The sequence below is a fragment of the Aquarana catesbeiana genome, linkage group LG10, assembly GCF_042186555.1.
Source record: "Aquarana catesbeiana isolate 2022-GZ linkage group LG10, ASM4218655v1, whole genome shotgun sequence".
In the NCBI taxonomy this organism is placed as follows: domain Eukaryota; kingdom Metazoa; phylum Chordata; class Amphibia; order Anura; family Ranidae; genus Aquarana; species Aquarana catesbeiana.
This window is the reverse complement of record NC_133333.1, coordinates 80,126,367-80,198,455: the sequence shown is the minus strand read 5'-3', so window position 1 is coordinate 80,198,455 and position 72,089 is coordinate 80,126,367. Positions and strand designations below refer to the sequence as shown.

At 43.0% G+C, this 72,089-nt stretch overlaps 2 protein-coding genes across 2 annotated transcripts; both read left to right on the top strand.

The window, feature by feature from the left end:
* The first annotated feature begins 27,979 nt into the window (after nt 1-27,979).
* LOC141110749 (uncharacterized) lies at nt 27,980-68,562 on the top strand. The gene is made up of 2 exons (XM_073602319.1): nt 27,980-28,174; nt 64,680-68,562. Exon 2 carries the CDS (start codon nt 64,803-64,805, stop codon nt 66,243-66,245), a length of 1,443 nt encoding a protein of 480 aa, XP_073458420.1. The 5' UTR covers nt 27,980-28,174; nt 64,680-64,802; the 3' UTR covers nt 66,246-68,562.
* LOC141110748 (posterior protein-like) lies at nt 58,672-60,949 on the top strand. Its single transcript, XM_073602318.1, has one exon. The coding sequence runs from the start codon at nt 59,295-59,297 to the stop codon at nt 60,945-60,947; it is 1,653 nt and encodes a 550-aa protein (XP_073458419.1). The 5' UTR covers nt 58,672-59,294; the 3' UTR covers nt 60,948-60,949.
* Nucleotides 68,563-72,089: the final 3,527 nt, after the last annotated feature.

The window sequence follows — 72,089 nt, the reverse complement described above, 5'->3', positions numbered from 1 at the left end:
CGGTAATTCCGCCAGCAAAAGTCCGATGGAGCATACGCACGGTCAGAATTTCCGACCAAAAGCTCACATCGAACTTTTGCTGGCGGAATTTCAGATCGTGTGTAGGCAGCATTACAAGTCAGATCCTAAAATAGAATGCAGTATCATTATTAAGAATTTACTAATGCAATAAAGACCTTCATTTACTTATTCATTTTACATACCACAATTCTAATATTTTATTATGACATAAAAGACATTTTTTAATAATAACATTTCTAATTACCTTACTTTGCTCTATTTTTCCTAAACTGACCTATACTCCTTAATTTATTATTCTGTGTATTTAAACTATAACAGGACACAATTCCTCCTTTTTTGTCATGATTCAAAACCTTGTTTTCACAAACAAAGAAAGGTTTCAAATCAACCCCAGAAGACTGAAGCAAACTATATCCATTCACTTCTCCTCTACAAGATTTCAGAGTAATGTGTGCTGTACTGTACTTCTAACATTTTTCAAATCAGCATTTTCTGTAGACTTTTTGCTGAATAGCATAACCATTCTTTGGGTAACACATAGGAAGACCTATTGAAAAATTCTTAATAGCATTAACAAACACTGGCTCAAAGCCTCTCTCAGCACTTCTAACAATACCATTTACAGGCTTTCTGAATACATTTAACTGAGAATGTTCTGTTACCAAATTTACCTGTATAGGTTTCAATTGTAAAGTTTTAAAAATTGGGCAATATTTGTCATATAATTCTCCTGAATTAATTTTCGTTAAAATAATTTTTAATGACAGATAAGGTGTCTGTAATATGATCCTACTAGATCTAACAATCTTTTCTGTTACTTTGACTGCAAAATAAACACTTAACAATTGCTTCATATTTGTGTCAAAAGTCTTTTCCATATATGTCAAACCTCTGGAGAAAAAAACTATTATTTCTGGTTCACCATCTTTTACCTGAGACAAAATTACTAAGATGGAATTCTCAGATATATCAGTAGACAATAAAACAGGCATTGATATTCCAATTTCGATTGTATTCAATGAGAGCACTTTCTGCAAGTCTTTTTTTAACATTTCAAAGGCAACTGTCTGGGTTTGATCCCATTGATCAACACACAACATCTCTTTGTTTGAAATCAAATAATGGTTTAACTTTTACATAGTAGGTGAAAATAGATTATGTGCAGGTGGAGACAGCCCTCATCCTCCGAGACGTGACATTAAATTTAAATTAGGAACAATAGGTTTGTTATTTGTAATGCATTTATTCAGTGATTTTAAATCAACTGATAAAGAATACAAATCATCAGCATTCTTGATAGGCCAAATACAATTATTTACCACTGATTGTACCTTCTTTAATATTCCTTGTTGTAAAAATGATTGTACAATGTCAAAAACTGGACATATTGATTCTTGTGGCAACTTATTTTGAATTTGGGGTTTAGGATCTCTTCCTTTAATTTCTATTTCAATATCTTTAAACAAACCTGTATCCATTTTGGTCTGACTCCAAAGAATTGTATGTGCTCTAACTGATTGACCCAATACGAGATTGGTTCCTGTATGTGGCCAATTAAAATCTGAAGACATGTCAGTGACTGCTGTAGAAATACTTCCAATATTACTGTACATTGAAGAATCTATTAACATAGATTTGAGCCTAGATGAATCTTTCCATACAGTAGAATTACTTAAATCAATAATCCAATCTAATTTACTGATCACATCCATGCCTAAAATATTCTCTGTATTTTGGCAACACCAGATGTCTATATTCGTTTTCAAAAGTCCTGGAATCTCAAAAGTCACATCAGAAACTTTAGTTGCAACTGTATTTTCTTTTCCACCGAAACCAATTAAATTACATTTAAACTGAGTTCAGATTCTAAATCTATCAACCATTTAGTATTCTTACCATTTAATAAACCATGTACTCATGGCCTTCCACTTTCATCTAATACAATTGAAGCCACATAATTTAATGTTGTAGAGATCTCAAACTTTTTTCCTAAATCCTGATGGTGATGGAAGTAATCCATTTCTTTCATTTTCATCATTGTTTGTCATATTGATTGAACTGTCATTAACAGTCAGTGTACTGATCTGTTTGACTTATGAGGCATAAGACAAATCAATCAACCTATTGTTTGGAGAAGAAGGAATAAATTGCCCAGAAAATCTGTATTTTCTACTTTCAAAGTTTTTCTTTGCGTATCTACTTTATATTTAAACGTTCTTTCAGTACATGACCACATTTTTTACTATTTAGGCAAGTAACATTTCCTGTCTGCTCTGAAACTTTAGTTTCGCCTGTGACGTGTATCTCACCATCTCTGGGTGGGGCCATACACGTGGCAACTCTCTGATCGCCATTTTCCTTTTGTCTGTCTAGACTTTGTGTGCGTACTGTAGCTTTATTCATTACTTTTGCTTTAAACAAACCTTTTCGTTCTTGGTCATCAATCTCAATAGACCGCATATCTTGTACAAAAGATAATTTTGGTTTAAACAAAACTTTCCGTTCTTGGTCATCAATCTCGATAGACCACATATCTTGTACAAAAGACTTCTGTTTAGAGTCTACACTATAACTCTCTACTTTATTCTGTAATTCAGACAACTGAATATCTTTTATTTGAATTGCACTCTGAAAATCATCTATTGGCTCAGACAAACATACCTGAGTCTCTGTTTTCCCTTTTGTACCAGCAACTTTCTTTTCAGGAACTCCTGATATTATTGTGTCATAAACTTTAACTTAATCAAGTTAATAACCTGTTTGTTGAATTTCTTAAAAGTAAATTTTGACTTTTGTATTTTGATATTATCCTGTAAGCATTCATTGAACATGTAACACCATAATTCCTCATCTTTAACAAACTTTGACAGATTTTTGAATTCTAATTTACTCTCACTAGACAATTCATCAATAAAATCCATAACTTACCAATGTAGAGCCGACTTCCTTCATGTAACACGCATTCCCTCTCTTGGCGGGAAATTACATCATCAAGAAACAGGATTTTCTTGCACGTGCACAAACCTCTCACCAATTTTGATGTTTTCTTCCAAGTTCAATTCAATTATGCCAAAAATTAGCTTTTTTAATTTCTCCTGAAGCTTGACTGAATAGTCAATGTTTGTGCTTGTATTCCCTCTCGCCAAGCGGAAAGAGAAAAAATTCAAAAAAGTTCGATATTCGGACAAAATTAAGGTGGCAAAGGCTCGCCAATGTTATATCTATTGTTTTTACAGAAATAATAACGATAATATCAATAATTCATATTGATGAGGAAAGTTCCAAGAAAATCCGTTCAGTTCTCGTGTAAAAACTCAAAAATTAATTTAATAAAGAAAATAGCAAAATATTACAAAAACAATGTCAAAATGTAGAATATAAAAATAGCATCAATAAGTTTCTTATTCTTGAAATGAAGATTGTATAAATGTATCTTTGTGTGTGTGTGAGGTTTGTCAGCCTCCTTCAATGTCCCTCGTGTCTGCTGAAGTGCATGTCTGCCGCAGAAACAGCCTGTCTGTACTTTTTACTAACTTCCTACTCCTACAATTAACCCCCACCTTTTCCCATAAAAGCTGGCTTAACCACTTTAGCCCCGGACCATTATGCTGCATAAGGACCAGAGGACTTTTTCCAATTTGGCACTGCGTCTCTTTAACTGCTAATTGCGCGGTCATGCAATGCTGTACCCAAACGAAATTTGCGTCCTTTTCTTCCCACAAATAGAGCTTTCTTTTGATGGTATTTGATCACCTCTGCGGTTTTTATTTTTTGCGCTATAAACGGAAAAAGACCGAAAAATGAATGAAAAATGATATTTTCTACTTTTTGTTATAAAAAAAATCCAATAAACTCAATTTTAGTCATACATTTAGGCCAAAATGTATTCGGTCACATGTCTTTGGTAAAAAAAATGTCAATAAGCGTATATTTATTGGTTTGCGCAAAAGTTATAGCGTCTACAAACTAGGGTACATTTTCTGGAATTTACACAGCTTTTAGTTTATGACTGCCTATGTCATTTCTTGAGGTGCTAAAATGGCAGGGCAGTACACCCCCCCCAAATGACCCCATTTTGGAAAGTAGACACCCCAAGGAAATTGCTGAGAGGCATGTTGAGCCCATTGAATATTTATTTTTTTTGTCCCAAGTGATTGAATAATGACAAAAAAAAAAAATTTACAAAAAGTTGTCACTAAATGATATATTGCTCACACAGGCCAGGGGCATATGTGGAATTGCACCCCAAAATACATTCAGCTGCTTCTCCTGAGTACAGAGATACCACATGTGTGGGACTTTTTGGGAGCCTAGCGGCGTACGGGGCCCCGAAAACCAATCACCGCCTTTAGGATTTCTAAGGGCATAAATTTTTTATTTCACTCCTCAATACCTATCACAGTTTTGAAGGCCATAAAATGCCCAGATGGCACAACCCCCCCCTCCAAATGACCCCATTTTGGAAAGTAGACACCCCAAGCTATTTGCTGAGAGGCATGTTGAGTCCATGGAATATTTTATATTTTGACACAAGTTGCGGGAAAGTGACACATTTTTTTTTTTTTGCAAGAAGTTGTCACTAAATGATATATTGCTCACACAGGCCATGGGCATATGTGGAATTGCACCCCAAAATACATTTAGCTGCTTCTCCTGAGTATGGGGATACCACATGTGTGGGACTTTTTGGGAGCCTAGCTGCGTACGGGGCCCCAAAACCAATCACCGCCTTCAGGATTTCTAAGGGTGTAAATTTTTGATTTCACTTTTCACTGCCTATCACAGTTTTGAAGGCCATGGAATGCCCAGGTGGCACAAACCCCCCCCCCAAATGACCCCATTTTGGAAAGTAGACACCCCAAGCAATTTGCTGAGAGGCATGGTGAGTATTTTGCAGCTCTCATTTGTTTTTGAAAATGAAGAAAGACAAGAAAAACATTTTTTTTTTTCTTTTTTCAATTTTCAAAACTTTGTGACAAAAAGTGAGGTCTGCAAAATACTCACTATACCTCTCAGCAAATAGCTTGGGGTGTCTACTTTCCAAAATGGGGTCATTTGGGGGGGTTTTGTGCCACCTGGGCATTCCATGGCCTCCGAAACTGTGACAGGCAGTGAAGAGTGAAATCAAAAATTTACGCCCTTAGAAAGCCTGAAGGCAGTGCTTGGTTTTCGGGGTCCCGTACGCGGCTAGGCTCCCAAAAAGTCTCACACATGTGGTATCCCGAACTCAGGAGAAGCAACAGAATGTATTTTGGGGTGTAATTTCACATATTCCCATGGCATGTTTGAGCAATATATCATTTAGTGACAACTTTGTGCAAAAAAAAAAAAATGTCTCTTTCCCGCAACTTGTATCAAAATATAAAATATTCCATGGACTCGACATGCCTCTCAGCAAATAGCTTGGGGTGTCTACTTTCCAAAATGGGGTCATTAGGGGGGGTCCTGGCATTTTATGCACAACATTTAGAAGGTTATGTCACACATCACCCACTGTTCTAACCACTTGAAGACAAAGCCCTTTCTGACACTTTTTGTTTACATGAAAAAATTATTTTTTTTTGCAAGAAAATTACTTTGAACCCCCCAAACATTATATATTTTTTTAAAGCAAATGCCCTACAGATTAAAATGGTGGGTGTTTCATTTTTTTTTTCACACAGTATTTGCGCAGCGATTTTTCAAGCGCATTTTTTGGGGAAAAAACACACTTTTTTAAATTTTAATGCACTAAAACACACTATATTGCCCAAATGTTTGATGAAATAAAAAAGATGATCTTAGGCCGAGTACATGGATACCAAACATGACATGCTTTAAAATTGCGCACAAACGTGCAGTGGCGACAAACTAAATACATTTTTAAAGGCCTTTACAGGTTACCACTTTAGATTTACAGAGGAGGTCTACTGCTAAAATTACTGCCCTCGATCTGACGTTCACGGTGACATCTCACATGCATGGTGCAATTGCTGTTTACATTTGACGCCAGACCGACGCTTGCGTTCGCCTTTGCGCGAGAGCAGGGGGGGACAGGGGTGCTTTTTTTTTTTTTTTTTGCTTTTTTTTTGCTTTTTTATCTTTTTTTTAAACTGTTCCTTTAATTTTTTTTTTAATCATTTTTATTGTTATCTCAGGGAATGTAAATATTCCCTATGATAGCAATAGGTAGTGACAGGTACTCTTTTTTGAAAAAATTGGGGTCTATTAGACCCTAGATCTCTCCTCTGCCCTCAAAGCATCTGACCACACTTAGATCGGTGTGATAAAATGCTTTCCCAATTTTCCAATGGCGCTGTCTACATCCGGCGAAATCTAAGTCATGAAATGCTCGTAGCTTCCGGTTTCTTAGGTCATAGAGATGTTTGGAGCCACTCTGGTCTCTGATCAGCTCTATGGTCACCTGGCTGAATCACCGGCTGCATTCTCAGGTTCCCTGTTGAGACAGGAGAGCCAGAGAAAAACACGGAAGACGGTGGGAGGGGCATTCCCTCCCACTGCTTGTAAAAGCAGTCTAGAGGCTAATTAGCTGCTAGGATTGCTTTTACATGAAAGCCGACCGCTGGCTGAAAAGAATGATACCAAGATGATACCTAAACCTGCAGGCATCATTCTGGTATAACCACTCAAAGTCGTGAATGGCATACCTGAAGACAAAAAAATGGTTAAAATGGTTAACAATAAAACACAGTAAACGGTAAAGTATAAAAAATTGCATACCTGAAAAGCAAACATGATAAAACATAATAACAATAAAACATTGCAGAATAGAATACAGTAAAAAAGAGCAGAACAATAGTGAGAGAGAATAGAGAGAGAGAGAACAATAAAACGACAACTATTTTTTTTTATTTTATTTTTTATTTTTTTACACTTTTTTTGTAACTAACTTTTATAACTGTAACCGGTTCCAGGTTCGGGTCTCTCAAAATGCAATGGCATCTTGGGAGACCCTGTGAAAGTGTGCCTAGTCTGTGCAATGCTGTACCCTACGCTAATACTCAACTAGTGAATGGTAGCGTTCAAAACATTCACCAATGCAAAAACCAGGATTGTCAGGACAGGAGGGACAATAATAGCGGGTGTCACGCCTATATCCGCGCTTGCTGCAGACACAACATCTTTTTTGGGGGGGTTCGTTGGGTAGGGGTACTCGGGAGGACATAAAGAAAATGCCTCTCATGGTTTTTTCTCTTTTTTTTTGTTTTTTCTTTTTTCTTTTTTTTTTGCACTAGACACCTTGTGGGTCTTTTTACTAGACCCCCTGTGGGGTTTTTTTTGTACTTGACCCCCTGCGTGTTTTTTTCCTTTCTTTTTCTTATTTTTTTTTCTTGCACTAGATCCCCTGTGGGGTTGTTTTATTTTTCAGTTTTGGTGTTTGAAGATTAGATAAAAGGACGTTAGTAACACGGACTTGGTAGAGCTGACACTGTTTAACACTAATAGGGCGTACACACGGTCGGACTTTCCTAGGATTTTTTCCGACGGATGTTGGCTCAAACTTGTTTTGACTACACACGGTTGCACAAAGTTGTCGGAATTTCCGATCGCCAACCACGCGGTCACGTACACCACGTACGACGAGACTAGAAAAGGCCGGTTCAGAACCAAGCGCGGCACCCTTTGGGCTCCTTTTGCTAATCTCGTGTTAGTAAAAGTTTGGTGAGAGACGATTCGCGCTTTTTCAGACTCGTGGCTTTCAGATCGTTTTCTGCCGTTCAGTTTGTGCTTGTGGGTTTGTATCTGCTCTTCAGTGCGTGCAGTCAGTTCGTATCAGAGTTTTCTGTGTGATCTTGCCTGCTCGTTGCTGTTTTTCAGGTCGCTCTTCACAGGCCTTGCTGTTCTTCAGTGCGTTCTGTTACTTCGTTCTGAGCAGCCGACCGTTTTCTAGCCATGTTTCGTATGCGTACTCCTCGTAGAGTTCGTGCTGTGCGGGGGCTTGGTGTTGGGGTCCTGACCTTGACACAAGTCCAGTCCATGAACAAGGTGGGGAGGAGTTCATGGACCAAGAATTGGTTGCTTTAGCGTGACCAGTTCTCTCATATGCCTTTGCTCCGTGAGATCCGTGAGAATAATCCTGATGATTTCAGGAACTTTCTCAGGATGACGTAACCCGGAATTCAACGTTTGTTGGCTTCGCTGACCCCCTATATCAGCAGGCAGGATACCTGCATGAGGCAAGCTATCACTCTGGAGCAGAGGTTGGTCGCTACCCTGCGGTATTTGGCCACAGGGAGAAGTCTGCAGGACCTCAAGTTCTCGACAGGCATCTCCCCCCAGGCTCTGGGGATCATTATCCCAGAGACCTGTTCTGCCATCATCCAGGTCCTGCAGAAGGAGTATATGAAGGTAAGATTTTTATCCTTTTATATCACATTTTATTGTCTTTAATGTTTGATAATATATTGTATTTCTTTCCTCATTCCCTAATTACCATGCTTGTAATATGCTGTGAATGTCCCCTTTGTTCTCATGCATGCTGGATTTTTATGTAATTATTATTTAAGGTCCTTCATACATATTTGCCCTTCAATAACCTCCCCAGCATGGTGTCTCCTGCCCCTATATTCACCTCATGTAGTCACTTAACAATGTATTTTATCAGCTCTATAGTAGTGCTTTACCCCAAACACCCCCTAAAATGTTTGGAAATGTTATTTTTGATTTAAATTCAGGCAGAGTGCCAGAGGCTTTTTTTTTGTGGTGTCCCAAAATAATTTTTAGTAACCCTCCCTCCCCCAACTGCTAAGTAAGCTGATCCCAATTCTCTATCCTCAATCATCTATCTGCTGACTTTGCCAAACCCATACACACTATACCCACCTCTTTACTGGTCAGATTTATGGATGAATTCCCCAAAGCATGTAGTGCAATGGCCTGCCTATATACTTTCCAATGGTACTGTTTCAAGTTTTTGTATCCTATTATTATCTTGATAGGTAATAGCAGAATGTCCAAATGTCCTCAAATGTGTACAGTGTGTATTTATATCTTTGTATTCAGACACTTCTTACCTGTCCAGTGGTCTGCCAATAGTGTAACTAAGGAGGGGCTGTTCCAAGTAATACCCATTATTTAGGCATTCATCTCTCAATGAAGTGAAGAGGGTTACCTGTCCAAGATTTACACACACACCCTATAATGTTAGAAATGGCCCATGAGAGGGGGGGGGGGGATATGATAGGTGTACCTTATACTTTGGCCTTGTTAAATTCCCCTTAATAAATGCTATCTGGAGGTTGCCCCATAATGTTTGTGTCTAATCTGCTTGCCATGTTTCAGAGTAAAAATAGTAATGTTTATTGTTTTTTCCTCAACAGTTTCCTTCCACGCCACAGGAATGGCAGACTGTGGCCTCCCACTTTGCCCAGCGGTGGGACTTTCCTAACTGCGGAGGGGCAATTGATGGGAAACACGTCCACATCGTCCCACCACCCAACTCGGGGTCGTACTATTATAATTACAAGGGTTTTAATAGTATAGTGATGTTGGCGGTGGTGTCGGCTAATTACGACTTCTTGTATGTGGACGTGGGGAAGAATGGCCGGATGTCCGATGGTGGAGTCATCGCCCAGACGGAGTTCTAAAGGCGTCTCCAGAATGGCAGCTACATAGTTACATAGTTACATAGTAGGTGAGGTTGAAAAAAGACACAAGTCCATCAAGTCCAACCTATGTGTGTGATTATGTGTCAGTATTACATTACATATCCCTGTATATTGTGGTCATTCAGGTGATTATCTAATAGTTTCTTGAAGCTATCAATGCTCCCCGCTGAGACCACCGCCTGTGGAAGGGAATTCCACATCCTTGCCGCTCTTACAGTAAAGAACTCTCTACGTAGTTTAAGGTTAAACCTCTTTTCTTCTAATTGTAATGAGTGGCCACGAGTCTTATTAAACTCTCTTCTGCAAAAAAGTTTTATCCCTATTGTGGGGTCACCAGTACAGTATTTGTAAATTGAAATCATATCCCCTCTCAAGGGTCTCTTCTCCAGAGAGAATAAGTTCAGTGCTCGCAACCTTTCCTCATAACTAAGATCCTCCAGACCCTTTATTAGCTTTGTTGCCCTTCTTTGTACTCGCTCCATTTCCAGTACGTCCTTCCTGAGGACTGGTACCCAGAACTGGACAGCATACTCCAGGTGCGGCCGGACCAGAGTCTTGTAGAGCGGGAGAATTATCGTTTTATCTCTGCAGTTGATCCCCCTTTTAATGCATGCCAATATTCTGTTTGCTTTATTAGCAGCAGCTTGGCATTGCATGCCATTGCTGAGCCTATCATCCACTAGGACCCCCAGGTCCTTTTCCATCCTAGATTCCCCCAGAGGTTCTCCCCCCAGTGTATAGATTGCATTCATATTTTTGCCACCCAAATGCATTATTTTACATTTTTCTACATTGAACCTCATTTGCCATGTAGTCGCCCACCCCATTAATTTGTTCAGGTCTTTTTGCAAGATTTCCACATCCTGCGGAGAAGTTATTGCCCTGCTTAGCTTAGTATCGTCTGCAAATACAGAGATTGAACTGTTTATCCCATCCTCCAGGTCGTTTATGAACAAATTAAATAGGATTGGTCCCAGCACAGAACCCTGGGGATCCCCACTACCCACCCCTGATTATTCTGAGTACTGCCCATTTACCACCACCCTCTGAACACGCCCTTGTAGCCAGTTTTCAATCCATGTACTCACCCTATGGTCCATGCCAACGCACCTTATTTTGTACAGTAAACGTTTATGGACTTGCCAGCTCCAGAGGACAATGTGGAAGGACTCCCATTTGTGTTCGTTGCTGATGAAGCATTTGCGCTGGGGGACCACCCGATGCGGCCATTCCCAATGAGGACCCTCACCCTGGAACAGAGGGTTTTTAATTACCGGCTGGCCAGAGCCCGAAGAGTGGTGGAGAACACAGTTGGAATCCTGGCCAGCCGGTTCCGCCTATTTCTGACACCTATCCATATGGCGGAGTATAAACTGAACCATATAATACTTGCGTGCTGTGTTCTCCATAACTTTTTACGGAAACATTCGGCCAACTATGCTGGCTCAGTTGGGCCTGAGGCTGGAATCCTACATCAAACCACACTGACAGTGCTTGAAAGTGGCCGTCCTGGCTTGCCCTCCCTGAGTGCCCATGATGTCCGGTTACGCTACCTGGAGTTCTTTGCGGGTAGTGGGGCTATCAATATGCCAGACAATATGCGAAGCCTTTTTCAAATAAAAAAAAAATCTTTGTAGACATTTACTGCTTGTGTTTGTTTGAGCTGACCCTGACAGAAATGTGTGGAGTCCAGAAAATGTTGTGATTGTGTAACCTTATACAAAGCACTGTTGGCTGTTATTTACTAAATGCAAAAACACATTTCACTACAAGTGCACTTGCAACTGCACTGAAACTGCACTTGTAGTGCAAAGTGGATTTGCCCTTAGGAAATAACCACCATTTTCTCATAAAACAACAATTACATCACCCCAAAAGTGTAGCGTTGAGACAATAATCCACACATTCTTGATTAACAATCTTTTTAATACCTGCACAATCACATGTGCATTTACCAAAGGTTTTGCTGACAAATCAACATGTTTGTTGTATAACAATTTTTGTGGTGGCATTATCCCAAATCAAAATGTCCATTTTATAGAAAACAGGCCTGTGTAAAACCAACAAGAAAGACACAAATCTTGATCTTACAAAGTTCACATTTGGTAGAACTTGAAGGCAATATCAGACATGAGTATTTAGGAACTGTGTTTGATATTGCGTTCAGATGGGGAGAAGTCACCCCAGGAAAAGCCAAATTTGGAAGATGCACACAAATTGCCCAATGTCAACATGTGCTACCTGCCATCCCGGGGGATCAAGGGATGTGTTTTGGGGGAGCAAGCCCTTCCTCAATGCTACTTTATTATTGAGGAAGGGGTTGCACCCCCAAAATGCTTCCATTGATCTCCCGTGATGGCAGATAGCACATGTTGACACACTGTGTGCATCCTCCAAATTTGGCTTTGGGAAAAAATCACAAAAACATTTAGCACATTGTAGCACACAAAAGAAGAAAGTGATTTTGAGGGGTTTTAAACTCGCCCCAAAACATCAATGATGTTTTTATATTTTGGAATAACATCATTGATGTTTTGCTTGATGATTTCCAATTGTAAATTACACCCCATGATCTCCCCGATCAGGATCTGGGCACTTTCGGATGTGAAAGGATCTTCATCCACAACATCACGATCACCTAAAAAGAGAGGAACCCCAAAATAAATTTGGTTTAAAAAAATGCCGCCATCCATCTCTTATCTGAGCCTGTGGTTGCAGACACTCACCTGTTGTGGTGACTAGTTCCACCACGTCTTCTTCCTCCTGCTCAGATTGTGTTGGGTGAATTTCCCCTTCTTCCAGGGGGGGGGGGGGGGCTCTGGTCTGCTCAGATGAGGGGTGTCCTCCGAGTCTTTTCTCCCCTATGTCAAACAAAAATGGTATAATTAGCACACAGATATTTAATGTCAGAACTATAAAGATGAAACATTGCTTGGAAGTGGTGTACAATTATCTATTTTAGCAGAGTTCCAAGATGTAATTTCTTTAATGCCCTTTGTCAACCTGCAATACTTTACCTGTTTAGTACAAGCTTCACCGATGACCCCCCTATAGTATACACTGGAGCACCTGTGTGCCCCCCCCTAATAAAAATGGTGTTCTTGTGTCCCACACTAGTGCTCCAGTGTCCAGATGTGAAAACAGCTGCTCAGTGTCCTCTCCTTACACAGAATCTAGTTTGCATTTCATTCTAGTAACAAAGCCATCTACACAACCCAATTCTTTTAAGACAAGTATAGGGCGTCAAAATGGTGGCCAAATGCATATGGGCTAAACAATGGTATTTTATATTTGGAACGAAAAATGTTTGATCCGAACGAATAATGTGCCCATGAACATGAAAGTTGCCATTTTAAACTGTACAACAGTTCCTAAAAGCACATGGAGCAGCACGAACGTAATAAACACAAAAAGAATAGGAACACAGCACAACTACTTACTTTTTTGAAGCACTCTCCGGATCTTTCTGTACTGCTCATGTTCTCGTAATTTCAGGTCCGACCACCGCTTCCTGAGCTGATCTTTCGATCGTCGTACCGCGAATTTCCAGTGCAGACTCCTGACCACTTTCGCCATGATCTTGGCCTTTCGGATATTGGGGTTGGGGTAAGGCCCATACTTTCCATCATAGTCGGCCTTCTTCAGGATGTCCACCATCTCCAACATCTCCCCAAAGGACATATTTGAGTCCTTAAATCTCCTTCTGGATCGGGACGTTTCAGGCTCCGGCCTTTCCTCCTCCTCCTCCTCCTCCTCGTTGCTCCAATTATCACGATCATGCTGTCTATCCGCCATGTGCTCTTCCCCCACTGCGCCGAACAAAAAGGGGCGGGGAATAGACTAGAAAGAACGTCAGGGGCGGGCGGAGTTATACGCATGCGCAGTGTGTATAAAGCGTAACACACGTGCGTCTTACGTACGATCTGTGAGCGGAGGAAGGAGCATCGGAGACGCCGATCGTGATAACGAAGGTAAGATCTAAACTTGCGCCTATACTGCTTCGAAATGGAAGCCTATATTGTAACAAGATTAGGGGAGTTTTGCCTGACATTAGGGTTTGTCTTGTGTTGTGTCTTGCAGAGAAAATGGATGGATTCAACGACCATAATTTCCTGCCCCTGTTCATAGACAAGTACAGGGAGCTGCCCTGTCTGTGGCAAGTGAGACACCCCCACTATAACCACAAACAAAAGAGGCAGGCAGCGCTGGAGAAACTGCTGGAGTTGGTGAAGCCGGTGGTCCCCACAGCAACCATCCCTTATTTAAAAGCTAAAATTGGTGGCCTGAGGAGCGCAAGAAGGTCACGGATTCCCAGAGGTCCGGAGCTGCAGCAGATGACGTTTATGTCCCCAGGCTGTGGTACTTTGAGAGACTGCGATTTCTGTCAGACCACACTGAAGTCAGGGAATCCCTCTCTACTCTTCCTTCCACGCTTCCTTCCACCCCAGCCGAGGCTTCCGATGTCCAACCTGGGCCTTCCAGCCAGGAAGAAGTGGAGGAGCCCAGCTGGAGCCAGGTATAGCATTCTTCTACAGATTTCTGGTCAATAAATAAATGATGTTTACTAGATGTTATTATTGATCACTAATTGATGATTGAAAAAAGTGTTTTACATATCAATACACAGTAGTGGGCACCCAAAATTGTGACAAAAATGAAAAATGCTGGGCTCAGAAGGATAGTCTGTTATATTTGTTAACATTCAATTTGCAGCAGTCAGGAGGTGAAAATTGTGTGTGATTGATGAAAACAATACTAAAACTATGTCCCTTTTTCATACACAGGAAGACCTCAGCGAGGAGGAAGTTGTGGAATGTGGCAGTCAGGAGGAGGCGGGGATTAGTGGTAGCCAGGAGGAGGCGGGGATTAGTGGCAGCCAGGAGGAGGCGGGGCTAAGTGGCAGCCAAGAGAAGCCTGGGACCAGTCGCAGCCTGACTGAGTCTCAGGTCCCTCCCCTCCGCCTTCCATACAAAAGGGCCAGGAAGGCCACTCCGAGTCCCGTGCAGGATTCAGTGCTCAGGCTGATCCAGGAGGCTTCTGTGTCCCTACGAGCCTTCCCCAGTCCTGAAGAGGCCTTTGCCTGCATGGCTGCCACCAAATTGCAGGGCATGCAGGAGGGTCAAAGCAAGCTGTCTGAGGACCTGATTTATAAAGTCCTACGTAAGGGGTTGAGTGGGGAACTAACACCCAAGACGGATGTCATTGAGATCAACGATCCTCCTCCTCCTGCTGCCACAACTCCACCACCACAGACACAGCGTGGAAGGAGGCGTGGAAAGAAGACCAAAGAGTGATGACCCTGGGTTCAGTCTGGTCTGACAGAAGATGCAGTCTCTCGTATGACCACAGCCTGGGGACACAGATGTCATCTGCTGCTGTTCATGATCTCTGGGACTTCTGGACCACACTGCCCTCCCTTAGATAAGGACTCCTCAGGCCACCAATTTTGCTTTTAAATAGTTGATGTCTGCCCTGGGGGTCCAAGGCTTCACCCACTTCTGCAGTTTCTTCAGCTTTGCCTCCCTCTTTGTTTAGTTGTGAGCCCTTAATAAAATTTTTTAGGTAAATTCTACTCTCCTGTGTGTGTTTTCATCCAAAAAGGACAGTTTGTTGGTGAGTATTCAGGTACATTTCTAAAGTACAATGTGAAATTAACAAGGGACAACAACACCAAACAATCTCCTACAGATTAAATAGAACAACATATCAATGGTGTTGTGGGAACTTGTCACAAAAACACACACAAACATTTTCGGGAGTACAAATCAAAATCGCAAAAAAAAAAAATAAAATAGAAACGCAAAAAAGAATCTACATTAAAGCCAAAAAAAAAATAAACAAATATACAAAAATATGTTGTCAGATGTGAGAAATCAAAATATATTGAGGGAATCCCGATAAATAGTAACAAAAGAAGTTTGTGAGAAGTGTGTGTGAATATGAGCAGCAAAACGACTTAATTCTTGTCACATTATAAAGAAGAAGAGAGTGCGCTGTATTAAACCATTTTGAACATTGCAGCGTGACGAAAGTGCTGTATCCATTGCGAACGCTAAGTTTACCAGAACGAGCTGTCCCGTCTCGGAATTTCTTCTGAGCATGCGTGGCACTTTGTGCGTCGGAACAGGCCACACACGGTCGGAATTGACGCGATCGGATTTTGTTGTCGGAAAATTTTATCTCCTGCTGTCCAACTTTGTGTGTCGGAAAATTCGATGGAAAATGTCCGATGGAGCCCACACACGGTCGGAATTTCCGACAACACGCTCCGATCAGACATTTTCCATCGAAAAATCCGACCGTGTGTACGGGGCATAAGACACAAAGGAACACAACACATATGTACAAGAGAACAATAATAAAGATAATCACTAAAGGAGAGGTTTTTATTTCATAGTCACCTACTTAATTTATAGATTTATAAATAGACACAAAGGGGAGGTTGCATGGAATTGGCAGAGGGAAGGCTAAAAGAGCAGAAGCTAGCAAATAATGGAGTAGGATAACAGAAGGGCCTGAGAAGTGACATTAGAGAGTAGCAGGAATGTGTTAGGGAGAGGGACAAGCTGAAGGGGTATAGGAAGGGGGGGGGGGGAGTGGGGGGGTGGTGTGCCTTTTTTTTTTGTTTAGGGGGGAGGGTCATTATGTAGTTGACATATTTCTCTGTGGAAGTAGACAGGGTGGGGTAGGGAGATAGGGAAAGGGGAGACGAGGGTGAGGGACACTATAGGGCACTATACCCCATGACATATTGCAGCGATGGAGGGGAAAGCTTCTCCTTGGACCCTCTTCCTTTGAGGGCGGTATGTTGATATAAGTTCTACTTTCATAAAGATCATATGAAATAGAGCAATGGGCAAGAAATTGATAATATAGAACGGTTGAGAATATAAATGTACAGGTATTGATTTAGAGATATAAACACATATTGAGGCGATGATATAAGGAGCAGGAGCAGGAGGGAGGGCCGGGAGCTCCCCTCCTGGGTTCATGCGCAATCAATCCCCCATAGTAGGTTAGTACTCACTTAGGGTAGGGGGAGTTGAGTGCATTAAGAAAGATACTCTTTTATCCCTTCATCTGTCAGAGGGAGATACGGGGGGGGGGGGAGTAAACCCCACGTAACACATTAGGGTTATTAGAACCCTTTTTGTTCTTTTTTTTTCTTATTGTTCCTTTTTCTTTCTCCTTTTTTTTTTTTTCTCTTTTCTGTTGCTTTTTGGTGGGGGGATGGAGGCTTTAAAGGTCACTTCTCTAAATGCGGCTTAATGTACCGGAGAAAAGGAAGATTTTAATGCAAGATTTGAAACGCTCACACTCGGATGTGGCGTACATTCAGGAAACACATTTCAGAGAGGGTAAGGTACCAATTCTTAAGAACAACTTCTACCCCTATGCTTTTCATGCATTTAATAGGGAAGCTAAATCAAGAGGAGTTTATTGGTTTCAAGACGAATTTCCTGGACATTAATAGACAAAAAAACAGATATAGAGGGCAGATTTCTGTTCCTCAAAGGGACGATGGGTGGCATATAAGTGACTTTTGCCACGATATATGCCCCCAATAATAATCAAGATCAATTTATCTGCGCTACTATTAATAAGCTGATGAAATTTACTGAGGGTAAACTTATCTTAGGGGGTGATTTTAATCTTCCCCTAGACCCGAAGATGGATACATCAGGGGGAAGCTCCTCGGTAGCTACAGGTCTACGTAAACGAGTCTTACAAATATTGCATAATCACCAACTTACTGACGCGTGGAGAGCGTATCACCCTGACGAAAGAGACTACACCTTCTGTTCAGTGCCACATAAAGCATATTCTAGAATTGACTTATTTTTCACTCCACAGAGTATGTTAACGGCGGTTAAAGAGGTGGCTATAGGGAGCATCACATGGTCAGACCATGCCCCGGTCTCACTGACATTAACTATGAATGAGTATTCCTCTGACAAGAGGAGACAGTGGCGATTAAATGAGAGTTTGATGGAAGATAAGTTGGTGGTTGAGGACGTTATTAAGGAATTGCATTATTATTTTCAATATAATACTGTAGAGGAGACAGATGCAGGGATAATCTGGGAAGCGCACAAAACGGTAACAAGAGGGGTACTTATTAAGCATGGGTCCAGAATAAAAAAGGAAAGGGAGGCCCAATTGACCCAATTACTGACAGATATACAGATGTTAGAATCCCAACATAAACAGAACACAAGGTGCACGAGGGAGACAGAACTCCTTAAATTGCGTAGACAAGTGACAGAGTTACTCCAACATAGAGCTAAAGCAGCACTTCAGAGATGCCGGAAATATTATTATGAAACAGGAGACAAATGCGGCCGTTCACTGGCTAGAGCTTTACAGGAACAGAGGACTCAATCCTATGCCCCCCACTTAGTGGACCCCGAAGGTAGAAAAGTACACCTTCCCTCCCAGATTGTCTCTACCTTTCGTAGATTTTACCAATCTTTATATAATTTGCCTACCAGATCACAACCTCAAAATATCATGGAGGAATATATTTCCTCTTCAGGTATTTCTCAATTGACAGAGCAGATTCGAGAAGAGTTGGACGTTGCTAATACCTTAGAGGAATTGCAAGAGGCCATCAAGACATCCAAACCAGGGAAAGCTCTGGGTCCGGATGGCTTTACACATAAATACTACCAAACATTTTTCCATCAGTTGGGTAAGCAGATGGTACAAACATTTAATGCAATGGGACACGGGACAGGATTTACTCCAGAAACCCTGAAAGCACATATCACCGTTATTCCGAAGGAGGATAAGGACCCATCAATATGTGGCAGCTATCGCCCCATTTCATTATTGAATGTAGATCTTAAGTTATTTACAAAAATATTAGCCACACGTATACAACCACATTTGTCTGCATTAGTACACCCAGACCAGGTAGGCTTCATTTCAACGCGGGAGGCCCGTGATAATACCATTAAAACTCTGAATCTAGTCCACGTAGCCAGTCATTCTAAATCATCCACTGTGTTACTGGGAACGGATGCCGAAAAGGCATTCGACCGGGTCAATTGGTCTTTTATGTTCTCAGTCCTACGATATGTGGGTGTAGGGGAGAGGATGGTAGGGTGAATCTCGAGCATATACACAAGGCCGGAGGCACAAATAAAAGCAAATGGAGTTCTATCTGAACCTTTTTCTATCTCTAATGGCACCCACCAAGGGTGCCCTTTATCACCACTCCTTTTTTGCTATCACCTTAGAGCCATTTCTTTGTAAGGTCAGGCAAAACCCGGATATTAGGGGGTTAATAACTGGAGATTTACATCATAAAGTATCCGCAGATGATCTTTTATTCTGCCTTACTAATCCTGTTATATCTATGCCAAACCTACTAAGAGAATTGGACCAATATGGTGCACTGTCCAATTTAAAAATTAATATGTCCAAGTCAGAGGCAATGGGTGTATCTATGACTACGACTCAAATTAACGCTTTAAAAATGAATTTTAAGTTTAGATGGACCTATACGGGCATCAAATACCTGGGCACGTTGATTCCACCTAAATTGGACCAAACTTTTGAGTTGAATTTCCCACCTCTACTGAGTAGAGTGAAAGTCTTACTCTCTAAATGGCATCAGGGCCTTTTCTCTTGGTTCGGTAGATGTAACATAATAAAAATGTCAGTATTGCCTAAATTTTCCTATCTTTTTCAAACTCTACCCATTCATATACCCCCAGAATTCTTTAAACAGACTAATAAGATGATAACTGAATTCATTTGGGCCCATAAAAGGCCCAGAATTCAACGCCGTTTAATTACAATGCCTAAACAATATGGGGGGGTAGCGGTACCCGATATGCAGAAATATTATCAGGCGGCTCATATGGCGTGACTAGTAGACTGGTGTAGGCATCCAACCTTTAAAATATGGCCAAACATCGAGCAATCACAGTGTGAGGTCCCATTGCGTCGTGCGGTTTGGTGCTTTGGAGACCTGAGTTCAGCTCTCAAAAAGCACCCAACCTTGGGCCCTACCCTGCGTATTTGCTCCCGAATATGTTCCACCACTTTATTATCATCTGTCAACTCCCCCCTGTACCCTATTGTAGGGAATCCTCGTTTCCCTCAGGGACTACAGGGGGGACCCTTCAGGAAACTTTCAGACTCACAGTGTTTTCAGGCCTCGCATTTTATTCAAATAGCGACTGGGACATGGCCCTTATTACCTGAACTAACCTCATCCAACGACCGTTTCTGTCTTGATTTCTGGAGTGCAGCCCAGTTGCGACATTTCCTTAACACTCTCCCACCTCCAGACAGATTTCAACTAACATTGACACCCTTAGAACAACTATGTGAGGGGACAGGGCCTTGCTCTCATTTAATCTCGCAAATGTATGCATTACTAGTTGCCCCCCAAGAGGATTATGTCCCTCCATATATAAGGAAGTGGGAAATGACATTAGACAGGACGTTCACCCAGGCACAACATAGGCAGATAGTAAATCTTGCGTTGAAATCTTCAATATCCACAAGAATCCAAGAAACTAATTTTAAAATAATGACAAGATGGTACCGTACACCCTCATTACTTAATAAATTCTTTCCGGAGATCCCGGACAAATGTTGGAGGTGTCAGGAGGAAAGAGGGACTCTACTCCACGTTCTTTGGTCCTGCCCAAAACTGGAGTACTTCTGGAGGGAGATACGGTGGATAGCACAGAAATTTACTGAGTATAACCTCCCAGAAGATCCAGCCCTATTTTTGTTACATGTCTCAAACATACCGGGGGAAACATATAGTAAATTAATTTTGCGCCATCTTATTAACGTGGCTAGATCATGTATCGTACGGCAGTGGAGAGATACGTACCCTCCCACAATTCTTACATGGGTCACACGAATTGAAGAGGTTAATAGGATGGAGGATTTGCTATTATCGGCTCAAAATCGAAAGGAGACATATTTAGAAACTTGGGGCCAATGGAATACATTTAAATTCTCGGAGGAAGGGAGTTCCCTCTTTGCTCCTGAGAGTATGTGAAAAAGAGAGTGTGGACTTGGGGGTGACCTCACTTTCGTGGATAATGGTATAGTAAACTCGCCTTTTCCTCTGTACATCTCCCCTATCAGTTTTTTTTGTCTCTTCCCTCTTTCTATCTTTTTTCTCCTTCCTTTTTTTTTTTTTTTTTTTTTTTTAGGAAATCTTTCCCTCATGGGGCTTCTTACTTTCTTCTTTTGCCTCTTCAGATATGTAGAGGTTTTTCTTCTTAGTAAAGTATGTTGTCAGGGCATACAAGAGAAGCAGGTCTAACGGAAGAGAGAATGGGGACTATCTCAAATAACTAGTTATTGTTTTTTCTGTAGATGTATTTAAGATAGGAGTAATGCTGTTAATTGGATTTTGAATGGATTCGTTGGAACTCATACGATTGATGGATTAATGAAATTGTTTATTTCTCTATATGCATGACAACTAAAATAGAAAAAAAAAAAAAAGAAAATGCCCCTCATGCAGCCGACTGCATTTGGTTGGGGATGTGAATGGGGGAAGTACGGGCGCTGCAGAAGTGGCGGGTTCCCAATTAGGATTGGCGAATGCAGCAGGAAGGGCACTATGGGCATGACAGGCCTGTTTGTCTTCTTCTTGGTGGCAGCAGGACACTACTTGTGCTTGCCACCTCACCAGCTTAAACTGCACTTATGGGACTCGCCACCTCACCAAGTGTTACTGCAGTGCTGGTTTGACTACGACCGGGGTGTACTAGGCCGCTGGCGCTTGCCAGTTCACCAAAACGCTACCAAAAAAACTGTTAGCGATCACAGGGATCAGGCCTGACTCTGCGAATGCTGCAGTTATGCGTTTAGTGTTTTGTAAGTGACAGTGATCGATTGATACTGCACTTGGGTGGGCTGGGCTGGGCCGGGCGGAGGGGCAAAACGTAGGTGCTAGCAGGTATCTGGGCTGATCCCGCTAACACTGCGTTTTTGGGAACCCTAAACTGCTGGGGACGCTAGTATAGATCTGATCGGATCAGATATTGATCCGTTCAGATACTATACCACTAAGGGAGGTGTATGCTGCGTGCGTGGGTGTTAGCGGTACTGGCGCTAATCTGACGCTGCCTGGGGCGACGCATATCACCGCCGGGCGATCAGGGGGCTAAACCTTTATTCGGTAATAAATGGCGGGTGCCCTGACACTATAAAAAATAAACGAACTAACCAGCGTCACCTGTAACAGTTATACGGTGATCAGTGGTGAAAGGGTTAACTAGGGGGCAATCAAGGGGTTAAAACATTTATTCGGTAGTATATAGGGGTCCCTGTTGCTATAAAACGCTGACGGCGAACCTAAATATTTACCTCCCTAACTAGCGTCACCAGTGACACTAATACAGCGATCAGAAAAATGATCGCTTAGTGACACTGGCGACAGGGGGTGATCAAGGGGTTAAAACTTTATTAGGGGGGGTTAGGGGGGTACCCTAGACCTAAAGGGGGCTAACAGTAACTGCCCTAACACAGTAACTGTCACAAACTGACACCATGCAGTAATCAGAAAAAAAATAAATAAAAAAAAAACTGTTCGGTGTTAGTGTGACGGGGGGGGGGGTGATTGGGGGGGTAATCGGGGGGTAAAGAGGGGTGTTTTGTGTGCCTGGCATGTTCTACTGTATGTGTAGTGTTTGTGCACTCACATTGCAGTCTTCTCTCCTTGGCACCGGAACGGAAAATACCGAGCCGAGGAGAGATGACATCATATCCTTTGCTGCTGTTTAGCATACAGCAGCAGAGGAATGATTCTATTGGCCGGCGGCGATCGCGAGGGGGGGCCACGAACGAATGGTCTCCCCCTCATCTCCGATCGCCGCTGGACAATAGCCGACTGCCTCGGGCACCGGGGGGGGTCCGTTCGGACCCCCCGCCAGCGGGAAGCAGATCACGTATATGTACGTGATTCTGCCTGCCCGTGCCATTCTGCCAACGTACATCGGCGTGAGGCGGTCGTTAAGTGGTTAAAGGTTCCACTGAGTCTTATTGTTCCACAGAAAACCAGGGAACTTACACAAGGGTGGGAATAGACCTTCCCGAGGTGTGGACTAAGAGGAGCCACGTGTAAAGCCTTTTAACTAAGGCTGACCATACAATATAAGTTTTCTTTCTTCTAAATCATATTACATATATATCAGTATGTATACAAAATTATTTCATTGAATACGCAATGTTCTTATTAATATCCTAATGAAGAAATATTGTAATATAAAGAAATTATGTTCTTTAACTAAAACTTTGAAACTCTTACATCTAAATGTGAATCCTACCTTCTCACAGATGGAGGAGGTGAGAGGTCAGCTCAATCTTAATTACTGCCATATGTTCTACATAGAACTGCTTATGAGCTTATAACCATGTATATACTTTCACAAGTATAAAAACCTTATATAATTTCCATACACAGAAGATATATATAGATATGTATATATATGAGAGAGAGAGAGCGAGAGAGAGAGCGAGAGAGAGAGAGATTATTTTTTTTTTATATATACAATTCAATTTATTATGCAAGATCTCATCCATTCATAAATTCTGATACTCTAACAAACGGAAATACCCAACATCTTTCTCAAATTTATCGAAGATTCTGTCACTGCCCTGATCTATCAGCAGCGATCCCCCCAGAAAGCATTCACTCAGATTGTGTCAGCAGACTGCATGAACGCATTTCCCTGACAATATTCCACCATCAGAAACCAGAAGAAGGCGCCAAAAAAATGTCAAGTGCGCAGCAAAAGAGGAGTTAGGAAAGACACCACTTTCCACTATCCCCAGTGTCCTTTCTAACTTGGTCTTTGCATCGGAGAATGCTTCAGATGCTATCACACTTTCATAAACTATTAGCCCATATTTCTAATGGACTGCCATTTCCCTGTTTTCAATTTCTGTGCTGATTATTACCCTGGTGCCTCAACCAACCATATCACATTCCATGTGAACTGACCCTGGCCTGTTTATCGACTGTGCCTCTGCCTGCCATCTGCATTGTTTATCCTCCATGTATCTGCCTTTCACGTGAACTGACCCTGGACTGTATTGACTATGCCTCTGCCTACTGTCTATTTCTGCCTTTTACCTGCACTGACCTTGGCCTGTTGACCATGTTTTTGCCTGCCACTTAGACTGATCTTTCACCCTGCTACACAGGGGTCTTGCATATGTGAGGGGTTTCAGAATAGTGTTCTGAGTTGAAAAAAACTGTTTTTGGTTTTCTTTGTTTTGTTTTTCTCAGAACAGGGTCTGGAGTCTGGAGGCTTCAAAGCGATTTGGGTGGGACAAGCCTCTACCCCTGTCTCTATTCTTTCCTGACCAAGGCCTTAAGCTTGATGGTCCTGCCTGCTGCCTGGACCAATAGTTTGGCTGTGCTGACAATATCTCTGCCTGCACTGACCCAGGACTTTTTATGGACCATGTGCCTGTTGCCTGGACCAATACTTTGGCTTTACTGACCATATCTCTGCCTGCTGCCTGTACTAACTATGGACAGTATTGCTGCATGGACGATCCGTTTGCTGCTGCTGACCACATCCCTGCCTGCTACCTGGACCAATTCTTTGGCTGTGCTGGCAATATCTCTACCTGTACTGACTATGGACAGTATTTCTGCCTGCTGCCTGTTTTGCTGTCGTTGTCCACGTTCCTGCCTGCTTCCTAGACCAATGCTCTCCTCTGTGGACCACTGCACTACTAAAATCACAGGTAATTTTTTACCCTTTGCTCAGCAGAATGTATTTTGGTTTGTAATTGGTATGTACACTACATGCTATGTGTTAGAAATATGAAGGGCCTTCAACAATGTGATAGGTTGGCAGGAATTTATGTGTGTAATTTATGTCCCTAGAACACCTGGAGGTGCTACTTGGATGTTGAGCCTCTCTATGTGGTTAGTCTGTGTAAAAGTCTCAAACCTGTGGTATCGCCATACTCAGAAGGATTAGCAGAATGCATTTTGGGGTGTAATTTTTGCTATGTACATACTATGTATTAGAAATATCTTATAAATTGTAAACCTTTGTGTAAAAAAAAAATAAGTTTTCATTTTTTCCCCCACATTTTTCGAAAACTTGTGGAAAAAAATGACCTGTTCAAAAGACTCATAATGCCTCATTGAATATACCTTGGGGTATTTTCTTTCCAAAATTCGCTCATTTTGTGGGCGTTTCCATTGTACTGGTGCTCCAGGGCCTTCAAAAGAGTCATAGGTAGTCATAAAATTATATGTGTATTTATGCTCCTAGAACACCTGGAGGTGCTACTTGGATGTTGGGCACCTGTATGTGGCCAGGCTGTGTAAAAGTCTCACACATGTGGTATCGCCATACTCAGGAGGAGTAGCAGAATGTATTTTGTAGGTGTCATTTTTGGTATGTACATGCTGTGTGTTAGAAATATCATGTAAATGGACAACTTTGTGTATAAAAAATACATTTTCATTTTCTTTCCATGTTTTCCGAAAACTTGTGGAAAAAAAATGACATGTTCAAAAGACTTATAATGCCTCATAGAATATACCTTGGGGTGTATGCTTTCCAAAATGGGGTCATTTTGTGGGTAATTCCACTGTCCTGGTGCTCCAGGGCCTTCAAAATTGTGATAGGTAGGAATGAAATTAGATGTGTAATTTATGCTCCTACAGATCTGTCTCTCCACAGAGAGGAGAGACGAACCTTTCATCCGCCAGCTCAGTAGGGATCAACTGAACGATCCCTTGCGGGCAAGTGGTGTCCATAAAAACTGACATATGTGTGAAAGAGCCCTTATTTACAAAATTCTACAATAGAAACTAAAAAAAATGTTTATTTTTTTCAAAATTTTCGCTTATATCACACAAATTAAAAAAAACCCAGCGGTGACTAATTACCCCCAAAAGAAAGTTATATTTGTGAGAAAAAATATGACAAAAAATGTTGTTTGGGTACAGTGTACCATGACTGAGTAATTATCATTCAAAGTGTGAGAACACTGAAAGCTAAAAATTGGTCTGGGCAGGAAGGGTGTATAAGTGCCCTGTATTGAAATGATTAAAGTCGTTTTTTTTTTCTTCAAAAAACAACCATGTTATCCTTGCCTGCACTGTGCAGTGGTTTTGCACAGAGCAGCCCAGATCCTCTTCTTGGGTACCTCGCCTAGGCTCCTGGCCCCACCCTCCTGCCAAGTGCCCCCATAGCAAGCAGCTTGCTATGGGGGCACCTGAGCCGAGCTGCTGCTCTGTGTCTATTCAGATCGTCCATTGACTTGCGGCTCAGCCCTGCCCCTTCTCTCTCCTCATTGGCTCACTGACTTTGATTAAGCCATTGGCACCTGCTGCTGTCTCAGCCAATGTGGAGGGAGAGTCGCAGACAGCTGAGGCTCTCATGCAACATCATTGGATCGAGATGGGGCTCAGGGAAGTAGGGGGGCTGCTGCACACAGAAGGTTTTTATCTTAATGCGTAGAATGCATTACGATAAAAAAACCTTCTGCCTTTAGAACTATTATTTTGCCTTTTACTATATGCATTATTATTCACAACTGAATCCTTTACGCAAAACAGTTATTACCTACGGTTTAAACATAGTATTTTTTGTTTAATAATCTATAGTTACAGTATATTTGTATGGACACAATTGTTTTATTTTTTTTGTTTTATTTTTGTTTAGGTGGGAAGACAGCAGTTGTCCTATTGAGTACATTACTGTGCTAGAAATCTGTGCTTAGAACACATTATACGTTGCCTTGTGATGTGCCCAGTTACCTACTGGTTATATTTTTGTCTTTCTCCCACATCTAGGATGCATAACTTGTTTTATCATAGCAGCTTGGTGTCTTGGTTTTGTGTAAGTCATGAGATATTCTTCAAAATGCAGAAAGCATGCCTCATAGGGCAGGACATGATTGGAATGCCAGGTATGTGGCCTTGCTTAGTATTTAAAGAGTTACCTGTCATTATTGCAGAACTGTTAATGCAATGCAACGTACTCCTCCCTCTTCTTGTCAGACTGGTTCAACCAGCTGTAGAATTTTATTCTCTACCTATCACTGAAAAACACAGACAAGTGTTAAACTAAACTAAATATTAATGTTAGGCTGGTCATAGACTAGATAGTTTTTGTCTCATGTGACAATAATTGCCACAATAAAAATGGTCTCTGCACAATTAAAATCATGATAATGCTACAATATGCAAATGATCCCTGGGCAATAATTGTTTTCACAGCATAGTATTTTCTTTTTATGTGCTAGTGATGAGGTGGAATGTTAACAGTTGTCACAGTAACTGTACTGCTCACTATTCTGTAAAGTTCTGTGCTTTGATAACATCTCTTCTTAAAGTGATATTAAAGTCTTGTTGTTTATTTTTAAACAAAAAAAAATGTTAAATTTATCTGCTCTGTGCAGTGGTTTTGCAGAGAGCAGCCCAGACCCTCCTCTTCTCGGGTCCCTCGCTGGCGCTCCTGGCCCCTCCCTCCTGCCAAGTGCCCCACAACAAGTAGCTTGCTATGGGTGCACCTGAGCCGAGCCGCTGCTCTGTGTGTTCATTTAGACTCATTCATTCATTCTTCTCATTGACTTTGACTGATAGCAGCGGGAGCCAATGGTGCCCACTGCTGTCTCAACCAATGAGGAGGGAGAGTCCCCGAACTTTGTGGCTCTAGCACAACCTTGCTTGATTGAGATGGGGCTCAGGTAAGTATGAGGGGGCTGCTGTATACAGAAGGTTTTTTTTTATCTTAATGCACAAAATGCATTAAGATAAACTGGTTCTAAAGGCAGAAGTTTTTTTTTTTAACAGCTGACAAAAATTACTTTCCTGGCCCAGCTCACGTCAGCACACAACGGGTTAATACCTTCCATTTAACCCACAGGACCCCCTCTTCCTAGCTAAATAAAAGACAGCCCCTCTTAGCTGAAGTGTTCTTTTTTGCTCATGATCCAGACCACCTGTTGATTGCAGTTGGTAAGTACTTTGGTTACTGCAAGTATATCCCCTGCCGCACCTACCCCTCCAGGTTCAGCCTTTCCTGGAGCTTGAAAACCCAGAATGTTAGATGTACACCTTCCTGAAACTGGGTGCCTTGTGTGCTGAGCCACAGGTAATCTTGCTTAAACAGCTCAGATTTTGTACAGGTGTGGTATTAGTGAGCTCTACAATGTCACCATTTGCCTCTCCCTTGGGATTTTTGCCTGTCTTGTATAGGCAGCACGCCACACTGCTCTCCTGGCTTTGTTTTTAGTCTGAGAGCGGCTATGGACGATGTCACAGAGGGTGGGGAGATGGGGCGGCGTGGGATAATAACCACCAATCACCAAGTAACAGCATAAACAATCTCAAAAGGTGGCATTTCTCCCTCTCTGCAGTCCTGCCAGTTTTTCTCTTGTGAAGTAAAGATTTGTTGCTGTTTGCTCTCCTCCTGTGCTGTGTGCTCCTGGAGTTTGATCGTCTGACTGATTTTGTCTCAGATTCTGTGTCTACTGTCTGCCTCTGGAAGGGCTGCCTGGGCTCACCTGTTGCTGCTTCTAAAGTAAGTGGATGAAAGCAGATGGGTCTTTTGGTTTGAGAATTATGATTGTCTCCATATTTATTTTTTTTGTGCAGATATGAGCTCACCAAACCTGTCAGTGACACAGAAGACTAGGAAAAGATATGAGGGGGCAACACGGGACATGTTTTTAAAAGAGTGCTCTAGGAATGCAAAGTATGGTGTTTTTCATTAAGCCTAAACGTAAACACTCCAGAAAACATAAGACTCGCCATTGGTCTTCTCCTGACCAGGATAATCTGCATTCCCCAGATGCACAGGGCGGCTTTCATGCTCCCCAAGCAGCTCGTGTGGCAATGGCTCACATGGGTTTGTATCAGCGCAATAGGAAATGCCCAGCTCAGGGTGCCTGTTGGACCTGCATGCAGTCTGCAGTGACAGGAAATTAATTTGCATGGATTGTCTCAAGTGACCATGGATAAGGAAGTGGATGCCCACATTTCAAAGCCTTTATTTAGGAGGCTGTAGCGGAAAGTATGCAGCAAATATCCGTGCCACAGGCAAAACAAAAAAAAAAATCATACTTTTTATTTCAATCTCATTGGTCCCTTTACTACCCAGGCCCAACCATCGCAAAAAGCATGCAGATATTTTCAAATGTTTAAAAGGAAGGGCCTTCTTTTCCCTTAATGACAAAGTTAAAAGTTAATTGATGAAGAATAGGAGAGAGCTGAAAAAAAGACCCATTTACAGTACAGTATAGGTTCTCTAAGCTGTATACAATAAAGGTGGCTGATGCAGGTTTAAGCAACACACTTCCAGGAGTTAATTGGGCCCTCCAGCATCTGGCACCCAAGTGTCTTTGCCTTTCAATATCTTAGGGATCCTATGGATTGAAAAATGAAGGCTGGTTCACACCAGATGCAGTCCAGTGCATTTTTATTCTGTGTCAAAAATGCATGAACAGTGTTTACCTTGGATTACAATGGCCTAGTCCACACCAATGCAATGTGTTCCAGTACAGTCAACTAAGTGAACATGTTATTATTATTATTATTTAAGGTACTTATATAGCGCCGTCAATTTACGCAGCGCTTTACATATACATTGTACATTCACATCGGTCCCTATCCTCAAGGAGCTTACAATCTGAGTACAAAAAAGAAACAGCACTCAAAATGCCTCATCCGTAAATTTGTAAAGAAATAGAGAAAAAGAATTCCAAAAAAGGAAAACCTGTGGTTGGACTTTAAAGGCACAACAAAATGTAGAAATATACAAAAATATTAGCATTTATTGAAATATATATATAATACAAATAACAGGAACATGAAAGAAACATCGATAAAAATCATATATCCAGAAACGATCTATATATATGATATGAGCTCGAATGCGTCTACGTGTTTCGTTGTACCTTTCTTCAGGACACATTTGGGGTTTAGTAGTTGCAAAGAAGAGAAAGGCGTCTCACTATCTTGCAAAAGGAATCACATATTAATCAATCAGTGATCGACAAAGTAATTTCCAACAAAGGGAAAAAGCAAGTTGGCGCAATGAGGTCAGAGCAAATCACCAGGCAAGCAACATCCAGGAAACACCTGTGAATCAATGATCACGAGTGTCCAGGTATGATACTTTCAAACAGGGGATGCTGTATCAAAGTAAATATTCATAGAAGACTGGATATAATCATTGATTGTTCATATCAGAAAATATAGGAATCCCTCAGTCAGAGGTAGCCACAGACTAAGAAATTTGGCCATATATCAAAAGTAATAAATCCAGATCTGGGCTGTTATCATCCAAGATAGATAAAGATACGGCAATGTAACGAAAATCTCCTGGGAGAGAGCAGGACACTCTTCCGAGGCTGTGCTTAGCTGTGTGAGGCTGTTATTTGGTAAAACGCTGGACGCTGCATATAAGCGAGTGACAGGAGGAAAGCTGCGGACTGTGGCCACAGTCTCTAATAAGAGGAAGCAGCCGTCTTTTCGCTCAAGTCAGTGGAACTTCAGAGGGGTTCTGGGGGCCAAATCTTAGGCCAGGCTGCAAATTTACCAGATCAGTAGAGGGGGCTCAGAATTCCTTTTTACATGAAATCAAATCCAGAGCAGGCTGTTAGACATCAGCATGTGCCGATCCGTGTGGAACACCAGAGACAACTGAGATTTGCAGTGACCGGATGTCACTTGCAGTTCAGGTATCTGCCATTATTAGAATTGTCACAGCAGCAAGAATCTTTTCGAAGCAATGGTGGTGGTAATTTGTTTTTGGGAATAAGGCTCTACCACTACTTGGACATCGTTTTGTTTGTTGCATGTTCAAGCCAGGAGCTGGCAAAGCATGCATGCACCACAAACCAAAAATACTATTTAATTAAGTTTTAAAATTCAGAGCGAACTCACCCATCCATCCATGTCACCATGCTTTATTTTGCAGAAAAATAACTTTTAAAAATGCCCCCTCGCATTACTGGCCGTGACCATCTTGAGTAAGGGCAGATGATTCATGTAGCATTCACTTCCTGGAATCTATCTGCCATTAGCTCAGGCAGGAGGGTGTGCTTAGCTGTGGAAACCCCTCCCCCTTCCCAAAACCCCCTGGGATATATGACATCATTTGTCTAGGCCAGAATTCAGGAAGTAACTTAACCACTTCCCACCCAAGGTATGTCATATGACGTCCTTGACTTTGCAGAGGTATATCTGAATGATGCCTGCAGCTACAGACATCATTCAGATATCATCTTTTAGTGCCGGCGATTCCCTACACCATAAGAATGATAGTGGCTTTTCCACCGCTTAAGCGTTCTTATGGGCGGCGAGAGGGGAGCCCCCTCCAGCCACCCTCCGGTGCTTCTACCAACTCACCGCTTCCATCGGTGAGTCAGATTACGGATTCGCTGGCCACGGATGGTGATCATAGAGATTTCCGGCGGACCAGATGGTTGCAGGAGTCTCTATGATCGTTTGGAGGCTTGGCGCGATGTTATGATGTCACGCCTGGCCTCTGCATTCAAACGAATGGCGCCGCCTCGGCTGGGAAGCCGTGACCGTTCTTTTTTTTTTTTTTTTATTTCCCAACCGAGAGGTGAGATGCGGGGTCTTGTTGACCCCATATCTCACTGTAAAGAGGACCGGTCATGCCATATTCCTATTACAAGGGATGTTTACATTACTTGTAATAGGAATAAAAGTGATCAAAAACATTTTTTTTCAAAGTGTCAAACTAAAAAAAAAAAGTAAAATTAACACAAAAAAAAAAAATTTTAAGTGTCCCTGTCCTCGTGTGCTCAAACGCAGAAGCAAACGCATACGTAAGTCTCGTCAACATATGAAAACGATGTTCAAACCACAAATGTGAGGTATCGGCGTGAACGTTAGAGTGAGAGCAATAATTCTAGACCTAGACCTCCTCTTTAACTCAAAACATGAAACCAGTAAAAAATTTTAAAGCGTCCCCTATGGGGATTTTTATGTACCGAAGTTTGGCGCCATTCTACGAGCGTGTGCAGTTTTGAAGCGTGACATGTTAGGTATCTATCTACTCAGCGTAACTTCATCTTTCACATTATGCAAAAAAATTTGGGCTACCTTTTAATTTTTTGTTTTTTTTTAAAGCATGAAACCAAAAAAACACAAAAAAAGTGTTAGAAAAATTGCTGCTCTAATATCGTGCGAGATAAAAAGTTGCAATGACCGCCATTGTATTCTCTAGGGTCTTTGCTAAAAAAAACATATATTATGTTTGGGGGTTCTATGTAATTTTCTAGCAAAAAAATGATGAATTTTACATGTTGGAGAGAAATGTCAGAATTGGCCTGGATGGGAAGTGTTAAGAAATGTAAAAAAAATAAAAAATAGTAAATAAATTATACCTTTCTATCCATTTACTAATGCTAGCAGCATAAGGGTTAAAAATAGTATTGATTGAGGGAGTGAAGTTGCATTTTAACCCTATCTCAATCAATGAGGATCTTGTAGTAGTATTTGCCACCCAAAATAAGTCAAGTGGTTTTTCAAAACGGCAACATTTCCAAAATTAAAATTTTGCGTACGAGGAGTCATGGAGACTGCAATTATGTCCTGATTGGGAGGTTTTACAGTGGTTATTCCAGTGGTTCTTGGGCCAGGTGGCACATGGGGGCCTTCAGTTTGCTATTCCTCAGTCAATGGGATGTGCTGTATATGGATCAGAAGGTCTTTGTGTATACACAAATTTAGCAATAACTGGACTTTTGGGCATCACTAGTGTGCCTCTTTAGGGGTATTCCTCTCAGCCCAGGAGATGGAATCCTCTGGTGTGCTTGATTATGAAGGTGCTTCTGAAAAAATTGGACAGAACACGTTCATGCCATAGAGGGGCTTTCCACCTGCTGAAGATGCTTTGGTTTTCGCTGCTCCTCCAGATGTCATCAGCACCGCCAATTTCATCTTCGGTAAAACAAAATCTTTTATGCCAACATCAGTGTCAGCACTCCAATCCAGCGAAACTACTTTTTAATAGCCTGACTATTGAATCGCCCAGACTAGAGGTGTAGGTATTCTCATCCGAGGTGGTTCAGACCTTGGTGGAAGATATATGTGAGACGGCTAGTTTTAAGTGGTTCTTGGGCCAGTTTTAAGTGGTTCTTGGGCCAGGTGGCACATGGGGGCCTTCAGTTTGCTATTCCTCAGTCAATGGGATGTGCTGTATATGGATCAGAAGGTCTTTGTGTATATACAAATTTAGCAATAACTGGACTTTTGGGCATCACTAGTGTGCCTCTTTAGGGGCATTCCTCTCAGCCCAGGAGATGAAATAATTCAGACGTCGGATGCCAGTCTCTCTCCAGTCTAAGACAGGTGTAAGGCCATTGGAGTCTAGTGGAATGCAGACACAACTGTCTAAAATGGCATGCAGTTTTCTAGCACTGCAAGCCTTTCAGGATCTTCTCCAAGGGGGCTTGAGTAAAAATGGTGATTGATAACAAGACAGCAGTATCTTACATTGCCCGCCAAGGGGGCATCAAAACATCTCACAACAGAAACTTTTCGCTGGGTGGAGAGCCCCTTACAGGCAGTTGACGACTGTCTACTTGCTGGAAAGCAGAATCTTCTAACAGATCGGTTAGGCAGATTATTTTCCAACAATGAATACCTCAAGTAGTTTTGGCTCTAGTGGGCATTCCAACAGTAGTTCTCATAGAGACTCCACTGAACTTACAGCTTCTGGTATTTACAACAATCTACAAAGGCAAAATGATAGAAGATGGATTCACAGAGCCATGGGATTTTCTACTGATCTTTGTCTTCCTCTGGTGTCCTTGATTATGAAGGTGCTTCTGAAAAATTGTACAGAACACGTTCATGCCATAGAGGGGCTTTCCACCTGCTGAAGATGCTTTGGTTTTCGCTGCTCCTCCAGATGTCATCAGCACCGCCAATTTCATCTTCGGTAAAACAAAATCTTTTATGCCAACATCAGTGTCAGCACTCCAATCCAGTGAAACTACTTTTTAATAGCCTGACTATTGAATCGCCCAGACTAAAGGTGTAGGTATTCTCATCCGAGGTGGTTCAGACCTTGGTGGAAGATATATGTGAGACGGCTAGTTTTAAGTTCTTGTGCAGCCTTCATTTGATTTTACAAGCTAGACGTGCGGTCAGCAAGTTCTGCAACTTTTGGGACAAGACAGATTCTTTTTTTGATTGTCAGTGTTTCTTTTCCTGTGTTCTCTCCCACCCATTTATTCAGTTAGTTATATTCCTGTGTATGCTGATGTGAGGTGGGCCAGGAAAATGCAAAAATTATTTTCAGATACTTGCCGTAATTTTCCCTTCCTTTCCTCCCGTCAGCACAGGAGTCCCTCCCTAGTAGCCTGTCGCAGGCCAGGTTTTCGATCACTTTAGTTGGGGATGGGCTGTCTATTATTTAGCTAGGAAGAGGTGGTTCTGTGGGGTCCAGAGTAGGTGTTAACCCGTTGTGTGCTGATGTGAGGATAGTGCAGGAAAGGAAAATTACGGTATGTGATAACAATTTTCCATTTTCTTTCCTGCGGGAAAAAACAACTTACTGAAAATATGCAAGCTTATCAGAGATTTTTGCAAATCCCTTTTTGTACCTGAAATTAACTCACTTTTGTGCAAGTATGCATCCTTTTTAAGTATGATTTTTTTGTCTATTGAGATCTGTGACCACTAGATGTCCCCTATAGCAAAGGTCCCCAACCTTCATGGAAACGGGGACCGGTGTTGTGGAAGAAAATTGGGCTGTATACGGCTTTTCACGGGCAATTTTTTCGGGACAATGGCTGGTGTTAGCGTTTCAATCATCACGGCACGGTGTCAAGATGATTGAAGCGCATTATTTCTATTATTACATTGTAATATAGAATGAAATAGTTAAACGCACCATAATGCAGAATGTGCCACCAGATGCAGAGTGTCACTTGCCACATCGCCTGCCACTAGATGCGGATTGTCACTTGCCACATCGCCATGCTATCAGATGCATTTTGTCCCTTGCCACGCCGCCTGCCACCAGATGCATTTTGTCCCTTGCCACGTCGCCTGCCACCAGACGTGGTTTGTTGCCTGCCACGTCACTTGCCACCAGACACGGTTTGTCATTTGCCACGTCGCCTGCCACCAGATGTGGATTGTCACCTGCCACCACATGACGACTGTCACTGCAGTGGTGGAAGCACAGGCGTGCCCATTCGTTCATAGGCAGGCCCGGAGTAGTGGCTAGTGAGGGAGAACAGCAGTGATGCTGGGCAGGCAGTTAGAGATCTCATCTCTCTGCTCCCCTGCCTCACCTCCAGCAGTGTAGTGGTGTTCTGCCGTGCTGAAGAGCAGTGATGGGGGGCGGGCGGTGAGAGATGATCTCATCTCTCTGCTCCCCCCCTCACCTCCAGCAGTATAGCAGCCCCACTGTGAGTGCAAAGAGCAGTGATGCAGGCGGGCGGTGAGAGATGATCTCATTTCTCTGCTCGCTCGCCTCATCTCTAAGAGTGCAGTGGCCCGGCTGTGAGGGCGGAACAGCGGTGATGCGGGCGGTGAGAGATTATGTTCTCTCTCTTCTCGCTCCGTCGCCATGTGTCAGACAGTGCAGCCTTCACGGCCTGTCTGCAAACAAGCCACGGCCCGGTAGTGGGCCACGGCCCGGGGGTTGATGACCCCTGCCCTATAGGGACTAGGATCTTTGTCCCTATACTTTGGTTACTTTTAGATGGTTTTAGAAGTCTCCTATGATAACCTATATGTACACCCTCCGGCCATCTTTGGGTGCTTATCCCTTCTAACAGTGGCGGCTGGTGCTCAAAGTTTTTGGGGGGTCTCAATCAAACTGAAAAATTCTGAAAAAAAACCATCAATTGGAGCCTCACTGTGTCCATCAAAAGCAGCCACAGTGCCCATCAAGTGCAGCCACTGTGCCCATCAAATGCCGCCACTGTGCCCATAAAATGCAGCTACTGTGCCCATCAAACGAAGCCACTGTGCCCATCAATAGCTGCCACTGTTCCCATCAAATGCAGCCACTGTGCCCATCAAACGCAGCCACTGTGCCATCAAATGCTGCCACTGTGCCCATCAAATGCTGCCACTGTGCCATCAAATGCTGCCACTGTGCCCATCAAATGCTCCCACTGTGCCCATCAAATGCTCCCACTGTTCCCATCAAACGCAGCCACTGTTCCCATCAAACGCTGCCACTGTGTCCATCAAATGCCCCCACTATGCCCATCAAATGCTGCCACTGTGCCCATCAAATGATGCCACTGAGCCATCAAATGCTCCTACTGTGCCCCTAAAATACTCCCACTGTGCCCATCGACTGCAGCCACTGTGACCCCCCCACCCGCTCGCCATTTGCCCAGCACTTACCCTGTTTCGGTGGCGCAGCGGGTGATGGCGGCGAGCGGTGTCCTCCATGCTCCTCCATGTCTTCTACCGTCCTCTCATATAGGCGATTGGATGCCTGATCCAATCACAGCGCCTGTGGTTTCGGCCATTCAGATGACGGATAACAGACCCGAGCACCTGATTGGCGGAGAGGCAGTTCAGTGTTAGAAAAGCGAATATTAATTTGCTTTTCTAACACACCTTGGTGAACCTTTTTTGACGCCTATTAGAGCCATAGGCTCTAATCAGGTGCTTCAAAAACACCCCCCACCGTTGTATTACAGGCGCCCGGCACCCGAAAAGGGGCCCGCGCCTAAATAGGGGATGGCAGCGGCGGCCATGGATAGATTCATGCAATGCATGAATTTATTCATTGGTCATAGAGGGGGTAGCTGGAGAGAGGGGTCGGCGCCTATGCTTCCTTATGGACGCACCGCCACTGCCTTCTAAGCTGTACTGGATGGTTGAATGTTTTGGACGTTAGGGATAGATGGGGCTATAGGTGGATGTTCCTCATGGGACACTCCAATATATGGAATTCTTTTGCTGGCAGTGTTGAGTATTAATTAGTGCCACATCCAATATTTGAGGAGAAAAGAAAGGAATCCCCTTGTGGTGCACTTTTAAGGCACGATATATAAGAAAAAATGTGTTTAAAGGTTTCAAAAGTATTTATTTAACAAGATATGTAAAAAACATATAAAAACAGGGAATGCTTGACATATCTAAAACATTATCACCGTCATTTAAATGTAGTACAGTCTATAATTCTTGCACCCGACGCGTTTCAGAGTATACACTGTACTACATTTAAATGACGGTGATAATGTTTTAGATATGTCAAGCATTCCCTGTTTTTATATGTTTTCTACATATTTTGATAAATAAATGCTTTTGAAACCTTTAAACACATTTTTTCTAATATATCGTGCCTTAAATGTCCACCACAAGGGGATCTCCATTCCAATATATGCCTCTTTTCTATTGTGCTCCCCTGCCTGTCTCAATGTAGAGGGCGTGAACAGCATCTACGGCACATGTGCTATAGATGCTGCCCATGTCATGCGTGCTATCACAAGTCACTGTTTAAACAGCCAGTGTGGCACACATGGCAGGGGCATTTAACACAAGCTACTATGCTGCCTATGTTCCACCCACTTTTGTTTCCTTGCTGTGAGGACCAGTGAAGTCTCAATTGTAAGACTGTGGGCTTTATTTGTGGGCTTTGCATGTGGACGTATCTCATAGTTAAATCAATACTTTAAATTTATCTCATTATTGATTACAGCTTTTGAGGTGGTGCATTGCTTTGGAGATATTTATGCCCAAGCAACTTGTAGCCAGGCTGATTGAATTAATATTTAAAATGACACTAAACGCTGGCTAAAAAAAAAAAAATTCAAGTATATATTCTTAACTCAAAAAAACACCTTCTATTGCTCTCAGCCATCACCAAATCTTCAAATGTATATTTTTGCTGCTGTGATCTGGCTTCTTGTTAGAGGGTGGCTACATTCATTCTCCATGGTCCCACAAATCTTGAAATTTTGGTTGTACTTAAATGGGTTATATTTATAATATTATCAAATGCAGCCCAGTGTGGATCTTGCTCTCTGGATATCTTCACTTATATATCTGTAAGCTGTGTTGTTTTATGAAGCAAGTAGCACTTCTTGTTAAAAAAAAGCAAGTAGCAGACCCTTGGTGAGCCATCCTAAGTGTTTAATCATTTTTTATATTTCAATACTATTTTTTAGGCCTTATGTGATGTAATATATTTGAATCTCCAATTATAATGTTCCTTTTCATCTATGACCATTCTATCCCAGAGAGCTTGGTATACTTTTTGTGAGGATGTGACTGTTGTATTAACTATGAATCTCAACCGTGAATCTGTAAAATTCCTCTTATCTGAATTTCAATGTCTATGTACACCGATAGACAATACAAATAATCCTTTGTGGAGTGTTTGGGTTATAAATGGGTTATAAACTTTTGATATGATATACACAAGCTTACATATACAGTATGTATATTCATTCAGTTATCATGATTCTGCATTGGGATCCTCACCAATCCTAACAACCTATGCCCCATCTCCTTGCTCCCCTTTTCCTCCAAACTCCTTGAATGCCTGGTCTACAACCAACTCATTGGAGTGACCACCTCATTAAGAATAACCTTCTTGATCCCCTTCAGTCAGGATTTTACCCTGAACACTCCACAACTGCTCTCCTAAATCTCACAAACAATTTACTAACAGCAAAAACCAATGAACACTATTTTGTACTCCTACTTCTGGACCTTTCAGCTGCCTTTGATACGGTTAAAACTGACTAACAAAATATGGCTGGATGTGCCCCATGAGACGCCTCTATCCCCATACAATATACAAAGAAACATAAATTGCCAGTGGGACTTTAGATGAGGTGCAACACACTCAATTATAAAATCAATAAGGTAAAGATTTATTGGTAAATACAATTTTCAACAGATCAACAGTGACATAATATAGTCAAGCAGCTAGGTCAATATATGCATATTACTTCCATAGCCAGGTACAGTGTTTCAAAGATTAATCCATAATAGTTGTGAACTTGCATCTATGTAACCCAACATGTTTAGTGACATAGCGTCACTTCCTCAGGGGTTGATGCACACACAATTGTCTATAAAGTAGAAATAGTTTAGGAATATATGACACACATAATAAAATGTATTCTTTGGTATATTGTGTGGGGATAGAGGCATCTCACTGAGCACATCCAACTATATTTTGTTAGTTATAATATATAATAATATAATATATAGGTGGAAGACACCTTCGCCCTCAGTGGTTGGTTGTACCCCTTTTACTCATGCAGGTCCTAACATTAGGATATTACACTGCCATTATGCAATATGTGTACTTCCTATATAGTCATAGTCATGCCACATGCTCGTTTCCCTGCGGTCGCATCTGTTTTTTCTGCCCCGGGTGCTACATTACTATTCCCTCCCTTAATGGGTTTTGCGCATAGCATCCACATCAGGTGACTGTCAGAAGCACGTCAGCGGCTTGGCTGTGACGTGACCACGCCGGCTCACGCAGCTTTGTCCAGTGCGAGTGCGAGAGGCTTCGCGCTTATCAGCACTGTCCTCCCCTCTAGATGGTCGGGAATGGTGGAGATTGAATGATGGAGTCCTCTCCTCCTTCTCCACTCCCCCCTCTGAGTTCAGGGGTGGTTTTCACTTCAGTTTGGGAGGGATCTGATTGGAGCCCTGCAGGGGTACAAATAGAATGGGCGGGAGAGCATCAGTCCTGCACGCTCTCCACGGTGGTTGGTCACATTAGTCCTCACTGCTTGTCAGCATGTTTTACCATGGTAGGTTATTTCCATTCAACATCTCCCCCTTTTTCACCTATTTTTACTTAGTTGGATGTCATTTTTCAACCCTTGTTGGATTGCTCTCCATGCCCGCCATACCATCTTGTCCTGTTTGCACTGTTGGGCCCTTCGAATCCCACACCCAAAGTTCCCAGGTCAGACAGTTCCAGGAGACTACCATTAGGTCATGAGCATGTGATGTCTTTCTTGTATTGGTCCCCTTTTGGTTGATACACAGTGTTTGCTTTTACAGAATACATTTTATAATGTGTGTCATATTCCTATATTCATAAACTATTTCTAATTTATAGACAATTGTGTGTGCGCATCAACCCCTGAAACACTGTACCTGGCTATGGAATTAATATGTATATATTGACCTATCTGCTTGACTATATGGCATTATGTCACTGTTGATCTGTGGGAAATTGAATTTACTGATAAATCTTTACCTTTTTGATTTTATAATTGAGTGTGTTGCACCTCATCTAAAGTCCCATGGACAATTCATGTTTCTTTGTACTTTGACACGGTTAATTACCCCCTCCTCCTCAAAAAACTTTACTCCTTTGGTCTCCGTGACTGTTCTCTTAGTTGGTTCTCATCCTACCTATCCCACCGCACCTTCAGTGTCACTTACAATTCTACTTTCTCCTCTCCTCAACATCTCCAAAATACGCACCCTACTAACCAATGACACCACAAAGCTGCTAATCCACTCCCTGGTTATTTCTGGCCTTGACTACTGCAACTCCCTCCTTATTGGCTTACCTTTACAAAGGTTATCCCCCTTTCAGTCCATCATGAATGCTGATGCCAGACTTCACCTTACAAACCGCTCAGTGTCTGCCACCCTTCTCTGCCAATCCCTCCATTGGCTGCCACTCACCCAACAAATTAAATTTAAATTACTAAAAATAACTTACAAAGCCATCCACAACTTGGCCCCCAGCTACATAGTTACATAGTTACTTAGTAGGTGAGGTCAAAAAAAGACACAAGTCCGTGAAGTCCAACCTATGTGTGTGATTATATGTCAGTATTACATTGTAACATACACCCTGTATGTTGCAGATGTTCAGGTGCTTACCTAATAGTTTCTTGAAACTATTGATGCCCCCCGCTGTGACCACCGCCTGTGGAAGGGAATTCCCCATCCTTGCCGCTCTTACAGTAAAGAACCCCCCCTACGTAGTTTAAGCCTCTTTTCTTCTAATTTTAATGAGTGGCCACAAGTCTTGTTAAACTCCCTTCCGCGAAACAGTTTTATCCCTATTGTGGGGTCACCAGTATGGTATTGTATATTGAAATCATATCCCCTCTCAAGCATCTCTTCTCCAGAGAGAATAAGTTCAGTGCTCGCAACCTTTCATAACTAATATCCTCCAGACCCTTTATTAGCTTTGTTGCCCTTTTTTGCACTCACTCCATTTCCAGTACATCCTTCCTGAGGACTGGTGCCCAGAACTGAACAGCATACTCTACGTGCGGCCAGACCAGAGTCTTGTATTATCGTTTTATCTCTGAAACAAATCCCCTATTTAATGCATGGCAATATTCTGTTTGCTTTGTTAGCAGCAGCTTGGCATCGCATGCCATTGCTGAGCCTATCCTCTACTAGGACCCCCAGGTCCTTTTCCATCCTAGATTCCCCCAGAGGTTCTCCCCCCAGTGTATAGATTGCATTCATATTTTTGCCACCCAAATGCATTATTTTACTACTTGAACCTCATTTGCCATGCAGTTGCCATGTTTGTTCAGATCGTTTTGCAAGGTTACCACATTCTGTGGAGAAGTTATTGCCCTGCTTAGCTTAGTATCGTCCACAAATACAGAGATTGAACTGTTTACCCCAACCTCCGGGTCTTTTATGAACAAATGAAACAGGATTGGTCCCAGCACAGAACCCTGGGGGGCCCCACTACCCATCCCTGACCATTCTGAGTACTCCCAATTTATCACCACCCTCTGAACTCGCCCTTGTAGCCAGTTTTTAATCCATGTACTCACCCTATGGTCCATGCCAACGGACCTTATTTTGTACAGTAAACGTTTATGGGGAACTGTGTCAAATGCTTTTGCAAAATCCAGATACACCACTTCTACGGGCCTTCCTTTATCTAGATGGCAACTCACCTCCTCATAGTAGGTTAATAGATTGGTTTGGCAAGAAAGATTCTTCATGAATCCATGCTGATTACTGCTAATGATACTGTTCTAATGACTAAAATCTTGTATATAGTCCCTTATCATCCCCTCCAAGAGCTTGCATACTATTGATGTTAGGCTAACTGTTCTGTTATTCCCAGGGATGTATTTTGGGCCCTTTTTAAATATTGGTGCTACATTGGCTTTTCTCCAATCAGCTGGTACCATGCCAGTCAGTAAAAATTAGAAACAATGGTCTGACAATTACTTGACTGAGTTCCCTAAGTACCCTCGGGTGCAAGCCATCTGGTCCCGGTGATTTATTAATGTTAAGTTTCCCAAGTCTAATTTTAATTCTGTCCTCTGTTAACCATGGAGGTGCTTCCTGTGATGTCTCATGAGGATAAACACTGCAGTTTTGGTTGTTGAAGCCCCTCGTGAAGACTGAGGAGAAGAATAAATTCCATACCATCGCCATCTCCCCATCCTTTGTAACCAGATGTCCTCCCTCATTCTTTATGGGGCCAATATGGTCTGTCCTCCCTTTTTTACTGTTTACATACTTAAAGAATTTCTTGGGATTTTTTTGCTCTCCTCCATTATGTGTCTTTCATGTTCTATCTAAGCCGTCCTTATTGCACCCTTACATTTCTCGTTGCATTCTTTATAAAGCCTGAATGCTGATGATGATCCCTCAACCTTGTATATTTTGAAGACCTTCTCCTTTGCTTGTATATGCATTTTTACATTGGAGTTAAGCCATGCAGGACTTTTGTTCGCTCTTTTAAATTTATTACCCAATAGGATGCATTGGCTAATGCCCTTTTTTTAATATGCTCTTAAAGCAAACCCATCTCTCCTCTGTGTTCTTTGTTCCTAGGATTTTATCCCAATTTATGCCTTCTAGCAAGGTTTGTAGTTTAGGGAAGTTGACTCTTTTGAAATTCAGTGTCTTTGTATTCCCCTTATTTTTCCTATTTGTGTGATTTATACTGAAGCCAATTGACCTGTGATTGCTGTTACCTAAATTGCCCCATATTTCCACATCCATGATCAGGTCTGTATTGTTGGTAATCAGCAGATCCAGTAACGCCTTATTTCTAGTTGGTGCGTCTACCATCTGACCCATAAAATTGGCCTGCAAGACATTTAGGAACTGGCGAGCCTTAGATGAATGCGTGGTTCCCTCCAGCCAGTCTATGTCTGGATAATTAAAATCCCCCATTATAATAACACTTCCCATCCTTGCTGCTAATCCAAATTGTGATAGGAGATCTGTCTCCCCTTCCTCCCTCAGGTTAGGGGGCCTATAGCATACTCCCAGTATTATTTTCCCCTTAGCTTCATCCCTTTGGAGCTCTACTCATAAGTAGGGATGAGCTTCATGTTCGAGTCGAACGCATGTTCGACTCGAACATCCTGTGTTCGGTCGTTCGCCGAATTACGAATGTTATGGGCCGTTCGCGCCAAATTCGAGTGGCGCGTCATGGCCCATAATTCACTGCGGCATCACAGTGCATTGCTGGCTGATGATTGGCCAAGCATGCACTATGACCCGCATGCTTGGCCAATCACAGCACCGTGTGTACAGAGAGCCGTAATTGGCCAAAACCAGGGAGGCTTTGGCCAATTATGGCTCAGGGGGTTTAGTACACACCCCACATGTCAGCCCTGTGTAGTGTGTTGTGCTGGACAGAGATAGATAGACAGAGACAGTGTCATTTGATTTAAGTTAGATAGAGTAGGCAGGTCGAGTCAATTAGCTGCACTTGCAGTGTATTGTGTGTATATATATATGCATCCCAGGTGTTGTGTGTGTGTGTGTGTGTGTTTGTGTGTATGTATATATGTATGTATATGTATATATATATATATATATATATATATATATATATATATGTGTGTGTGTGTGTGTGTGTGTGTATCTATCTATCTATATATATATATATATATATATATATATATATATATATCTCTATATCTATATCTAGATATAGATATAGAGATATATATATATATATATATATCTATATATATATAGATATATATATATATATATCTATATATATATATATATCTACACACTGTATTCAGTTTAGCTAGATCCTGTTCTTCTCTTCCTAATATACTGGCAGGCAGGTGTTTTTACAGTATTTCCAGTTACTGTACTGTGTACCCTGCACAGTTGCATCTACAGTATAGCTACCTGAAGCCAGGTGCTTGTGTAGGCTTTTGACGTATTTCCAGTTACTGTACTGTGTACCCTGCACAGTTGCACCTACAGTATAGCTACCTGAAGCCAGGTGCTTGTGTAGGCTTTTGACGTATTTCCAGTTACTGTACTGTGTACCCTGCACAGTTGCACCTACAGTATAACTACCTGAAGCCAGGTGCTTGTGTAGGCTCTTGACGTATTTTCAATTACTGTACTGTGTACCCTGCACAGTTGCACCTACAGTATAACTACCTGAAGCCAGGTGCTTGTGTAGGCTCTTGACGTATTTCCAGTTACTGTACTGTGTACCCTGCACAGTTGCACCTACAGTATAACTACCTGAAGCCAGGTGCTTGTGTAGGCTCTTGACGTATTTCCAGTTACTGTACTGTGTACCGTGCACAGTTGCACCTACAGTATAGCTACCTGAAGACAAGTGCAGGTGTTCTCATACTAATAATACTACAGGCAGGCAGTTGATTCTGCTAGCTGCAGTATAATCGGTATATATATACATCCCAGTTTTGTGCAGTTACATCTCACTGCAGGCCAATAGTATGTCTGGAAGGCCAACAAGGAGAGGCAGACAGTCACAAGCCAATAAAAGAGGGCAAGCAGGCTCTGTCTAGAGGCAACAGTGCTGGTCATGGACACGGTGCATCATCATCAGCACGTGGCCGTGGGACACGCTTGGCCTTTTTTTCGGCAGCTGGCCGTGTTGAGCCGCAACATGCGGAAGACTTGGTCGAGTGGATGACCAAGCCGTCCTCATCCTCCTCATCCTCTCTCACCCAGGCTCAGGGTACTTTGTCTGGCAAAGCAGCTGCCAATGCGGCCTCTTCCCTCGGCTCAATGGCATCAGTCACTTCTTCCCTAGTCCCACCATGTCCTCCTGAGGAGTCCCCCGAACTGTTTGACCACAGTGTTGGGTACATGCTCCAGGAGGATGCCCAGCGTTTTGAAGGCTCCGATAATGGTACTCAGCTAGAGGAAGGCAGTAACGTGAGCCCAGACAGAGGGGGTGCCCAAGAAGGACAGCAATCTGGCAGTCATGTTCCCCCTGCTGCAGCATACTGCGAGGTTTGCTCCAGTGATGAGGAGGGAGGGGAGGATGAGGTCACTGACTCCACGTGGGTGCCTGATAGGAGAGAGGAGGAGGAGGAGGCACATCACCAACGAGGCAGGATGCCCTCCAGGGGCCAGCCTAAGGGCAGCACACTGACTGCATCACACCACAGAGCTCCGCATGTGCAGGGCGCTGCTGTCTCTGAGCATTATTCCAAAAGTTCTTTGGTGTGGGCCTTTTTTGAGACGAGTGCATCAGATCCCACCGCTGCTATTTGCAACATATGTCTCAAGTGTATCTCGCGTGGCCAAAACATCTCCCGCTTGGGCACCACATGCTTGACCAGACATATGTTGACCTGCCATGCAGTTTGTTGGCAAGCGTACCTAAAAGTCCCACACCAAAGAACAAAGAGGACCTCTCCTTGCTCCTCATGAGCTGGGATCCCCAACCCCACTATACCTTCAGTCCTCTCTGAGACCTGCACTGAGAGAAATGAAGGTGTAGAATTAGGTGTGTCACAGCCAAGTACTTGCGGGCAATCTGCTATCGGTACACCGACGTCAGATTGTACCAGGCAAATTTCCCTGCCCCAGCTGCAGCACCGCAGAAAGAAGTTCGCTCCTAGGCATCCACATGCCCAGCGGTTGAATGCTAGCTTGGCAAAATTGCTAGCACTTCAACTGCTACCTTTTCAGTTGGTAGACTCTGCCCCCTTCCGTGAGTTTGTGGAATGTGCAGTTCCTCAGTGGCAGGTTCCCAAACGCCACTTTTTCTCATGGAAGGTGATTCCGGCATTCTACCGGCATGTGGTAGGCAATGTCTTGGCCTTGCTGGACAGGACGGTCAGCGGTAAGGTGCATATTACCACTGACTCATGGTCCAGCAGGCATGGATAGGGACATTACCTAAGTTTCACAGCTCATTGGGTGACTCTGCTGGCAGCTGGGAAGGATTCAGGACAAGGTGCAGTAGTGTTGGAGGTTGTTCTGCCACCATGCCTCCAAAATGCCACTACTGGTCATTCTGACACACCTCTCTCCTCCACCCCCTCCTCTTCTTCTTCCTCCATGGCCTCTTCCTGTGCTTTGTCCTCGGAACCAGCGGTGCTCCGTAGGTGTTCAAGGGGCTACGCAAGTACGCGGGCCAAAAGATGCCATGTGGTGCTTGAGCTGGTGTGCTTGGGGGACAGGAGCCACACTGGGGCAGAGATTCTGTCAGCTCTGCAGGGGCAGGTTCAGAGGTGGTTGACGCCACGCTAAATTAAGGCAGGAATGGTGGTTTGCCACAATGGCACCAACCTCCTCTCCGCCCTCATACAGGGACAACTGACCCATGTGCCCTGTTTGGCTCACGTCCTTAACTTGGTGGTGCAACGTTTCTTGGGCAGGTACCTGGGCTTACAGGATGTCCTGAGGCAGGCCAGGAAAGTCTGTGTGCATTTCCACCGGTCATATAATGCCAGTGCTCGGCTGGCAGACCTCCAAAAGAAATTTAACCTGCCCAAGAACCACCTAATCTGTGACATGCCCACCAGGTGGAACTCAACGTTAGCCATGCTGCAGCGGCTGCACACGCAGCAGAGGGCCATCAATGAGTACCCGTGCGACTATGGCACCAGGACAGGGTCAGGGGAGCTTGTTTTCTTTTCCCCACGCCAGTGAGCCATGATCAGGGATGCATGGACTGTCCTGTCACCATTTGAGGAGGCCATGAGGATGGTGAGCAGTGACAGTGCATGCATCAGTGACACTGTCCCCCTTGTCCACCTGTTGTGTGAAATAATGGACAAGGTACTTGAGGCAAAACAGAGGCAGGAAGAGGAGGACTTCCTTAGCTCTCAAGGCCCCCTTTATCCAGAAAGTGTTCCTGCATGCCCGCCGATCACACAGGAAAAGGACGCGGAGGAGTAGGAAGAGGAGGATTTTGTCAGCATGGAGGTGGAGCCTGGCACTCAGCATCAGTAGCAGTCTTTAAGTGATCTTTTACAGTCCCAAGAAACCCATGGACTTGTACATGGCTGGGAGGAGGTGGCTGCGGATCATGTTGTCCTTAATGACCCAGAGGACTCCGGACCGAATGCCTCAGCAAACCTACGCTGTATGGCCTCCCTGATCCTGCAAAGCCTGCAGCAGGATCCTCGTATTCGTGGTATCAAGGAGAGGGATCAATACTGGCTGGCAACCCTCCTTGATCCACATTACAAGAGTAAGGTTGCAGACCTTATCTTGCTGTCACAGAGGGAGCAGAAGATGAAACATCTTCGGGAGGCCTTGCAGAAAGGTCTATGCAACGCGTTCCCAGAGACTGGGAGGTTACAAACTCCTGTTCCTGGACAACTTGTTGCCGAGGCTACGGTCAGTCAAAGAAGGAGCGGTGGAGAAGGTGGCCATCTGACCGATGCCTTCAGACAATTTTTTAGTCTGCAGCCCTAAGGTATGATCAGTTCCAGCAACCATCGCCAGCGTCTATTTTACATGGTGCAGGAATACCTAGGGGCAAGATCTGACTTGGACACCTTTCCCACCGAAAATCCTCTGGGTTACTGGGTCTTGAGGATGGATCACTGGCCAGAGCTTGCACAGTATGCAATTGAGCTACTGGGCTGTCCTGCATCCAGCCTTCTTTCGGAACGCACATTCAGTGCTGCTGGAGGCTTTGTAACTGATCACAGGGTGCGCCTGTCCACCGACTCGGTCGATCGACTGACCTTCATAAAAATGAATCAGTCTTGGATCACCACCAGATACCAAGCACCTGATGCTGATGTAACCGAATACATTTTTTTTTAAATGTCAGATCCCTTCAAGACTGCCTATGCTGATGCTGAGTGACTATCCTGTTATGCTGAGTGACTATCCTCTTCCTCCTCAATGATCATGCTGATAGCTTGTAAGAATATTTTTGTTTCTGGGCGCCGCCACCAGTGGCTAAGGCCCAATTTTTCAGCCCCTGTGTAACAGGGGAGTGTAATACAATTTTTGATGCAATTCTTTGCAGCAGGGCTCCTTCCTGCGCTCCAACTAGAGTATCTGTGAGGGGTTGCAGTGTTGTGGCACCAGCATGGTGCCTAAGGCCCAATTTTTCAGCCCCTGATTAACAGGGGCGTGTAATTACAATTTTTGATGCATTTCTTTGCAGCAGGGCTGGTTCCTGAGCTCCAACTAGAGTATCTGTGAGGGGTTGCAGTGTTGTGGCACCAGTGCCTAAGGCCCAATTTTTCAGCCCCTGTTAAACAGGGGAGTGTAATTACAATTTTTGATGCAATTTTTTGCAGCGGTTCTCATTCCTGCGCTCCAACTAGAGTATCTGTGAGGGGTTGCAGTGTTGTGGCACCAGCACTAGTGCCTAAGGCCCAATTTTTCTGTCCCTGTTCAACAGGGACATGTAATTACAATTCTTGATCTAATATTTCACAACAGGGCCCGTTCCAGCGCCCACCAAGAGTAACTGTGAGGACTTACAGTGTTGTGGCACCAGCAAAACCACCAACAACACCAAAGGCCCAATTTTTCTGCTCCTGTTCAACAGGTGCATGTAATTACAATTCTTGATCTAATATTTCACAGCAGAGCTTGTTCCAGCGTCCACCAAGAGTAACTGTGAGGACTTACAGTGTTGTGGCACCAGCACCATCACCAAAGGCCCAATTTTTCTGCCCCTGTTCAACAGGTGCATGTAATTAGGGCTTATAGTGTTGTGGCAACACCAACACCTAAGGCCACGATTTCTGCAGAGTATATAGGGCAGGCCCCGATTTCTGCAGAGTATATAGGGCAGGCCCCTACTTTCAAACATCCAACTTACAAACGACTCCTACTTGCAGACGGAAGGAGACAACAGGAAGTGAGATGAAATCTACCCCTAGGAAGGGAAATTCTCTCCTGTAAGAGTTAATATGGGAAAAACGTTTCTCCTTCCCAATGATGCTTTATCACAAATCCTTGTTTCACTAAAAAACCCAAAATTTCTAAAAACATTTGTCATTGGGACATAAAGTGAGGTGAAATCTTCTGAAGAGGAGCACAGACAGCATAACAAATGCCACAGGGGTGATAACCCTTCCCTATGTATTCCAAAAAGTTTAAAAAAAGATTTTTTTGCTGGAGCTACACTTTAAAAATGTACCAGTTCAAAATTACAAACAGATTCTACTTAAAGCGGGGGTTCACCCACACCGCCAAAAAAAAAAATATTAAAAGCCAGCAGCTACAAATACTGCAGCTGTTGACTTTTAATACATGACCACTTACCTGTCCAGGAGTCCAGCGATGTCGGCAGGGGACGCCGAGAACCCGCTCGGTTCTCGGCAGCTGTCGCCGCCATCCTAGGTGAGGGAATCAGGAAGTGAAGCGTTGCGGCTTCACTTCCCGGTTCCCTACTGCGCATGCGCGAGTCACGATGCGCGTCCCTAGTGGTCCCCGCTCTCTCCTGGGAGCTGTGTGTTCCCAGGAGACAGCGCGGTGGGGACAGGAGGAGGCATAGACTCCCATGGGAGTGGGACAGGTATCTGCACCCCCCTCCCCCCTGAAAGGTGCCAAATGTGACACCGGAGGGGGGGAGGGTTCCAAAAAGCGGAAGTTCCATTTTTGTGTGGAACTCCGCTTTAACAACAAACCTACAGTCCCTGTCTTGTTTGCACCGCCTGTATACTGCTGTTTAGAGTATATAGTGCATGGGGGTCCCACGCCTTTCCTTTTTTTAATTTGGGTGCGGGGTTCCCCTTAATATCGATACAAGACCCAAAAGGCCTGGTAATGGACTGAGGGGGTACCCATGCCGTTTGTCTCACTGATTTTCATCCATGTTGTCGGGACCCGACATTAGATTAAAGCCGCAAGCAGTTTTAAATGACTTTTATTCCTTTAAAAATGTCATTTTGTGCAGGGACTGTTCTAAGCACGGGAAACACGCGCCACTTTACAGGCATACTATAGACACCCCCCAGGTACGATATTTAAAGGAGTATTTCACTTTTTTTGCACTTTAACCACTTGAGCCCCGGACCATTATGCTGCCTAAGGACCAGAGGTCTTTTTCCAATTTGGCACTGCGTCGCTTTAACTGCTAATTGCGCGGTCATGCAATGCTGTACCCAAACGAAATTTGCGTCCTTTTCTTCCCACAAATAGAGCTTTCTTTTGATGGTATTTGATCACCTCTGCAGTTTTTATTTTTTGCGCTATAAACGGAAAAAGACCGAAAATTTTGAAAAAAAATTATATTTTCTACTTTTTGTTATAAAAAAAATCCAATAAACTAAATTTTAGTCATACATTTAGGCCAAAATGTATTCGGCCACATGTCTTTGGTAAAAAAAAATGTCAATAAGCGTATATTTATTGGTTTGCGCAAAAGTTATAGCGTCTACAAACTAGGGTACATTATCTGTAATTTACACAGCTTTTAGTTTATGACTGCCTATGTCATTTCTTGAGGTGCTAAAATGGCAGGGCAGTACAAAACCCCCCCAAATGACCCTATTTTGGAAAGTAGACACCCCAAGGAAATTGCTGAGAGGCATGTTGAACCCACTGAATATTTATTTTTTTGTCCCAAGTGATTGAATAATGACAAAAAAAAAAAAAAAATATTTACAAAAAGTTGTCACTAAATGATATATTGCTCACACAGGCCATGGGCCTATGTGGAATTGCACCCCAAAATACATTCAGCTGCTTCTCCTGAGTATGGGGATACCACATGTGTGGGACTTTTTGGGAGCTTAGCCGCGTACGGGGCCCCGAAAACCAAGCACCGCCTTCAGGATTTCTAAGGGTGTAAATTTTTGATTTCACTCTTCACTGCCTATCAGAGTTTCGGAGGCCATGGAATGCCCAGGTGGCACAAACCCCCCCCAAATGACCCCATTTTGGAAAGTAGACACCCCAAGCTATTTGCTGAGAGGCATATTGAGTCCATGGAATATTTTATATTTTGACACAAGTTGCGGGAAAGTGACACTTTTTTTTTTTTTTTTTTGCACAAAGTTGTCACTAAATGATATATTGCTCACACAGGCCATGGGCATATGTGGAATTGCACCCCAAAATACATTTAGCTGCTTCTCCTGAGTATGGGGATACCACATGTGTGGGACTTTTTGGGAGCCTAGCCGCGTACGGGGCCCCGAAATCCAATCACCGCCTTCAGGATTTCTAAGGGTGAAAATTTTTGATTTCACTCTTCACTGCCTATCACAGTTTCGGAGGCCATGGAATGCCCAGGTGGCACAAAACCCCCCCAAATGACCCCATTTTGGAAAGTAGACACCCCAAGCTATTTGCTGAGAGGCATGGTGAGTATTTTGCAGCTCTCATTTGTTTTTGAAAATGAAGAAAGACAAGAAAAAACATTTTTTTTTTCTTTTTTCAATTTTCAAAACTTTGTGACAAAAAGTGAGGTCTGCAAAATACTCACTATACCTCTCAGCAAATAGCTTTGGGTGTCTACTTTCCAAAATGGGGTCATTTGGGGGGGTTTTGTGCCACCTGGGCTTTCCATGGCCTCCGAAGCTGTGATAGGCAGTGAAGAGTGAAATCAAAAATTCACGCCCTTAGAAAGCCTGAAGGCGGTGCTTGGTTTTCGGGGTCCCGTACGCGGCTAGGCTCCCAAAAAGTCTCACACATGTGGTATCACCGTACTCAGGAGAAGCAGCAGAATGTATTTTGGGGTGTAATTTCACATATTCCCATGGCATGTTTGATCAATATATCATTTAGTGACAACTTTGTGCAAAAAAAAAAAAAAAAAAATGTGTCTCTTTCCCGCAACTTGTGTCGCAATATAAAATATTCCATGGACTCGACATGCCTCTCAGCAAATAGCTTGGGGTGTCTACTTTCCAAAATGGGGTCATTTGGGGGGGTTTTGAACTGTCCTGGCATTTTATGCACAACATTTAGAAGCTTATGTCACACATCACTCACTCTTCTAACCACTTGAAGACAAAGCCCTTTCTGTCACTCATTGTTTACATGAAAAAGTTATTTTTTTTTGCAAAAAAATTACTTTGAACCCCCAAACATTATATATTTTTTTTAAGCAAATGCCCTACAGATTAAAATGGTGGGTGTTTCATTTTTTTTTTTTTTACACAGTATTTGCGCAGCGATTTTTCAAACGCATTTTTTGGGGAAAAAACACACTTTTTTAAATTTTAATGCACTAAAACACACTATATTGCCCAAATGTTTGATGAAATAAAAAAGATGATCTTAGGCCGAGTACATGGATACCAAACATGACATGCTTTAAAATTGCGCTCAAACGTGCAGTGGCAAACAAATAAATACATTTTTAAAAGCCTTTAAAAGCCTTTACAGGTTACCACTTTAGATTTACAGAGGAGGTCTACTGCAAAAATGACTGCCCTCGATCTGACCTTCGCGGCGATACCTCACATGCATGGTGCAATTGCTGTTTACATTTGACGACAGACCGCCGCTTGCGTTCGCCTTAGCGCGAGAGCAGGGGGCGACAGGGGTGCTTTTTTTTTTTTTTTTTTATTATTTTTTTGCTTTTTTATCTTATTTTTAAACTGTTCCTTTCATTTTTTTTTTTTTTTATAATTTTTATTGTTATCTCGGGGAATGTAAATATCCCCCATGATAGCAATAGGTAGTGACAGGTACTCTTTTTTGAAAAAATGGGGGTCTATTAGACCCTAGATCTCTCCACTGCCCTCAAAGCATCTGACGACACCAAGATCGGTGTGATAAAATGCTTCCTCAATTTCCCAATGGCGCTATTTACATCCGGCGAAATCTAAGTCATAAAATGCTCGTAGCTTCCGGTTTCTTAGGCCATAGAGATGTTTGGAGCCACTCTGGTCTCTGATCAGCTCTATGGTCAGCTGGCTGAATCACCGGCTGCATTCTCAGGTTCCCTGTTGAGACAGGAGAGCCAGAGAAAAACACGGAAGACGGGGGGGGGGGGGCATTCCCTCCCACGGCTTGTAAAAGCAGTCTAGAGGCTAATTAGCCGCTAGGATTTCTTTTACATGAAAGCTGACCGCTGGCTGAAAAGAATGATACCAAGATGATACCTAAACCTGCAGGCATCATTCTGGTATAACCATTCAAAGTCGTGAATGGCGTACCTGAAGACAAAAAAATGGTTAACAATAAAGCACAGTAAACGGTAAAGTATAAAAAATTGCATACCTGAAAAGCAAACATGAGAGGGGGCAGGAGGCGGAGCCTAGCGGAGCAGACATGCATTGTTAGAGCTCCACACCGCTGAGGAGAGAAGAGAAGGACAAAGCGGAGCCTGCAGGCTCAAAAGGTATCCATTTGAACCTTTTTGCCCCTGGGAACAAACTGTGAAAGTTTGGGCAGGAAATATGGTACTGGGAGGAAACCGTGGCAGAAATAAAAATCACCTCACAAAGAGCTCACAGGCACTCACTGCAGCTGAAGCAGCTCCAGTCACCTCACAAGATACAGCATCAGGGCGCGCTCACAGACAGAAAATGTCACAGCAAGACTCTCCATTTGAGTCAGATACAGAACAAATCTTCTCACAAACTTCTCCACAAGCCTCCTCAGCATCCCCAGTAATATTATTACAATTTGAAAAGATGCTTCATAAGGCTTTAAAACAAACCTCAGACCAAATAACAAAAAGCCTAACCAAAGAAATAAGAGAGCTGGGAAACCGCACCGCAGCCCTAGAAATAAAAATGAATTGGAATTGGAGAATCAGAATTGGAACAATTAAAAAAAGAGAATTTAATACTTCAAACTAAGCTCGAAGATTACGAAAATAGAGCCAGACGTTCAAACTTGCGCATAAGGGGAATACCTGAAACTGTGACAGACCTGCAATCTACTATTACTGCTCTATTACAAGAACTAAAGCCAGATATCCCTATTGAACGTTTAGAACTGGACAGAGTACACAGAGCCCTCACAGCCAAAAAGAAAGATGGACCCCCACGTGATATAATCACAAAATTTCATTATTACAGAACGAAAGAACAAATACTAATTGCTGCAAGAGAAAAAAAGGAACTTAATTTTCAAGGACACGATTATCAAATTTTTGCTGACCTATCCCAACTTACTATTACTAAAAGACGATCCATGAAACCCCAACTAATGGAACTGCAACGCCACAACATTATGTATCAATGGGGTTTCCCCTTTTCAGTCAGATTTAACTACCAAGGTACAATTTACAGAAGCAGATCAGCAGATGAACTACAACAAACCCTTTTAAAATTAAATCTGACAGAACCCACACGCAGAAGAATGGCATCATCTTCACCTTCAGGCAGCACCCAGAAAATTTCAGAACAAAATGGGAATCATCATTCTCACAAAAGAGGCCGTTATGCCACATCATCCATGGACCAAGAAGATTCAATGGACTGACATCCTAATTCCTGATATCTCTTCATTTATTATACTAAGAGATGGTTCTCTATAAAAAACCTATATTTATAACTGAATGTAACTGCATTCTGATAGTCACACACTGTGTTGGATCATGTTACATTCCAGTTATATTTCTTATTACTTCTGATTCATATAGCCTTAGAATATATAAGTGAAATAAGGAAATTCTTGTTCAGTTATATATTATCAGGTAATAACAATAGATTTATTACTTTTTAGGACAAATATGTTCAATAATCCAGAAGTAATGGAAGCTTTTTCTTTCTTTTCTTAAAACAAATATATTATTACCTAACTACTTCCTAGAATTATGTTTTTGTTTATTCTAATCTGAAGCAATATAACCTCAATTTTATGAGTTAACATATCTAAACAGTTGCATATGAATAAAATATGTAATTGTTTACTCTAAAAGGGTTAAAATCCCAAAATAATTCAAACTATCTTCATCAATACCAAAGTTATTAACAGTACCTTTCTAACTGAATTATTTAGCCTAGGGCAAGACTAACCATATACAACCACCCTGGAATAAATAATTTCAACAAAAACTATATTCTGCACTCCAATTAATGAAACATCATTTTGATGTCTTTTGACATAGCACTTCTCTCCTGTAAGCGGAAGATCCGTGTACCCCCATTAGCCCTCCTCATTCTCCCAACCATATTATGTGGGAGTGTGAGGAAGGCACTTATTCCCCTGAGAGAGATATTTATTCTCTTTCACGGGTAAATTGTGATTACTTGCAAAAAATAATTTATACAATGTATCATCTAATCTCATATGTTTTTTGTTTACTCTTTACTCCAGAATTCACTGGTTTCTTTTCTATCTATTCATCTCTTCAGTCCACACAGGTTGATCTGCGCAGTCAGCTCTGCATAACAAAAAGTAAGTCAAAACTATTTGATCTATTGCCATGGCACCACTGAATATACTTTCCCTGAATGTTCAGGGAATAAATGTCCCTCAAAAAAGGACCAAAGCCTTCCGGACTTTTCATAACAAGAAGTCTCACATAGTATGCCTCCAAGAAACACACTTCACCAAAGATTCTACTCCAAAATATATTTCTCCTTTTTATCAACAAATTTACACGGCTTCTGCCTGTACCAAGCAACGGGGAACTCTAATTGCATTTCACCGATCCACACCATTCACCTTATCATCAGAAATTAAAGACCCAGAAGGTAGATACCTGATACTCATGGGTTATATAATGGATACAGCAATCACGGTGATTTCCTACTACGCTCCTAACAAACAACCTACACCATTCCTCTCACATATATTACAAGTGATTAATACACACAAAATAGGAACAGTGATAATGTGTGGGGATTCGAACCAGGTCCTCCTCCCATTTCTAGATAAATCACCTTTTACACCATCCAAAATAACCTCTAGATTACCTTTTTCTCAACTTCTTTCCAAATACAATCTGGTAGATTCGTGGAGAGAAAGTAACCCAATGAAAAAGAAATTCACTTATTTCTCGCACCCTCATCAAACCTTCACCAGAATAGATCATATTTTTCTAACAATAGGAATGATACCAGAAATTATTGCATCAGATATACTTCCGATTCCGTGGTCTGACCATAATGCAGTATACACCACTATAGCCTCAGCCATACCAAAAGCGCATGACCCAACGTGGTACTTACCGGACATAATGCTCAAACACCCACTACATCAGATGGCCATTGAACAAGCTTTAAAGGAATACATATCAATTAATAATACAACAGACATCTCCCCAATAACACTGTGGGAAGCTCATAAGCCTGTCTTGCGTGGTACAATACAAAGACAAATGGCACTATTTAAACGGGAACGCAAAAATCTAGCAAAAAAACTAGAACTCAATTTTAATGCAGCCTACATATCATTTCAAGATAATCCATCTCAGAGTACAAAATCTCATCTGGAAAAATCTAGATTGGAATACGATCTATTTCTCACTGAGTCAGTTGATAAATCCCTCAAACGCTCCAAACACAATTTCTACATGAATACAAACAAACCAGGTACATATTTGGCTCGGGCATTAAATTCAACTAACAAATCTTTCAAACCAATACGTTTGAAATTATCAAAAAATGTTTACACTTGTAATCCAGTTAAAATAGTCCATAAATTTCACTCACATCTCGCAACTTTATATAAGACAAACAATGAATTTAATCCTACAGAGGCTGAATCCTTCTTCTCAAAAATAACCTTACCTGAGTTATCTCAGAATCAAAAAAGCAGTTTGGATGAGCCTATAACTATAGATGAAGTTGCAAACGCCATAAAAGACCTAAAACTTAACAAAAGACCAGGCCCAGACGGCTACTCGGCTTTATACTATAAAACATTCTCAGAAATACTCTCTCCCATTCTCACTGAAACGTTTAACAAACTTCTAGATGGACATTCATTTGACAAGAAACACTAATGGCAATTGTTTGTATGATCCCAAAACCCCTTTCTGATGATACTTCCTGTGTGAATTATCGGCCTATCTCTCTGTTAAACCTCAATATTAAATTATTAGCAAAAATAATAGCAAAACGCCTTAATAGCATTATAGGAAAATTAATACATAGAGATCAAGTAGGCTTCATGCCAAATAGACAGGCAGGCGATAATATACGCAGGGCAGTGTTATTGGCACATATTGCTAAAAAACGGAAAATCCCTTTATGTTTTCTATCTCTCGATATTAAGAGGGCATTTGACTCAGTATCCTGGCAATATATGCAATATTCATTACAAAAATGGGGTTTTGGACCCCACTTTTTAACATGGATCAAAGCATTATATAATAAACCCAAAGCCTATATAAAATATGCTGGATACAAATCTGAAGCCTTTAATATCGAAAGAGGTACCCGACAGGGTTGCCCATTATCTCCCTTATTATTTGCCCTTATACTCGAACCCATGGCCCAATACATCAGAACAAACCAAACTATAACTGGCATTGAAGTAGGAGGTGTTACACACAAATTATGTATATTTGCAGACGATATATTACTTTTTCTATCATCACCACAGGTCTCTGGTCCTAACTTAATACCAGCTCTTGATGGATTTGCAGCCCTATCCGGCCTTATGATTAATCCTAAGAAATGCCTAATGCTTAATATTTCACTCACAAACATGGAATTGATCCCGGCTAGGGCTGCACTCCCATTCACATGGGCAGAAAAATCAATCCCATATCTTGGAATTCATTTAACAGCATTTCATTCTGACTTATTCTCAACCAATTATCCTCCTGTATTAAGACAGATCACAAATCTAATAAAACAATGGTCGCAACTTCCTTTATCCTGGATAGGGAAGATTAATGCAATCAAAATGACTATTCTACCCAAATTGCTTTATCTATTCAGAGTCCTCCCTATTCCAATTCCTTCCTATTTTTTGAGAATAGTACAAAAAAGAGCAACTTCGTTTATATGGGGGTTTTCTAAACCACGTATACCTATACACACACTACATCTTCCCAAAAATAAAGGAGGCCTGGGATACCCTAATTTTACTAACTACTACAGAGCAGCACATTTGGCCAGTCTGTCCAAATACCATGCAAAACAGGAAATCCCATTATGGGTATTTATAGAGGCTTCAGAAAATGACCCACTATTAATATCAAATTTATTATGGCTTGATCCTAAAGACCGCTTTAAAATTCATAATCCCATAACTAAACACTTCTTATCTCTCTGGGATAAACTAAAAACCAAATATCAGTTACAATCTCCACACAATCCTCTCCTTTCTTTTATCAGAAATCCGGCCTTTTATCCGGCATGGATCTACCCAAATTCTTTTAAAGCTTGGACAACATCAGGCATTCAGACACTAAATGACTTCATAGCATCTAAATCATTCCTTTCATTCCCATCGCTTAGAGAAAAATATGATCTACCAAACTCTGAGATATTTAGATATCTCCAAATCAAAAATTTCTATACACCATTCCTAAAGGGGGATACACCATTATCCCAATTATCCATTTTTGAATCAATCTGTACAAAAGATCCATTTGCTAAAGGTACAATTTCATCACTTTATAATCAATTATATGGAGTAGCAAATCTTAATAGACCCTCTTACGTTCAGAGGTGGGAGGAGGACCTGGGACGAACTTTAGAAGACACGGACTGGTCTAACATATGGCTCACATCTAAGTCATCTTCACCCAACATCTTAGCACTGGAGACAAATTATAAAGTCCTAACTCGCTGGTACCTTGTACCCACTAGAGTGGCAAAATATTCACCTAATACCTCAGCTCTTTGTTTTCGAGGATGCCCAGAAATAGGCACATATTTACACATATGGTGGACGTGCCCAGTAATCCAAACCTTCTGGAAGGAAGTCTTCGTGATTGCATCTAAAATATTAAAAAAAATAATACAACCAGATCCATATTTAACTTTACTTAATCTAAAACCGGAATGGTTAACACTCTCTCAATTCAAACTTATGATCCAACTAATAACGGCTGCAAAACAAACAGTGGCCAAGGCATGGAAATCTCCTACATTGGTACTAGCAGAAACAATTCACAGAATGAATAATACAATATCCCATGCTAAGATGGTAGCCATCGATCAAAATCAAATTCCAAAATTTGAAAAACTTTGGCATCCTTGGATAAAACAACAGTTCCTGTCAAACTTCAATGACTCTGTCCTGTTGCCATGGTAACAGATTAAATGACTTACAGAGACACCCATTCTAAGGCTTCAAAGAGAACTAAAAAGAATAATAAACTGACGAGCGGGACAACCTTGTGGACCATACCTCTACCTTTCAACCCTTTTTCTTCTTTTTCTTTCCTTTTCTCCACCTTACGATTAAAGCTCATTATCAGAATTTATTTGACCTATATACACTCTACTTGTAAACAATATGTATAGTAGGTATAAATCATTTAAATACCTACAAAAGTAACTAAGGAAATGATATATATCTTTAATTTAGGTTTACGTAAACCCAATGTTTAATATTTGAAATTTGAAAATTCATTAAAGCAACTTCAGTATAGCTAGGTGCGAATTAGCATAGCAATGGAAGCCATTGAAGGTTTTGTTAACAAGTATGGTTGTGTTAGATTTGAGTCTATAAAAGAGAATGCATTAACACACCAATACAATGATCTATTAAGACAATGTAATACCCATAATGATGCCATAAAGCATAAAAAATCGTCCAAAAAAGGCAAGAAACAGAGATTAGCCAATGCTGTATGCGTGTTGTTAAAGATGAAAGAGATTGCAGAACAAAAAGAATTGGAGTGGTACAAAGATAGAACAGAATTAATAGCTAAGATAGAAGAAGTGAGTAAAGGTGTTTCTGAGGTAGCTGCGAATACAGATTCAAATGTTTGTGAATGTGATGAACTGAGGGATGAGATTGAACAACTGGTGATTGAGAATGGTTCGTTAGAACAGAGATTGGATGAATTGGAGGAAACGTGTATGTTAAGGGAACAATGTATCGCATCTTTAGGACAAAGAGAGGCCGGTAATGAAGCTGCGATAGAAATGTTTAAAGGAGAATTACAAGAGTGTAAAAATCAGCTAGCCCAAAAAGATCATACAATTTTATCCTTACAAGCACAGGCAATGGAGAAAGTGCACAGCCATTGTTGTGCTAATAGGGATACACATCCCTTGGTGACACAGGAATTGGGAGACAGGAGGCTGATCGAACAGCAGCCAATATATTCGGCTGACAATCCTGCAGAATCCCCAAATCAGAGTTCTTCTCTCTTCACTCCTGGGACAGAAAGGACTGGGCAAGGATTAGGAATTATAAGAAGGGAGGGTAACACCCAATCCACAACACTCTCCATACAAGATCGCACAAATCTGTGCCAGATTTTGGGGAAATTTGACACTAGCGCGTCGCCCATTAGTCTCTCAAACAGGCTGGAGGCTGTGGTGGCACAGTACATTTTAAACAATAGGGATGCATGCGCACTCCTCCGCGCATGGCTTCCATTGCAACTGTGTGAAAAACTGCAGCCACCAGTCGGGAGTCATAGAGGTCTAACTCCCGAGTTAAACTCGAATTGGGGAAACTCGGCAGATGGAATGAGGGAGATGCAGCGCATAATGGGAGGAAGAGACACTAGGGGTTCAGACGCCCTGGAGAATACAAAATTTAGGAGGGGAATGGATCCAATACTCTTTTGCAGTGAATACCTCTCCATTTATAAGGCCACATACAATTGTCCTGATATGTCTCCTGATGACGGTAGTTTCCTGTGTTCTATGGCTAATAAGTGCACATGTATTGATTACCATACCAGAATTGCACTGAGGAATGCCACCTCATACCAGACCTTTTTAAACACATTAAGGGACTGGGTTCGGGAGACAGAGCAGGACAATAGGCCCCACAAAAGAATTTCGGAGATAGCTAAAAGCGAAGGGAGAGTGAGATTTACAGGCAAGTGCTACAGGTGTGGCAACACGGGCCATCTAATTAAGGACTGTAAATTACCTAGGAGGAGCACGGGTGAGAAGAAACCGTGGCATAAGAAGGAACAGAAAAAACCTGGGCCAGATAAGGGGGCAAAGGAGCCAAGCGAGGCACCTGATGCTACAGTATATGGTCCTCTTTTGAAGGAGTTACAAAGGGTAGGGAAAGGAGTTAAAGAAAGCCAGGAGGAATATAGAAACCCACCCTCAACCAATCCTTATTTTAAACAATAGGGATGTCAGGCCCCGGTATTGTCCCTAGTATGTCATCTGGAGAGGGACAAAGGCAGCAGACCACGTATCCAAGGGGCGGTAGGGGGCCATCGCACCAATATACTTTTGGATACGGGAGCAGCTGTCAGCGTAACGAATATCGAACTTGAAAAGGATCCCACGGGGAGACAAATTCTCCTGAGAGGATTCGGAGGACAACTAGTACCTTCGGAGCAGTCAATACCTGTACCCATAGAACTAGAGAGGTTATGTGTAGAACATAGTTTGTTTCTGTCACCAACACATGAGGGCACTATTTTGGGCTCGGACGTAATGGGGACACATGGACTGATTCTTGATCTGTGCAATTGGGTACTGTGGAAAGGGTCTAGATACAAAGGCAAGGTGCACGTGGTCATGGACAGCTGTGAGGTGACGTCAGTTAAAACAAATGAAATCCTTGACCCACAGGCACTACTGAAAACAGAGGACCAAACATTGGCTAAAATCTTGTGGCAACATGACAAAGTGTGGGCAACGTCTAAAGCGCAATGTGGTAAAGTTTCAAACATGATTGTAAAAATTGAGGGCCCTGATCCGCCACCTCAGCGTCAGTACAAAATTCCACCCGAATCTATTCCATACATAGAGAGCACAGTGAGGAATTTGTTGGCACAGAATGTAATTAAAGAGTGCCAATCTAAAACAAATGCAGCCCTCTGGCCAGTAAAGAAGGAGGGGGGGTGGAGGCCCACCGTAGATTTCCGTGCGCTAAACAGATGCACCCCATCTATTACAAATGTGGTTGCTAAGATGCCAGACATGATGACAGCACTGAAACCTTCAGCAAAAGTGTACTCATCAATTGACATATCGAATGGCTATTTTTCAATTCCTGTGCATGAGGATAGCCAATACAAGCTGGCCTTTACGTTTCAGGGGAAACAGTATGCATTCTGTCGATTAGCCCAGGGGTTCAAATCCAGTTCCACATACTTCCACATCTGTATGGTGGACATTCTGAAGACATTTTCTGAGCCAGAATGCATCATTCAGTATGTGGACGACATCTTGCTCCAGACTGAAACAAAAGAGCAACATTATGCTCTGCTGGAGGAACTCCTGACACTGATTGAGAATGCAGGTCTGAAATTAAACCCCAAAAAGGCACAATTGATGAAGGATTCAGTATGTTTCTTGGGTGTGATAGTTTCACAGGGGGGAAGGACTCCAGACCCAAACAAATGTGAAACTATCAGGAAATTGCCAAGACCAAGCACTAAGACTGCGCTGAGACAATTCCTGGGGATGGTCGGTTTTTGCAGGGACTTCATTGAAGGCTTTGCGGAGAAGGCAAAACCCCTATATGATTTTCTCAAAGGAGACAAGAAGGAAACAGACACTTTAGACTGGTTGACAGAGCATGAGCAAGCTTTCACCAAGCTAAAGGTGAGTCTAATGCAGGCCCCGGCCTTGAGCAATCCGAATTCCGATTTGCCCTTTGCACTACAAGTGTATGCCTCTGCAGTAGCAATAACGGCAGTGTTGCTGCAGGAGAGGCAGGGCAAATGGGTACCTGTTGGATACTGGTCCAGGGTACTAAGCCCGGTAGAGAGGGGATTCGATGAATGTGTCAGAAACCTTTTGGCAGCGCACTGGGCAGTTCTTGCCACAGAGCATGTCGTAGGATTTGGCAAGATCATTCTGCAAACTCCCCATTCTCCGATTAAAATGCTTTTGGAACGTACCCTCAGTGGAGTATCCTCCCAAAGGGTGGCCAGGTGGCTAGTGGATTTAACACCCAGAAACCTTACCGTGACCCACAATGCCACCTACACTCTCCCACAATTGATGCAATATGAGGGGGAGCAGCATGACTGTGGGGAGGTACATCGGACCAGAACACAGGAGGTGTTCAGGTTAGCAGCAGGTAATGAAGACCTTAAAATCTGGGTGGATGGATCAAGGTATTGGGAGGGAGGAACGTTTCACACAGGGTATGCCCTGTGGTGCCCCCAGACCAATGAAAAAATAATGACCAAATGCCCTCGAAGCTTTTCTGCCCAAAGAGCTGAACTGGAGGCAGTAAGAGAGGCCATCACACATTTCAGTTCAGGTCCAATAAGCGTATTCTCTGACAGCGCCTATGTAACAAGGTCTTTGACTGAATATATGCCTTTGTGGCAGTCAAGGGGCTTCAGTGATGCCTCTGGGAAAGACTTGGTACATAGTGCAGTGCTAAGAGATATATGGGAAAGAGCAAGTGTGGAGCCTCAGAGAGTGGCTATCATTAAGGTGAAAGCTCACCAAAGAGGTGGAGAGGAGGTTACTGTGGGCAACAACAAGGCAGATGAGCTGGCAAAGGAAGCAGCCCTGATAGGGGTCAAGTGGACACCCTATGATGCTGAAGGGAGACAGGCCTGGGAGGAACATAATTTTGAGGAGCAGGAGGTGAAAGCAGGTTCACATGAACTCCTGCCGGTGCTAAGGGCGCCTACACCATGTTTAGCAGATGAACAAAATAAGGATGAGGCCTTGAGCTCAATCAAAAAACAGCTTAAAATGAAAGCAGCAGATGCTCCCCAAAATTATGTACTAGAAGGCGATCTACTGTTAAGGGAGACGTCAGAAGGACAAAGGTTTGTAGTGCCCTCACAGCATCAAAAGGATTTAGCCCTTGAAAATCACAGGTTAACGGGCCACATGGGTGTTCAGGGTACCTTAAAATTTATGCAAACTAGATACTGGTGGGAGACAATGGGAAACACAATCTCACAGGTAGTGCAAGAATGTTTGATATGTGCACAGATGAACCCTAGGCCAAAGGGACAGAAACCAGTATTAGCAAGGGTGCCGGTAGCCAATGGGCCCTGGGAAAACCTACAGATTGACTTTGTTGGTCCATTACAAAGTGCCCCCGGAGGATACAGATATTTACTGGTAGTGGTGGATGTCTTTTCAAAATGGGTGGAGGCTCTGCCCCTGAGAAAGGACTCTGCTACTGCCACGGCTAGAGCTTTGTGGACCGAAGTCTTTTCAAGATGGGGGTTCCCCAAAGTCCTGGAATCCGATAGAGGGACTCACTTTACCGGCAGTGTCATGAAAAATATTTGTGAGCTGCTGGGAGTAGAACAGAGATTCCATGTACCGTACCATCCACAGTCCGCGGGGATGGTTGAGAGAATGAATCGAACATTGAAGGAAAGGCTTAAAAAGATGGTACTGCAATCAGGAAAGAACTGGCTGATTCATCTGCCTTCAATCCTGATGGCCGTACGAGGGTCGACAGCGAAAGGTACATCATTAACCCCATATCAGTTAATGACGGGGAGAATGATGAACCTCAGCCATCCAGCAGACCCAATACTTAGTACCCCCTTGAGAGAGAGTGCTGAAAGGGACAAATTTCTGGTTCAGCTACAGGAACAGGTACAGGGATATTTGCAATTCGCTGCAAGTACCATGGCACCTAAAGAGAAGGAGCAGCCTGAAAGGCCTCCCATTAGCTTGAAGATTGGAGACAGGGTTATGGTAAAGAACTTTGTTTCCAAGTCTTCATGGGATGCAAACTGGACTGGACCTTTCACAGTCACCATGACCCTTAGTGATCAGGTAGTCAAGGTGAAGCGGCTCATTGACAATAAGGGCGCAAAAGGCATGAAAAAGAGGGAGTTAGAGAAATGGGTTCATGCCGATCAGTGTAAGAGGTACTGCTGATAAGTATTGATTCCGCTCTTGTTCTTGTTTTTCCAGAGTTCCAGTGGAGCAAAGATTGGCAAGGTCTCTGGAGAATGGATGGAAGGATCGTAATTGTCGTGTTGGCGATCCATCTGAGCCATGTAACATCTCAAATTGATTCAGACGAATATTCAGGGGATGATGTGGAAAGGGGAAATCCTGAGGAAAACCCATGCATCAACGGCAATTGCATCATCAATGTTGGACTTGATAGGCCAGAAGGGGATGCAGGGGGGAGGTGAAAGAAGGAGGAAGGTCAGGATTACATCAGAGAGTTCTAAATTAACAGAGACTTACCAATGGGGTCACCATGGCAAGTTGCAATACAGAGTTTCTTTTGCTTTCGGACGATTTAATCCTAACTCAACATCTCAAGGACGTGCGTATAAACAAAACTTGAAAAATATCATACCGGAAGCCCTCCAGCCGTTTGCGGATGCAACTATATATATGAATGAAACGGGCTATTGGTTAGGGAAAAATTCCAGTTTATCCAAACCTTGGGAAGCAAGGGATGTAGGATATGGGGTTTTTGGTGAAGAATTGAAAGAAGGGAAATATGTTTTTGTGTGTGGCATATATTGGCATGACCAAAGTAATAGGGCACAGAGGCCCAGGAGGCTGACACTTAGGCATAGTAAGGTGGCTGTCGGCCAAACTAGGGAGCTCCAGATGACACATCAATGGGGTGAAAATTTCCTTGTGGGGGTGGTATCTCGGTCTTATCAGTCCTACAGAGAAGCTCTTGGTTACTGGACATGTGGGACTCCAGAGTTGGACATGGGGGAGATACGCCTGGTTGATGTCTCACCTGAGAGGTTAAAACCCTGCACAGGTAATGCCAATAACTACACACAGGGGCATGCTCCGTTAGAGAAAGGGGAACCACTACAGATAGATCTGAGCTCGTCCCAAACGCTGGCTACCAGGGTACAGTATGCCTTCACCACATGGCACTTCAATGTCTCGCAATGGTTGGTAAAATCCTATTACCCTATATGTGCTGAGTATACACTGAATCAAGTGCGGTCAGTATATCAGTGGCTTGCTCCCAGAGATGGGCGGACGCAGAATGAGGTCCATGCCGGACGCTTATTTCTGAGGAGCAACCGAAAGAGGAGGGATATATTCAGCACTATATTGGGGGGAATAGGAGCTGGGATGGGTGTCGTTAATGGAGTGGACATCGATCTCCTGAGGAACAAACTCTCAGCTATAGCTTCAGACAGTAAGCAGGGCTTTGTTGCTCAGAGAGAGATTAATGACATTCTTGATAATATTCAACAACGTCACATAGATACCCAGGTAAAAGTAGCTCAAGATTTTATCCGCCATTTTAAGAGGTTGGTAGATAGTGTGGTGACACAGGGCAAAAATATGTCGTGGGCTCTGGCGTGCACACAGGGACAGGCGGAGTTATCAACCAATATCAAGCTGATTGTACAATCTCTGTATGGGGGGCAGTGGCCTTATGAGTTGTCATCACAGCTCAGTAAGATTTTACCAAAGCACATCTCTTACACTAATCCAAGTTGGTGGTCGAATGCCTGGATAGGCTGTACTAATTTGGATTATGAGTGATGTTACGCTTCCTCATTGATCCCATATACAGAAGTGCAGACTAAATCTGTGTATTCGGTGATATCGATGGGCTTGCTGACTGGGGATTCTACTTTGTTGCATCTGAGGCTAACTTACCCACATGTAATCAGAGAGGATGGGAGCTGGAGGCAGGTTGATATTTCCCTCTGTCGGAGGCAGGACCATGATATCCTTTGTATGCCAGGTCAATACACGGTGGTGGATGAGAAATGTTGGGAAGATTCATCACTCTGTGTTCTGGATGGGGAGAACATTGCCTCAAAGGGAACACCGGTGTATTATTTGGGACATAGGAGAGTTTGTTTCTTTGTCCTGAAGGATACTAATGTATCGTTGGTCATGGAACTGGGATGTTCTGTGAACCTGACAATAGCTAGAGGAGCATGGTGTACACTTGGCGGTGTCTCTGAAATCCAGACACAGGAATGGAATTATGTGGTACCGCATATGGCCAATCTGTCTGTGGATGTCAACCAGAACCGCCCTGTTAATCTAAGAGCCCTGAACCTTGGTATGGGAAGGAAGATACAGGAATGGTTAACAGATTGGGATAGGGATGAGAGCCTTATGAGGATGCTGCAGCAAGAGAGAGCTAATGCTACTATAGCCATCTACCATGACCAGAATGTAATAAAGGAGGTAGTACATCAACTAGAAAATGATGTGGGAGGGTCTTGGTGGGAGGTAATATTCGGACATTCCAGTAAGGCCAACAGTATTTTGAATTATTTAATACATCCCGTGGTAATATTACTCATTATTGCTGCAGTTTCATCATTGGTTCAAGTTGGTATGTGTTGTTGGACTCGACATTTGTATAGGAAAGTCTCGCATTTATCTATACAAGTGAAGGGACGAATTGATGGTAAGGTCTCTTCATACATGGTAGAGGCTTTGCTGCCCGTTCAGAACCCTGAAATACCACTGACGTGCCAGAATTGTGGTAGGAAAGGCCATTGTGAGCGAACCTGCCTAATCCCGGCCCGTATCTACAGTGAGGAGATATAGGAGGTTGGGAATGGGATGTGTAGTCTGACGGATCAAAGGTATATATGTATATATTATGGTAATGGGTTGATTTCATGTTATGGTGTAGTGTGATAAAGGTGTATTTTAGGCTAATAACATGGGCTAGAGGCCCTCCTCGAGACTCTATCGGAAAGCTGGTTGATAGGTTGCTCTGAATGTGTGTGGGTGAACGGTGAGTGAATGGACACCCCTTGCCTGTACTGCACCCCGTCCTGAAGATATCGGAGAGAAGAAGACACAGAGTGGTGACATGGAAGCTGTCACTGAAGGATGATGTTGGTGTGTCACCCAGTAGCAAAGCGGCACGTGTTGGGAAACACAGCACGTTAAGACTGTTATGGACTGTTCCACAGGAGCCGGTTCTGAGGCCTATGTTGAGAGGCGCAACACACAGCAAGACCCTTATGGACTGTTCCATAGATGTTCCTGTTGAAAACTGCAATACGTTACCACAGTTAAGGACTGTCCCATAGGTACTGGTTCGGAAGCACATGTTGGGGAGCAACACACGTGAAGACAGTTATGACTGTTCAATAGGAGCTGTGTCTGAAGAAGGCTGGTATGCGCCCTTCAGGCGCAAAGCGGCATATGTTGGAATTCAACATGAATATCGTATTTGTACATGTATTTCATTACGGTACCTAAGAGAAGAAAACTCACATGGTTTTTGAAAAGGCTGAAAGTGTCACGCTTCCGGAAAGGACAGGATGTGACCTCCCAGGTTGGAATGTGTTCTGTAGCTCCCATTGCGCATGACAATGCTGGCTCCGACCTGTCTATGGGAATTTCCTGATTAGCTACTATCCACACAGGCTTCAAAGGCAGATAAACTGACAGGGATGATGGATGAGGTTAGATACAGGAGATCAAGGGCCCAGGTGTGTGTGAAACCTGACATCTGTCGGACGATGGCAATGCATGGACCAACACTGCCCCCCAGAGGACAAAACGGTCCATATGATGGGCTGTTGAGGGAACGCCCCAGAGACACTGTGATTCGTCCAAAGGCAAAGTTGGGCAGGCAAAAGGGGGGGGGTCTGGATGAGGTATGTTTGTTAAAAGTAATGTTTGCTAAAGAAACAGTCTCTTTAAGACCAGAGGACCAGCCGAGGAGGATGTGCTAAGTATCACTCTTGTATTGTGTTACGAGTGTAGGCCTTGTAATATTGCAATTTCTGGTAGTATCTTTATGTTAGTTTTCCTAATTATGCTGTTTTAATACATTCCTATTTTTATTGGGAAATAAATGTAACTTGTTTTACTAGCAGCACCGTGTGTTTGGTTTCATAGCTAACCTGGTATTATTGTGATATTAACAATAGCATGTGCTCAGAGTTTACTAGACCAACTAATGGTAGGGACTAGACAAATTAATACACAGATATAATATTAATAATTATATCGATTCTTACAGAAACCCTACTGTAAAACAATGAGCTTACTCAGATCCTTGTAGATCCTTGTAAACTTACTTTATGTATCTTTATAACATTGTATACTCAATAAACTTCTTTTGACAAGGAAAAGCAAACATGATAAAACATAATAACAATAAAACATTGCAGAATAGAATACAGTAAAAAAGAGCAGAACAATAGAGAGAGAGAATAGAGAGAGAGAGAACAATGAAACGACAACTATTTTTTTTTATTTTATATATTTTTTTTTTTTTTTTTTTACACTTTTTTTGTAACTAACTTTTATAACGGTAACCGGTTCCAGGTTCGGGTCTCTCAAAATGCGATGGCATCTTGGGAGACCCTGTGAAAGTGTGCCTAGTCTGTGCAATGCTGTACCCTACGCTAATACTCAACTAGTGAATGGTAGCGTTCAAAACATTCACCAATGCAAAGACCAGGATTGTCAGGACATGAGGGACAATAATAGCGGGTGTCATGCCTATATCCGTGCTTGCTGCAGACACAACATCTTTTTTGGGGGGGTTCGTTGGGTAGGGGTACTCGGGAGGACATAAAGAAAATGCCTCTCATGCAGCCGACTGCATTTGGTTGGGGATGTGAATGGGGGAATTACGGGCGCTGCAGAAGTGGTGGGTTCCCAATTAGGATTGGCGAATGCAGCAGGAAGGGCATTATGGGCACGACGAGCCTGTGTTTGTCTTCTTGGTGGCAGCGCGACACTACTTGTGCTTGCCACCTCACCAGCTTGAACTGCACTTATGGGACTCGCCACATCACCAAGTGTTACTGCAGTGCTGGTTTGACTACGACCGGGGTGTACTAGGCCGCTGGCACTTGCCAGTTCAATAAAAAGCTACCAAAAAAACTGTTAGCGATCGCAGGGATCAGGCCTGACTCTGCGAACGCTGCAGTTATGCGTTAAGTGTTTTGTAAGTGACAGTGATCGATCGATACTGCACTTGGGTGGGCTGGGCCGGGCGGAGGGGCAAAATGCAGGTGCTAGCAGGTATCTGGGCTGATGCCGCTAACACTGCGTTTTTGGGAACCCTAAACTGCTGGGGACGCCAGTATAGATCTGATCGGATCAGATATTGATCCGTTCAGATACTATACCACTAAGGGAGGCGTATGCTGCGTGCGTGGGTGTTAGCGGTACTGGCGCTAATCTGACGCTGCTTGGGGCTGGTGCTTGCCAGTTCACCAAAATACTACCAAAAAGACTGTTAGCGATCGCAGGGATCAGGCCTGACTCTGCGAACGCTGCAGTTATGCATTTAGTGTTTTGTAAGTGTCAGTGATCGATCGATACTGCACTTGGGTGGGCTGGGCTGGGCCGGGCGGAGGGGCAAAACGCAGGTGCTAGCAGGTATCTGGGCTGATCCCGCTAACACTGCATTTTTGGGAACCCTAAACTGCTGGGGACGCTAGTATAGATCTGATCGGACCAGATATTGATCCGTTCAGATACTATACCACTAAGGGAGGCGTATGCTGCGTGCGTGGGTGTTAGCGGTACTGGCGCTAACCTGACGCTGCCTGGGGCTGGTGCTTGCCAGTTCACCAAAATGCTACCAAAAAAACTGTTAGCGATCGCAGGGATCAGGCCTGACTCTGCGAACGCTGCAGTTATGCGTTTAGTGTTTTGTAAGTGACAGTGATCGATCGATACTGCACTTGGGTGGGCTGGGCGGAGGGACAAAACGCAGGTGCTAGCAGGTATCTGGGCTGATCCCGCTAACACTGCGTTTTTGGGAACCCTAAACTGCTGGGGACGCTAGCATAGATCTGATCGGATCAGATATTGATCCGATCAGATACTATACTACTAAGGGAGGCGTATGCTGCGTGCGTGGGTGTTAGCGGTACTGGCGCTAATCTGACACTGCCTGGGGCGACGCATATCACCGCCGGGCGATCAGGGGGCTAAACCTTTATTCGGTAATAAATGGCGGGTGCCCTGACACTATAAAAAATAAACAAACTAACCAGCGTCACCCGTAACAGTTATACGGTGATCAGTGGTGAAAGGGTTAACTAGGGGGCCATCAAGGGGTTAAAACATTTATTCGGTAGTATATGGGGGTCCCTGTCGCTATAAAACGCTGACGGCGAACCTAAATATTTAGGTCCCTAACTAGCGTCACCAGCGACACTAATACAGCGATCAGAAAAATGATCGCTTAGCGACACTGGTGACAGGGGGTGATCAAGGGGTTAAAACTTTATTAGGGGGGGTTAGGGGGGTATCCTAGACCTACAGGGGGCTAATACTAACTGTCCCAACACTGTAACTGTCACAAACTGACACCAATGCAGTAATCAGAAAAAAAAAAACTGCTGGTGTCAGTTTGTGACGGGGGGGGGGGGGTGATTGGGGGGGATCGGGGGGCGATCGGGGGGGGGGATCGGGGTGTTTTGTGTGCCTGGCATGTTCTACTGTGTGTGTGTGTAGTGTTGTGCACTCACATACCTGTCTTCTCTCCTCGGGCCGGAACGGAAATTACCGAGCCGAGGAGAGATGACATCATTTCCTTTGCTGCTATTTAGCATACAGCAGCAAAGGAATGATTCGATTGGCCGGCGGCGATCGCGAGGGGGGGGCCACGAACGGATGGCCTCCCCTTCACCACCGATCGCCGTGGGACAAAAGACGACCGCCTCGGGCACCGGGGGGGGTCCGATCGGACCCCCCACCCGCGGAAGGCAAATCACGTACATGTACGTGATTTTGCCTGTCCGTGCCACCTTGCCGACGTACATCGGCGTGAGGCGGTCGTCAAGTGGTTAAGCATCATTAAAATCACTGCTCCTGAAAAACGGCAGTTTTAAAAACTTTTTTTTTGCATTGATACGTGTCCCCTGGGGCAGGACCCGGGTCCCCAAATCCTTTTTAGGACAAAACCATGCAAATTAGCCTTTAAAATTAGCACTTTTGATTTTGAACGTTCGAGTCCCATAGACTTCAATGGGGTTCTAACGTTCGTTGTGAAGTTTTGGTCCGTTCGCAGGTTTTGGTGTGAACCAAACCGGGGGGTGTTCGGCTCATCCCTACTCATAAAGATTCCACCTCCTCCCTAGCTCCCTTAGTGATGTCATCTCTCACATTCACTTGTACATTATTCTTGATATATAGGCATACCCCTCCCCCTTTTTTACCCTCTCTATCCTTGCGATAAAGGGTATACTCTTGAATGGTTGCCAGCCAATCTTGAGAGCTGTTGAACCAGGTGTTTGAAATTCCCCCAAAATCCAAATCCTCCTCGTACAACAGTATCTCTAGTTCACCCATCTTGTCCGCCAGGCTCCTGGCATTGGTGAACATGCCACGTTGTTTAGACCGGTCGCATATTAACCCCCTATTTGGGTGTTCCGA

What these genes read in the sequence shown, in the direction of transcription:
- LOC141110749 (XM_073602319.1), top strand. Translation starts at nt 64,803, where the DNA reads ATGATGTGGAAAGGGGAAATCCTGAGGAAAACCCATGCATCAACGGCA.
- LOC141110748 (XM_073602318.1), top strand. Translation starts at nt 59,295, where the DNA reads ATGGAAGCCATTGAAGGTTTTGTTAACAAGTATGGTTGTGTTAGATTT.